We start from the raw sequence: 72089 nt of genomic DNA on the forward strand, positions 1-72089 counted from the left end.
TCAAGTTTCATCAGTAAGTCATTTTAAAATGCTTTTTGTTAATAGTAAGTGTTGTTTTTAAACCTGCAAAGAATACAAAAAGACTATCATATAAAGTTTTCATTTTAAAAGCAAAATAATAACGTGGGAGAATAGATTCCAAGTTCCAGAAATGTTTTAGCCTTATTTTCTTTTCTCCCCAATCAAAAGCCGCTGCTGTTTTTAACAATTAAATCTCTGGGCTGCAGTCAAAAGTGCTAAGTTTCAATGTGGATGAAGAGTTTACAACCTAGTTTTAAACTTCTGAAAACGGGAATTGCAGGAAAGCGCTCAGAGACCCATAATTACAGTAGCGCTCCCAGGTGCTGCCATAACAATTTTATCGTCAACACACTGGTCTTTTTTACTTCCTTCACTAGGGAGGTATGAAGGGCCAGAGGAAACAGTCAAGCTGCAGGCAGCCTATCAGTTATATGTACCATTTGCCTAATGACATTTTCTAAATCGATTTCTTTATTACCTAGAGACCCTTCTCCTTCCCCTTCAGTTTTCGTGTTTTCCTGACTGAGGAAAACACAGTTTGGGGCAAGCCAGAGAGTCAACGTGGAACAGGCTTTCAGAATTTCTAGACTCATCCATTTTAGCAAATTCTTTCACCAAAATTCAGTTATGGGAAAGAGAAAGGGGAGAGGAAACCTAGAGAGGCAAATTTTACAGCTAGAATTGGAATCACTTTTGTCATGAAAAACAATCCTTCTGGCTCTTGAGTTTTGTTTTTAACATAACTTAAAAAAAAAACATACAACATCAGTTTATTGTGGAAAAATCAGAGAATACTAGGAGGCAAAAAGAAAACCACTGCCCAGAGTTATCTAAATTTTAGTATATGCCCTTCCAGCCTCTCACTCATTAATGTATTTTGGCTTTGTTTTTATTTTTTCAAAATATAGGATCATTCCTTAAATATTCTTTTGGGTTTTCTTTACTCAATATGAACATCTTTTCACATCAATAAATTAATTTCTATAAATCTGTACATCTAGCTCTAGCACAATTTATTAAAAAATACCCATAATTGAACATTTAAATGCTTTCTTTTCCTTTTTATATTAAATAGAGCAATTTAGTGGACAATCTTTGTAGCCAAATTTTTTTGTAATTTTTGAGATAAAATTCACAAAACAAAGTTACCATTTTAACCATGTTAGAGAGTACAATTCAGAGGTTTTTAGTATATTCACAAGGTTTCGCAACCATCACCACAATCTAATTCCAGGACATTTCCATCACCCCAAAAAGAAACCTCATACTACTAAGCAATCACTCCCAATCCCCCCCAACCCCTACCCACTATCAACCACTAATCTACTTTCAGTCTCTATGAATCTACCTATCCTGGGCACTTTATATAAATGAAAATATACTATAGGTGGCCTTTTGTGTCTGGCTTCTTTTACTTAGCAAAATGTTTTCAAGAAGCATCCATGTTGTGGCATGTATCAGTACTCCATTCCTTTATATGGCTGGATAATACTCAATTGTATGGATACACCATATTTTATTTACCCATTCAACAGTTGATAGTTACTTGGTTTGTTTCTACCTTTTGACTATTGTGAAGAGTATTTTTGTACAAGTTTTTGTGTGGGCATATGTTTTTAATTCTCTTGGGTACAGTATATACCGAGAAGTGGAATTGCTGGGTTATGTGGTAAATCTATACCTTTTTGAGGAACCACCGGTGTTTCCCCCAGTGGTTATGCCATGTTACCTTCCCACCAGCAATATATAAGGGTTCTAATTTCTCCATCCTCATCAACACTTATTTTCCTTTTTTTAAATTATTGTTATAGTTGTCCTAGTAAGTGTGAAGTAGTGTCTAATTGTGGTTTTGATTTACAATTTCCTAATGACTAATGAGGTTGAACATCATTTCAATGTGCTTATTGACCATTTGTATATCTTCTTTAAAGAAATGTGTATTCAAATCCTTTGTCCATTTTTTAATTGGGCTGTTTGTCTTTTTATTGTTGGTTATAAGGATTCCTTATATATTCTGGATACTATGTCCTTTTCAGGTATATTATTTGCAAATATTTCTCCCATTCTATGGGTTGTCTGTTCACTTTCTTGATAGTGTCCTGTAATGTGCAAAAGTTTTTAATTTTGATGAAGTCCAACTTATCTATTATTTTCTTTCATTGTTGTGCTTTTGGTGTCATATTTAAGAAACTGTTGCCTAACCCAAGGCCACGAAGAGTTTATACCTTCTAAGAGTTTTAGCTCTTACATTTAGGTCTTTGATCCACTGTGAGTTAATTTTTGTATATGGTATAAGGTAAGGGTCCAAATTCATTCTTCTGTGTAGCTAAATCTTATACACAATCTTAAGTATCTACTTTGGACAGGTTCCTAGAAAAAGGGACATGCGCCGCTTCAGTTTTAAACACAGAAGTTGGATTTCTAATTCCAGGCACAGTCCCATCAACAATGAAGATGAAAGAGGCAGGAGTGTACTCTCCAACAAAACATTACGTTTTCTTTGTAAGCAAAGGACTAAAATCAACAACAAGAAATTATTGGATTGCTGCCTAACTCATTTGCCAGTACTATTTCTGTCTGCTGCCTCTCCTATCTTAGTTTTGTCTGGTGCTTTTCAAAATCATCGCTGTGAGGTTTCACTTGGGACTTTGTCAGATCACTGCAGCCGAGTTTTATCTCTTTCTAAAGATTCTACGTGAAGAGAAGGCACAGAGGAGGGCTGAGTACACAGGCTCTTCACAAACAGGAGAAACTGGAGAAATCATTTCTAGTTATCAACCCTTGTTCATTAAGAAAATAAACTTCCCATTATCCTCTTATTTTCCAAACATGGATTAACTCCTCTTTCCCTAAACTTTTTTTTTCCTTTGAGCAACAAAATAGAAACCGTTCACGTTTGCATCTCTTCTCCCTGACAGTATTTCATCACTACTGATTAAACTGTGGGGGGAACACCCCCTTGACTCTTCTCCCATCTACTGACTTGGAAAACTGCTTATGTAGCAGTGGAACATAAACCACTACTGGAAAAAAAAGTAGGAACTAGATATTGAGCTCTGGAGTAGAAGACAAAAGACCAAGGCTATTCATGGATTGGGGGTTGAGGGTAGAGAGTTGGATTTACAAGTGTTTTTTTGTTTTGTTTTGTTTTTTGTTTGTTTGTTTTTAGTTAAAAAAAATGTTGTTCCATTATCTTTACAATGAGAATATATATACATTTTTTTTAAAGCCAGACAGGTTGGCTTCTTAGCTATGGTTATTGTTTTCTGCTGTAAAGAGGGTCATGTTTAATGTACCCATTGCACCCTATATAACGTGAAGATAATATCCACTGTAAAGAAAAGTTGTGTGAACTTATTCATATAATATTTAAGTCAATACAAGAAGAAACCTATATCTAACCAAATAGTAACCAAGTTCTCTCACAATATGAAAACATAAATAAAATGTGGGCTTTAAACATAGCTGAGGCCTAAAACTCCCTCAGATGAGTAAAAGAATCAAACCTCTTGATTCTCCAAGCTGTCTGGCACAGCTGATACTGGGAATATGCAATATAATAAGGGCCAAGTTGGCAGTATTTTCTGTCAAAGAGAGCACACTTTGCAGTTCAATTTATACTCTATAAATCCCAAACAATGCTGCTTCTCTGACCTTCTGTGATTGACTATTTTTTGCTCCACTCCCTATCAATGGCAAGCCTCCTTTTCCATTACATAAAAGTCCATTTAACAGTATACTTTACAGCAAAGATTTCTTAAACAGGATATAAAAACATTAATTATAAAGAAAAAAGGCAATAAATTAGCCTGATTAAAATCAAGAACTTCGGTGTTAGTTAACTTGATTGGGGAATCCTTTCATAATACATATAAATATGTACACACTCATATATCAAATCATCACATTGCACATCTTACAATTTTGTCAGTTATACATCATTAAAGCTGGGAAACAAAAAAGCAATTCCCACCCTAGTTATGTATTGGAAAGTGTTTGGAACTACTATGAAAACTCAACAGTTCTCAGGTCTCAGTTCCTCAAAAACTGAAGTTGACCAAGCCAGACACACCTCCTTACACACCACCCAAAAATGAAATAAAATAAAGAACATCTGTTCAGAAAATACTAGTAAGAAATTTAAAAGACAACCTACAGAGTGGGAAAGAATGTTTCACACACACACATACACACACACACCTCAAAGGACTCATATCCAGGATACATATAAAACTCTTATAAATCAATAAAAAAAGACAAAAGACACCACATACATTTCATATGATGATACAAACAGCCAATAAACATATTAAAATTACTCAACTGATCAGTCATCAGGGATATGTGAATTAAAACTAAATTGTGATCAGAATGGCTAAAATGAAAAGGTGCAAAATACCAAGTGTTAGCAAGGATATAAAACAACTGGAACTCTCTCTCATACATTGCTGGCGGGGTACAAAATGGTACAAACACTGAGGAAAACCATTTGTCAATAACTCCTAAAACTGAACATATGCATATCCTATAATACAAAAATTCCACTCCTAGTATATACCAAACAGAAATTCATTCATATGATCACCAGAACATAAGCACTAAAATGTTCATTGAAGCTACCCAAATACCTATGCAAAAAGTATGGTACATTCACTTGATGAAATATTATACAGTAAGGAGAATAAATGTTCTAAAACTATATGCAACAATATAAGTGAATCTCACAAACAAGGTTTAGCAAAAAAAATAATAAAATAAAATAAGCCAGTCAGAAAACAGGACACGCTGTATAATTTCATACACATAAAGTATGAAAACAGGCAAAATTAATCCACATTTTTAGAAGTTAGGGGAAGGAACAGAGGGAGCCTTCTGGAAAACTGGTAATGCTCCATTTCTTAAAATGGATGAAAGTTACATAAGTGTACTCAGTTATTAAAATTCACTGAGCTGTACATTTATGATAGTGCCCTTTTCTTTATGTATTACACGTTGATAAAAAGTTTGAAAATAAACGTACCCAGGGAAGCTTAAATTTTTTAGTGACTAAATTGTTTCTTTTTTCTATAAAAGCTTTTCAAATTACCTTTTAGTTTCTCATATTTCTACTTAAAGAATTTTTTGATATTTGCATCAAAATTGTTTCTTCCTAGTTGGCCTTTCTGAGCCTCTGTTTCCTCTTCTGTAAAATGAGGAAAATAGTCATTTATTAAAAACTTTAGTTTTAAAGGAGAGTAGTTTTTAAAAGCCAATGTGATTTTTAAAGTGCACAAAATACTCAATAGATGGTAACCTGATATTTTCCCCTAAACCCGTGGGACTTGTTTAGAAACCCTTTCCATGTGCTCACATGGCACCCTATACGTCCCCGTCTTAGTATTTCTCACTGTTCATTTTTGCAAGACTATATAAGGCGCCTGAGAGCAGGGACAGTGTGTAGCCCACCACAATATTCCAGTGCCTAGTTCAGTACCTGGTGTAAAATAAGAATTCAGTATTTACTAAATACATGATTGAATAAATTTCTAACACTTTGCAACATCTATTATTTTATTGCTTATACAGTCACATTCATTTTGCCTGAAACAAGTTTCTTTAGTTTCTACCATCCATTAATAATTTTTCCTAAAATGTTCTGACTTGATTCTGTTCCAAGAGAACCTTTCTACTATTTCCTCATATTCTGTATTATCTGTCATTGTTAGGGCAGCTGTGTAGCTTCATTTTTACAACTGCTTAATCTAAATAACTGATTTTTCTACCCTCCACTCTTAACCTTCCATACAAAGCTTTGCAAGCAATTTTATCTGTCCCAGCCTATTTCAGCACCCTCAATAGTTTTGGCAAACATGGAGACTTATCATTGATGAATAAACCAGTTTGGTCATTCCTACTATTTTCTGAGGTTTCAACATGATTAATATAAGCTGTCCCTAACCCTAACCCTGTCCCTAACACTAACCTGAAAAAAAAACCACCAGAAAATATAATTTGCGTCTAAAAATTGTGGGTATCCAATTGAATGGGAGGCAAAGGAAAAAACTAGAAGTCCCCAGGTAAAGCCAGGGTTTTTCTTTTCTCTTCCCATCAATGACAAGGCTCACTTAATAACTTTATTCCCAAGGGAGGATATCCCATTCTGAAAAACACACCACTCTATGTGATAAAGGCAGAGAGGAAACATTACACTGTGGGAGAGGAACCAACCATTTGATAAGCATGTAATATAAGACAGTTCTGGCAACTGTCTTTCCTCCTTCCCCCTTCAAATCTAGGAAAGGTCCCTAGACCCACTTTCTCTAATATTTCACCAAAATGATCTCTTGGGACTTGAAAACAAACAGCTCCCACTAGTAATCCCCCATCATCTATGGTCTCTAGAGCAGTGATTTTCAAATATTCTTCAAGTAAACTTCTTATTGACATTCAATACACATACAGAGAACTACATAACGCTCTCCAATCAGTAAAAAATGAGTATGAACCCATTTTAAAATAAATTATGCATATATAGCACTGTGCTAATATCCTAAAACACTTAAAAAGTAGGAGGGGGCTGGCCGAGTGGCGCGTTGGTTAAGAGCTGGCTTGGGACGCCAGAGGGCCCCGGTTCGGATCCCACATATGAGGGCCAGTGACACTGCCCTCCACAGCTAAGATGCTGAACAACAGCTCAACCTGGAGCTGGGCTGCCGTGAGTCGCCGGCGACGGCGTAGGCTGCAGCCCCTGCGGCAGTGGGTTGCCATGGGCTACCGTGTGCAGCCAGCAGCCACTGTGAGTGGCCATCCAGAAGCCGGAGACTGATCTGCCTCACCCGGGAAGGGCACAATGATGGTGCCAACTTGGGCCAGTGAAGCAACGTCCTCCACAACTAGACTGAAGAACAAAACGACAGCAACTTGTCTGTTCCCCTTCCCCCAATTCCCCAATGCTGTTCCCATCCCACAATTCCTCAATAAAAATCTTTTTTAAAAAAAGAGGAAAATAGATCTTAAAAGTTTTCATCACAAGAAAAAATAACTAACTGTATGGTGATGGGTGTTAATTAGACTTGTTACCGTGGTGATCGTCTCATAATATATGCAAATATCAAATCATTATGTTGTATATCTGAAATGAATATACCATTGTGACTATACCTCTATTTCTAAAAATAGGAGTAAAAAAGAATGATGAAAAATATTAAAAATAATAAATAGGGTTTCTAGTTTTTACTTTGCATACCTCCATGGACCAGCCTGGCTCACTACTTGGGAAACCACAGCTGTACAGACAGCAGCAACACGCTGCAGTCACAGCCAGGTCAGAGGCTCCAGAGAGGGCTTGATAACTTCTGGCCTCCATTGTGTGGCATCAACTTAATCTCCAAAAAATAAACTGGTCAGACATCCAGGCTGTGCTCAACCTTTAAGACTATCCCCAGTGTCCGTGATATCCAAGAACTGAGTACCACAAAAGCGTGTGTTTATTCCCAAAATAGCATGTCTTCTGGGATAAGGACATTTGGAGAAGGACACAAGTATGTTTTCATCCACCTTTGTGAGAATTTTAAATCAACTGCAGAAAACGGTACAGGTTGCCTTTTAGTTATTAAAGATTAAAATTACCTCAGTCAAAGGACAATAGAAACAGATTCTCCAAACAATTTACATGTTCCTAAGATTACATTTAAGCGAAAAGAACTATTTAGTCGACTGTCGGCAAAGCAATGGATTAGCTCGTTTTAGCTCTGTAACTAAGGTGGGGAAAATGAAGGTGCCAAACAGGATGATCCTAAAACATTCTCAGAACATTGTGTGACTAGCACCACCTCGTGGACGTTCATGGAGTAATAAGTACATGATAAGGGAAGCGGTATGGCCAGGACCAAAAAACTGCAGGTTAAAAATCATAGAAAAGAGCTTAGTTTTTCCTGGCAGTTCTACACGGAAGCCTGCTCAATAATTCCGTTTACTGAGAATATATGAAATGGTTTTCGTTCTTCTGAAGAAAATGACAATTATAATGTTTAACTATGACAGATTTCTTCCTTTCAACAATCAACAGGCTGACATCCCCAGGATGCTCTATAAACAGCCAAAGATATTCCTGCTGCATCCCTCCTCATTGGCTTATTGGAAAAAGAAAGAAAATGTTAGAGAGACCTAAAATCTGTCTAACGGGGAGTTTAAGAAGCAGAGTCTCAAGCTTCTAGAGCCAAAAGCACCCCTGAAACTGTGCACTCCAGCAGCCGTCTTTGGCGCCAGCCTAACTGGAGGAAAGGGGAGCATTTCTGGTACAGTGTGAATGGTGCTCCCTTGGAGTTGTTCCAGGAGGCTATAGGCTGGCCCGAAGCAGGCAGCTGACTGGCTTGGCTTAAACGAGCTGGAGATTTGGGTCTTGAGGCTAAGAGGTGCATTGTAGTATTTCAGCATGTTTTATGAATTGGTTCCATAGTACTTTTAGCACAGCCCCAAATTTCACCCTTCCAGTATCATCCTTGAGAGCCTATCTTGGCCACTCCCTGGATTTCAGCACATTTCTGTGTAGCTTAATTATATCTGGCATTGCTTCAGGCCCTCTATACAATTTCCCATTCCTGGGATTCATGTGCTGCCAATGCATAATCATCTTGTAGTGATTACATTTTCTCTTTTAAACAGTGAAATTTAAGAAAACTTTAGGTTGTTTTTGTTTTCTGGTTTTTTCTTTTGGAGGGGAGAGGTGTCTTTACATACATGAACTGTTTAAGACCTTTCCGGCATTCATCGTAACTACAGATAATAAAAGTTTCATTCCTACCACACCAATTAGACCTTAGTGCTAGATTATAAACGGACAAAGGATGGTACAAACCTATCACTATGCACCTATCATAGGCCAGGCCCTTTATGATGCATTCTATCATTTTACTCTTACAACTCTATTATTTACCCCAGTTTACAGGGAATTGAGCTCAGAGAAAATTTATCAGAGATCATAAAGCCATTAAGTACCCGAACCAAGATTTGAATTCATGTCTTCTGACTCTTCATTCCACTGTTTATTCATCTGTACCCTGGTGACATTAACGAACTCATGTGCCAAACATAACTCCTACCTCCTAGTCACATCTACCTTTACTTCTGAATGGGAACTACAGCGAAATCAAGAAAATAAGTCAAATGCAATTAAATGGCAAGAATAAGCACAACCACCTTAGTGAGCTAAGATCCGCAAAGGGCTTAAGGATTACATCTCTCATCACAAGAGACTATTCAGAACACTTAGTAGGGCCCTGGACGTAGGTGTGCAATGAATGAATAAAATGTTTCAAGTCACACTGTCATCTCACAGGTTACTTATTTACAAAGGAAAAAAATGTACTTTAAAATGGAAAGATCTGCCGGTTACCATTTTAACCAAGTGATCAACCGTAGCACCACTGACAGAGGGGGAACTTGACATTGTGTGCTTCTTGATGAGACACACCACACAGCCCATGCTATATTCTTGCTAAAAAGTGGAATCCAAATCTACTAAGAAAATAACCATAAAAAATCCAAGGATATGGGACATTATATAACTTGTATACTTCAAAAAATTCAATGTCATGAAGAAACGGGGGACTATTTCAAATCAAGAGACATAACCCAACGTATGAGTGTGCATGAACCAACTAGATCCTGGATGAGGATCTAGCTTTAAAAGACATTTTGGGACAATACAGGCAACTTACTCCAAACAGATGATCATACTAGATATTACTGAGTTATTGTTAATCATCTCAGGTGTGGCAATGGCATTGTGGTTTTATGTAGAATATCCTTATTCCTAAGAGATGAATGTTTAAGTATTCAGGGATGAAGTGTCAGCTTGCCACCACATTCAGCAGAACAAATTAGAGTACATGTGGTAAAATGTTAAGTTGGTGATCTAGGAGGAGGTTATACTACTGTACTACCCCTTTCATTTTCTTCTGTACAAGTTTTTTCCAATTTAATATTTTTTAAATTCGTAAAATTCATCAAGACTGTTAGCATAAATTCAACTCTTCTATGAACATGACTTCCAAAAATACAAAATTATAATCAACCAGTGAACTTTTATTGTGCTCCTACTTAACATACTAATAACCACTGCTCTCGACTCTGGGAGCATTAGGGGTGAAGAGATGGTCCTGCTTTCATGGACCCTATTTAGCATACAGGTGTGTGTGTGTGTGTGTGTGTGTGTGTGTGTGTGTGTTGGGGGGTGGAACAGTAGTTGTTCTGGAAGGCTTCCCCATGTGGTGCCTAAGCTGAAACCTGAAAAATAAGGTGTTGCCTAGCTATACGATGGCGAGGAAATGGGTCAGAGACGTGAAGGCATGAATGGAGTTGGTCAATCTGGAGTGGCAGGGATCCTTATTCCTGTTTTCCCCAATCTCCCACTTTTTTTTTCACATGGTCTGTCTCTTGGTTCCATTAACCACTTCCTCCCCTCAGCCCTTCAGACCTAGGGGTAGTAACAGCACCCATATTTCTAGACCCAATTTACCAGCCCTGAGAACTGCCCTCTCCCTTGGGGTTTCCCTACACCCTGTGCACAGCTTTGTCAAGTCCCTTTATTAAACTTGCCTCAAATTATCCCATTTCAGGCGGCCATCTATTTCTGCCAGTACCCTGACAAAAAGCTCTGGAGATAGACTTGGGAGATGCCTGTATATTTTAGTTGGTACTTGGGACAGTAGGAACAGATGTGCTCTGAGAAGAGGGCCGAGGATGAACCCTGGAGCATCTGAACCAATGAGCGTCTGAAGCAGGAAAACCTGGAAACTCCATGTTATCAGCCAAGAATATTTCAAGAAAGAAAGTACAAATTATATCAAGAGCTGTTGAGAGGCTGGAGGAATAAAATGAGGGCTTTGGATCTCCCCGTGAGGAAGTCATCAGTGATCCTTGGAGTGGTGGGGGCAGAATCAATACCGGAATGGATTAAAAAGGTGGTTGGAGGCAAACACACTTGTCACCTTAAAAACAAAAACAAAAACAAAAGACATAATTGTTTAGTTTCCTATTTTAACTACCAGGGACTTGCTGCAGAATCATTATATTTTTGAGTCTTAATTTTTGAGATTTAAGTATAAACATAAAAGCACCCCTCTCCCTTGCAGTTACAAAAAAACCAATACCTGGACAGTGCTTAAGTTAGTATGTTATAGAAGTGTAGAGAATTCAAGTTCTAAAACAGTAAACTATCCAAGCCTCCGCCCTTTCAGGCGCTGAGACAAAGGGCAGGCTTTGCCAAAATCTTTTCAGTCTCTCTAAACTGAAAGATTAAGCTCTTTTACACTGAAGCCTGCAACTAAGTATGTCCAAGACCCCCGACTCAACATACAATAGTAAGCAGTTTCTAACCAGGGTGCAAGATATTTGAAACCTCAAGCATTCTCACGATCACAATGAGTAACCAAATCCACAGCTGAGAAATTGTTAGAACCCTTAGATCCCTTTCTTTGAGAACATGAGCCTGTGAAATTATCTATCTTTGATCCAATTTGGCTTTCTCCTCCCTTCCCAGTTCACTGAACATCACACAAAAATGATTGCCAGGGCACAATGCTAAATCTGGGGCATTAGGAAACTAAACTGTTCTAGGGACGCTGAATCGAGAGGCTCCCTGGGTTTCCATTCTTCACTGCAGAGCAAGCAGTTAGCTCTGGCTACCTTCATTTATTTTTAGACTGCTGTTGTTTCACTAAACCTGGAGACTATTTTCTCCACAAAAAGATAGTATATAGTATGTTATAGTAGATAGTATATAGATAGTATATTTGATGTTCAACATCAAAATTAACAAAATTTGATTAACTGATTTAGACAGCATAAAGGTCAACCTCTCTGCAAGGGTAAATCATGCCCCCCATTTTCAGCCTTCAGACGAGACCCTGATGACCACCTTCAGATGCAGGGTAAGATGGCCCCACTGCGGCAGCAGACAGGGTGCAGTGTGCACAGGAAAGGCTTTGGCATCAGGAAAGATAGTTTTGTTTGTTACATGACCTCCTTGAACCCCCACTTACCTATGAACAGTTTTTTTTTAGTTTTTTTTAACTTTGCAAGGTTGTTTAAACAATGTCTAACCATGCCTGGCCCATAAAGCGTTTGATAAGAAGCTATTTTTTCTTTTTACTTGCTAGACAAAGTGCTTGTATTGTAGCATAAAGAGGCCCCATTTCAAGTGACTCGGTTAGAAAAAAAAAAAAAATGAGGTGTTGCAGCGGACAAAACCCCAAGTTGTCCTTCATGATTCCCACATCTTATTTCCTGGTGTTGTGTAATTCTCTCCACTTGAATGTGGGCTGTAACTGAGAAGCCGGTTTCACTCACTAGACGACTAGCTGTGGAGACCTGCAGGCTTGATGCAGTTAACGGCCATGGTGGGAGACCCCAGGTGGTAAGGAACTGAGGGGACCCTCTAGCCAGTAAGATGTCTGGGCTCTCCATCCTAAAGTCACAGGAAAATGAATTCGGCAAACAACCTGAGTTTGGAAGTGGATTATGCCCAAGTCATCTGATGAATGCAACCCAGCTGACACCTTTCTTGCAGCCTTGTGAGACTCGAACTAAGCCAAGGACCCAGCTAAGCTGTGCCTAAACAAAAACTGAGATACATTTTCTTTCATCCACTAAATCTGTGGTTATTACACAGCACCAGATAACATAAGTGGTGTCATCTTTCACTACCCTGTTACCTTGCTAACTTCATAGTGACTAGATTAAATGACAGCAAAATCACCTGGACTATCCTAAGGCAAGTTTAAACCCTAATAGTATAATAGTATAAAAAGTTTGGCCCGGAGGATCTACCTTTCCCAGGTAATAAACAATCTGGTTTTAAAACTTTGATATGGATTACAGCTATTTGGAGTCCTCATAATTCTGTGAAGTAAATTATTTTATAGAAGTTTGGAGGCTCACAAAGGCCAAATGACTCAAATAGCAACTAAGTTGCAGAGCCAAGAATTAGAAAACCCAGATCTGACCCCAATGCCAAAATCCATCTTTCCCTATAACCAATTTTTATAGTCTTCCCTACAGAGTCAATGCTTTCCATTATGCCCATAGATAATAGTAATAAAACCACATCAAGGACATTAAAACATGATGGATAAATTTGTGGCACATATATATACAATGGAATATTACACAGCAATATGAATGAAATCTTACCATTTGCAACAACATGGATGGACCTAGAGGGTATTACGCTACGTGAAATAAGTTAGACAAAGACAAATACCATATGATTTCACTTATATGTGGAATCTAAAAAATCAAAACAAAACAAAAACAGACATCAAGGGCTGGCCAAGTGGCTCGTTGGTTAAGAGTTAGCCTGAGAGCATGAGCTCTGAGCATCAGGGCCACAGGTTCAGATCCCACATGGGCCAGTGATGCTGCGTCCTCTACAGCTAAGATGGTGAACAGCTTGACCTGGAGCTGGGCTGCTGTGAGTTGTCAGCGACAGTGTAGGCTGCAGTGGGCTGCCATAAGCTACCGTGAGCAGCCGTCCAATGACCCGCGACCTATCTGCCTCAGCCGGGAAGAGCGCAATGATCACAATACCGACATGGGCCAGTGAAGCAACGTCCTCCACAACTAGGCTAAAGAACAAAAGGACAGCAACTTGTTTGTTCCCCTTCCCCGATTCCCCAACGTTGTTCCCTCCCCCAATTCACCAATAAAATCTTAAAAAAAAACCCAAAAAACCAACAAAAAAAACAGACACCAAAGGGATGGTTACCAGAGGGGAAGGGCCAAGAGGAAGGGTGAAAAAGGTAAAGAGGAATATAATCAATAATATTGTAATAAGTTTGCACAGTGACAGATGATTACTAGAATTAGGGGGGCAATCACATCGTAAGATATAAAAAATGTCAAATCATTATATTGTATACCTGAAACTAATGTAATATTATATATACCAACTATACTTAAATAAAAACAAACCCAAAAAATACTGGAGACATTTTGCCCTTCTTTGTTAAAATCATCTTATCCATTAGGTTAATTATTGTGTATGTCCGTTAAAATGTCTTTTATTTTAAAGTCTTCATTTCTCAATAAAGAACACTTTTTCCTTCATGGCTGATTGTAATATTAATGGCTTAGACCAAATAATCTGTAAAGGACAAAAACATTACTTATTCTTACCTAAGAACACCTTTCAAACAAAGCCACAAAACAGCTTCTTTTATTTTCTAATAAGACTAAATTTATTCAATAACCTAGTAAAAGTTTTGATTATAAGTATCCAACAGTATAAAAAGTACAAAACAGATTTGTTGATTTCTAATATATTAATACAAAGTGCATGACTACATACAGTACATCCTACAGGCAAAGAGAGGTGGAAGGGGTAAAAGAAGACTGTGGTTGAGGGCTAGTAATAAATAAATAAATACAGAAGTAGAGATGATCCATATTATAGTATATTCTACCACCAATACTGCAGCCAAAATGTACAAAAAAAAAAACAAAAAAAGAACACCCAGGAGGAAGGTGATAATGGCTGGGGCTCTTGTAATACACCTCACAGGCTGTGGGAGAGCCGACCCAACTGACTGTAGTCTGTGCATATGGTGGCTTGTAGTTTTCTCCAAAAGGAAAAAAATATAAAATTTTAAGTTTAGATTAAGAACTATAAAACTACAGGGTGCCCGTAAAAAGTGGCTCACTCCTTGTTATTTATACTATCCAATTTTTAAAATCCAGCTTTAAAAATAAGCACTGATTCATTTTATTGTAAGGTAGGCAAATGGCCTCCCTTGTTATGATAAGTCTGAACTGGTAATATATTTTTCCTGAACTTTGAGGAAAGAGGCAATGAGAATATTCTGGTTTGGATTCAAGTAAGAGGCTTTTACTAGATTTCAAAATCGAAGGGCTCTGAGTTCAGGGCTTATCATCTAACATCTCAATATTCAGAAAACCTGACTCTTGAAAAAAGCCAAACCAAAACCAACCCACTCAGCATTAACACACACCTCTTTTCTTTTAGTAGAATTTTACCTAGAGTGAAAAAAACCCCAAAACCCCCATACCCTAATAGGTTAAAACAAGTCAAACAACCACTCTACACAGATAAAACCTTCACAAAGGTCAACTGAAGTAATCCAGAGCTAAAACTGAATTGTGCAGATTTTCAATGAAGTCACCAGTCATGTAGCACAAACAAGTCAATTATTTACACACTCGGCAAGCCCTCTAAGAAATGTGCCCCAAGAAGCATTAACCTTTGTTTTGTGTGTGTGTGCCATCCTGAAGGCTTGCACATTTTATTTTTCAGATAATCTAACATTTTTAACAGAGTGTGTTCTCTACAATGTGGTAATACTTTGGTACTATTATTATAAGATTGCTTATCCTAAAGACTTGACATTTCCCCTCAAGAGGAGCTTTGATTCTGCTTTAGAAGTTTCATATAAATTAAAATCTTTATCAAATATTATGAGGGAGGTGACACAGGATACAACATATACAGTCCAGTTACCTCTTTGTATATTTAGAAATTACTCCTTCAAGGTATTTGCACCAGAAAGCTTAGTCTGTCCTGCTTAATATTCAGTAGTACAGGTTTCAATCATTAGAACCTTGGCAAGACCTTAATATTTCAAAATTATTAACAACTACCTCTAGGGGCAAGTCCATGTTACTGAGTTATGACAAATTTATTATCATGAAGGAAAACAAGTGTAGCCAGCCATCTTTAAAAATGCCACAACCACTGCTTCTCAATATAGAAAGACTAAAACTACATACGTTTATCATACAACAAATCCCATCGCTGTCCCCTGAAATTCCCCTAGTTTCATTCATTAGAAGGGGATTTAAAAAAAAAAAAAAACGACTTAAAGAGCACTTTACAGCAGCATTCAGCTTTCCTATGAAATACTCAGCATCTTAAATATTATGTACACATCTTTTTTTTCTTTTAGTATGCTAGATACTGGCTTCAGTTTGTGGAACTTGTGGAAATGGGAGGAAAAATAACCCATTCAAAACTATTCTAGAAATTGTCTTTTGGCAGAATAGCAGGGATCCACGTTAACAAGAGGAGGATCATTTTGTCGCTTTTTTTCCCCCCCTAAAATTTAAATCCTTTTTTGTTCCCCTTCTACATAAACCTCAGTCACCACTCCTGAGTGGACATGGGCAGAGGCTCTGGCCCCTGCTCCTCCGGCTTCTCAGCAACGGTTTTCTTATTGCTGCAGCAAGGCTTGAATAGATGTGTGTCAATGAGGACTTCCCCAAAACGGCCTTTATAGATAATCCCACAACATATTTTCTGTCTAAAAGAAAAAATGGAGAGAACAAAATGTATTAATATGGCAGAATAGAAATGCCAAGAAAAACAAACAAACAAAAAACAACCCACAAAGAAATCTACTCATCATCATAGCCAGTAAAACATGATCAATGGTTCCACTTCCAGTCTCATCACACTGCAAATGAATGGCTCCTTGAGAAACCCCAAGTTACTAGGTAATGGGAATTACCCAGGTCTCTTAAATCCCACACTGGAATTTTATCAAATATGGAAGGGAAAGAAGGCATTCTGGGAGACAGTAGTCAGTTTCAGTAGCTGCTCCAAAAGTTGTGAACTGTTTCCTCCAAAATCCACCAACTTTTAAAGAAAAACCACCACCATAAACAGGCTGATACAGCTGGTGGTTTTATTTTATACACACAAAAGTATTAAATATGACAACACAATAAAACAACCATAAATACTCTAAGGAAAAAAAGTTACCACTTCCTACGCCTGCCTCTCCAATCCCATCCCACGCCATCTCATATTTCTCCTCAATTTTAGGTTTAGCACTCACTCCCTTTTTTCTTTGTTTCATGGTTTTATCAAATTTGTATCTCTAAACATATTGCTTAGTTATCTCATGTATGTAAAATATAGTTATATATCATATATAAAATAAGTTATCTCACATATACATAAAAAATCAGGTAACAATGGTTTAATGTGTAATATTTATGGAATATATAAATAAGCAATCACTGCATGCTATAATTTTTTTGCTCAGCATTGAGGCTCATACATATCATTAGACAGTTATATTTTATTTTATGTATAATATTCCACCATGTGAATATACCACAATTTATTCATTCTCCTTGTGATGGAATAATTTTTGCTATTACAAACATGCTATACACATCACTGCATATGCCTAAAGGTTTTTTCTAGATTATGTTGCTGGAAGGAATGGGAACATGTTCAACTTTACTCGAAAATGCCAATTATTTATCAACGTGGTTCCTTTCTATTCCTATTTTGCTAAAGGTTTTATTTTAAACCTTGAAGGAATGTTCAAATTTATCAAACATCTTCAATATACCACTAAGATGACAGGCGTTTATTCCCCTCCTTTAGGGGAAAAAAATATGTCGATGTGGCAAATTATATTAGTTGATTTTCTAATGTTTGAACCAATCTTACATCCCTAGAATAATCTAATATGGTTATGATACACTGTTTTAGTATCAAAATTATGTTAGCCTCATAGAATGCTTGGAACCTATGCCCTCTTTTATCCATAATCTGGAAAAGCCAGTTATATATAGTTATACAGATTAGAATTATTTGTTCCTGAAATGTTCAATAGAGCTTGCCTATCTGGACCTGGGGTTTTTTAAGGGAAGACTTTTGACCACTGAGTTAATTTCTTTATTATGGGACTATTCAAGTTTTCTATTTTTTTCTTGAGAAACGGTTTTAAAAACTTTTTCTACTAATGTATCCACTTCACATAAATGTTAAAACTTATTGGCATAAAGTTGTTTGTAATATCCTACTGTCTCAAATTTCTGCTTTAGCTATAGCTAAATCTCCCTTTTCTTACCTAAAATGCTTAGTGTTCCATCTCTTTTTCTTGATCTGCTTTATCTCTAGTAATTTTTTTGGTGTTTTTTTTTTTTAAGAACCGATTCTTAGCTTTACTGATCCTATCCACTGCATATTGTATTTCTACTTATTGTATCTTTAGGATTTCCTTGTTTTCCTTATATTGGGCTTCATTAATCTTTAAATTAGATACATATCACTTCATTTAGTTTAAGTTTTTCTTTTGTAAGCATTAAAGGTGATAATTTTTTCTCTACTTCTTTAACCTCATACCACGTTTTGATTTTTAGTATTTTTCAGTTATTTTTTTTTGCTTATAAAGATTTCTAATTTACAATATATTACATTCTTTTTGGACCCATGGTTTCTTAATTTACAAATATATGATGGTTTTCTATTAGTACTTTGTTTTGCTAGGTATATTTTAATTCTCTGCCCTTACCTTCTTCTCTGTAGGTTTTATACTCTTTATTTTTATTGATTCTTTTAGTGGTTACATAGTTAATTAACCAAGTTTTAAAGTTATTCAATATGTTTATTCTCAACAATGCAAAGGACATTAGGTTACTTTTAACTGCTGTCGCTTCTGTTAATTTGACTTACATGTTACTGATGTCATGTAATTCTTCTTAGTCCCACAACTACTGACATTTTAAACAATCAGTGTTTGTTTAAATTTACCTAAATGTTTGCTTCTTACTTTATTTATCCTTCTCAGAATTTTAATCTGGAATCTCTTTTTTCTCCCTGCATAATTTTCATTATTGAGGGTCAATCTGGCAGCCAACTCTCATTTTTTTTCCTAATCAAAAAGTCTTAGGGCCAGCCAAACGGCTCAGTTTGTTAAGAGCTCGCTCAAGAGTGCGAGCTCTGAGCATCAGTGGTTCAATGCCCGGCCCGAGGTGAGTTGCCACTGAGCTGCCAACAGGTGGCAGAACGGTTCAGCTAAAAAAAAAAAAAGACTTATGCCCTCAATCATAAAAGATATTCTTGCTACATATGAGGTGTAATCAAAGAACATGGTGAATGTTTCAATTAAAAAAAAATTTATTACAGTAAGACACGACCATTAATCCCCCTCAACATACTCTCCCTCACTTCAAACACACTTATTCCATTGCTCTTGCCACTTTCTGAAGCAGTTCTGGAAGTCCTCTTTCGTAAGTGGTCTTTAATTGTGCTGTCGTAGCTGCCTTGATGTCCTGAATTGATTCAAAACGTTTACCTTTCATGGTGATTTTAACTTGGGGAGGAGCCAGAAGTCTCGTGGTTCCAGATCCAGTGATTAAGGTGGGTGAGAACACACCTTAATCTATTTATTTGACAGAAATTGCCATATCAAAAGCGATGTGTGACACGGAGCAGAGCGTTGTCATGATGGAAACTGTTTGCCCATTTCTCAGGCTGTTTTCTATGCACATTGTTTCTTAAATGCTTGTAAAGACACTCACAAAAGAGGACTTCCAGAACTGCTTCAGAAAGTGGCATGAACGATGTGTTTGAAATGAGGGGAGGTATTTTGAGGGGGATTAATGGCAATGTGTCTTTTACTGTAAGTTTTAAAATTTAAACATTCACCATATTTTATTATCATACCTCATACATAATTCTAGGTTGAGTTATTATTTCTTGGCACATTGAAGATATTAATCTCTTGTTTTCTGGCTTCATTCATACTTAGAACTCAGCTTTGTGTTTGTTGTTCTTTTTTTTTTAGCTGAGCCATCCTGCCACCTCTGTTGGCAGCTCAGTGGCAGCTCAGCTCAGGCCGTGAATCAAACCAGGGACCCTGTTGCTCAGAGCTCAAACTCTTGAGCGAGCTCTTAACCAACTGAGCCACTCGGCTGGCCTGTTTGTTGTTCTTTTAAAAATAATATCTTTATTTGCTCACTGCTTAAAGATCCATTTTGTCTTTCATGTTCTGTGGTTTCACAATGATGTGTCTGTGGGTGAATTTTCTTCACTGATAATTGCTTATTATCTTGATTTTAATTTGTTAGTCTTCCTGAATCTGTGAACTAGAAAATCGTTAAGCACTTCCCCTTTGAATATCTTTCTCTTTCATACAATATTATCTCTTTTTTTACTTTGGGGTCCCACATTCCCTTTTACTGACCTCTGTTTATACCTTATTAACTTACCCACTTATCAATGCTATTTTTAAAGACTTAAAAATATGTATTTCTAGCCCTTTTATATTTTTTTTGTGGAAGACTTGGTCAGAATGAATACATAAGACTACTCCATTATAGGAAATTTAGGTTCCCGAACATAATTTTTATTTTAAATCATTTTTAATAGGAAAAACACACAAGATCTCAATCCTCAGCTCAACTCTTCCTTAATCCACTTCCAACATATATACTAATGTTGTGTGCCAAATGCCATTTAAATCCTAAGGAAGTGGAAAACCGTTGCCTGTAAATAAGAAGGTTCCCTGGTTAGAGAGACTATTTTCTATTGTTTTTACCTTTTCCAGTATGTGAGATCTAAAAAGGAAAAAACTGGCGTTCTGTTAGAGCCAGAAGTCATCTCTGTATCTGAGCCATCATCTGACTGGTTACTATAACAGGGAGATTGAGCTGGGGAGGCACTTGAGGTGGTACTGTGAGCATCAGAATCTGCAGTAAAGACAAGATAAAAAAATTATAATGTCATTACGTACAATTGCAACTAAGCCTCAGCATAAAACACTGTGAAAGAGTCTGTAAAAAGAAGAATTTATTTTCTATTTACTAGTGATACTTGGAAGATGTTTGTACTAAAGTGTTTGTAAAAAATGGGGACTTAAGCTTCCACAAAGATAGGAGGCATACTTTCCCCTACTCCTCCTGTTTTAATAAGTACAACGAAAAACCCTGAACATTACATATAAAGCAAACCTAAAGACTCTGAAAGTTGGCAACAGCTAGAAAGCTTGAGACCCAAACATGAACAAAGAGGTGAGTTCCCTAGTTTGCATAGGTTCTCTTTTTGCCTCACTCAACCCAGGAATGCCAATGGATGCAGACATTAAAAAAAAGGAAAAAAGCCAGCAAAAGCCTGCATTATCTAGTCAAAGGACCAGGAAAGGGGCCATCTAGCAAGGCAGGAAACTTTTATTAGACAATAACCACTCTACTCCTGCCAAACACCATGGGAAAAAATGGACATCTAGCCCCACCCCACCCCCAGCAAAAGTCAAGTGGGGAGTCCAAATGTCCAATCCTCATGAACTGTTACAAAGACCCTTCAACATCCCCACCCGGGTGATGTCAGAGGAAGCCTATTGAAGAGTTAAGACTTTCACTATGGCCCACCAGGAACAAGGGCACCCCACCAGGGGTAGCTTTAACTGCCACCCCCACCAAGCAGCAGTGAGGAGCTCCTTCCACCTCAGATGTCAATGGAGGATGAGTGAAGAACTTGACTTTTTCACATCACCTGGCAGTAACAAGGTGGTGCCCCTCGACCCCCATCTCCTGCTAGAGGAGTATCAACAACAACGACAAAAAGCCAGTTGAAACAAAAGGTTTTAAATAGTATCCAGAGTTTCAAAACATAATTTTTAAACGTCAAAGTTTCAATAAAAGATCACATCATATCCAGGACCTGGAAGATCTCAAACTGAATACAAAGGCAAGTAGATGTTAACACCAAGATGACAGAGATGTTAGAATTATCTGACAAAGATTTTAAAGTAACCATGACAAAAATGCTTCAACAAGCCATTACGAACATGCTTGAAATAAATGAAAACATAGCCTCAACAAATGATGTCTCTGTTAAAAAAATAAGAAGAAGAAGCTATAAAGAACAACCAAGTGGAACTGAAATTTGAACTGAAAAAAATACAATAAATGAAATCAAAAGCTTAGTGGATGGGCTCAACAGCAGAATGGAGAGGAAGAGGAAACAATCAGTGAACTGGAAGAACAAACAACAGAAATTACCCAGCCTGAACAATACAGAGAAAACAAATGAATGGAACCTTAGAGACCTGTGGAACTATAACAAAAAAACCCTACATTTGTGTCACTGCAGTCCTGGAAGGAGAGGACAAAGAGGGCGGAGGTGAAAAAGCACTCAAAGAAATACAATGGCTGAAAACTTGCCAAATTTGGCAACAGACATAAACCTATAGATTCAAGAAGCTAAGCAAACCCCAAACAGGATATACCCAAAGAAATCAAACTCAAGACACATCATAATGAACCTTCGGAAAACTAAAGACAAAGAAAAATGACACCTTACAATGCACCCTGATTTAATAAAGAATAAAGGCAATTCATCAGATATAAGCTAAATATGATTTAGTATTTTTGCCCTAAGTAGACTTCATTAAATTCACAAGCCAGAAAGTGAGTCTTTTGGTTGATAGTCACTGTGCTATATAATGCATTATACTGCTATTCCACAGCAAGATAAATGTCATAAATAGGGGTTGTGCCTACCACACCTTACTTTAGCTAAAGGCTATACCTCTCCCTCCCACCCCCACCCCAAGACAGGTGGGTAGAGCAATCCTCCAATTCAGAGAACCAATCAAATATCTAGTAAGTATCTAATATCCTGCATGGAAAGAAACAGACTAAAGAAAACGTTATTGAATAAGGCTCACAAGTGTTTCATATTAACAAAAGTTTACATAAAAAAGCATAAAATTAGATATCTAAAATAAAGAAAGCCCTATTAGTGTTTTTAATATGTTCATTCACTTCTAATATAGAATAGCTTCATAATATAGTTTAACTTCATAAAAAACAAACAAAATCTTCAATAGCAGGCTTTAAAGAAATAAGTCTACTGGAACGTTCCCAAATAATTAACAACAGCGGCTCAGCTCTATACTGCTGAAGAAAACTCACTACCCTAGGAAGTGCTTAATATCTCTAAACCATTTGAAATTGCAGTTATTCGACCATTTATTTTCTACCTATACAAGTGGCCAACTTCAAATGGTTTAATCTAATAAATGGATACAAATTAACTATATACAAATGCAGTATGAAAAACTCTCTTCTAGAATGTAGTAACTCTGGAAATTCTTCAAAGAGGAGCGATTTTTAAAATTTAAAAATTAGGTAGAATTTGGAAAGGCACAAAGGAGTAATTAGATAGCATGGAGTAGGTAGGCACGATGAGCAGGTAAGCAGAACACACTATGCAAAGAAGGGAACCGACTCAGCTCAAATATTCTTTGCCTAAAATAAGACCTCCAAATACTTGCTGGGAATTTTCCACTTTATTCTATAGCAACCAGAAGTAACTGCAGATTTTAGGAAGAAGGATGACATAAAAGAATAGTTAACATTTATATAAGAATTTCTTTCATTTTGTTGTTTTACCAAAAAAAAAAAAAACACCCTTTTTACTTGATTATCCCCATCTCTCTGATTAGGAAATTATGGTTAAATAAATGTTAAGTGACACCAGGGTCACATATTTGTTAAGTGTTAAGAACTGTAACTGAAATCCAGATCTTCAAGTTCTAGGTCCAATGCCTTTGGAAAGAACGTCTCAGGAAGAGGAATACAGGTCAGGTTCGTGCAGAAGGCGAAGAAAACCTTTTAGAGGGTGATATATCAAAATTCAAATATCTCCAAACTGTTTGGTATGTTGCACGCAAGTGCTAGCTATTCACAATGCACCCGGGAAAACCCTGTTTCAGTCTGAGCCTCCAAAACCCACGCACATTTCAAAGGGACTTATTTTCAGTGTCCAACCCCTCTACAACACAGCTTTATCATAAAAATCTAAAATTACACTAGACATATTCCCTTAGGTATGGCAAATGTTAGTCAGATATCACTTTCCCTATAATTAAAGGGAGGAGCTATATGTACATATGAATAATCAAGTCTTCTAACCTTCAAGTGGTATAAGAAAATTACTGTTTCCCTAATGTTCACTAAAACACCTACCTAGTGATAATGGAGGGTAAAGTTAAAGTTAGTCTTTTCCTTCCCCTTGGAGATAGCTGGTTAAGAAAGGGAACGTGTAGGGCCGCCCAGTGGCGTGATGGTTAAGAACTGGCTTGGGACGCCAGAGGGCCCCAGTTCGGATCCCACATATGAGGGCCAGTGACACTGCCCTCCACAGCTAAGATGCTGAACAACAGCTCAACCTGGAGCTGGGCTGCCATGAGTCACCGGCGAGGGCATAGGCTGCAGTCCCTGTGACTGTGGGTTGCCATGGGCTACCGTGTGTAGCCGGCAGCCGCAGTGAGCAGCCGTCCAGAAGCCGGCGACTGATCTGCCTTGCCCGGGAAGAGCGCAATGATGGTGCCAACTTGGGCCAGTGAAGCAACATCCTCCACAACTAGATTGAAGAACAAAACAACAGCATGTCAACCTGTCTGTTCCCCTTCCCCCAATTCCCCAGTACTGTTCCCATCCACCCAATTCCCCAATAAAAAAAAAATCTTTAAAAAAAAGAAAGGGAACGTGTAAAGTTCACACACACACACAGATTTGATATTACCTAAATGTTTTATTATAAATGTATTAAAATATTTTAGTCAAAGATTACACAGATCAACAGAATAACTATGGACTAGTTCATATCTACTTACTTGAGAGCACAAAGTCAGTAGCAGACCTCGAAAGACTTTGCGTCCTGGGATATACTGCTCCAGAGAGCAGGATGGTATTAAAGAAAGAGCACAGGGCTTTGAAGTTAGACAAACACAATGTCAAATTCATCTCACCACTCTGTACTTCAAATAAATCACCACTCTGTACTTCCAATGCTAATCTCTAAAATAGAAATCACTGAGATTATATATATAAAGTGCTTGGTAGATTTACCAAAGCGCTTGAGAGATGAGTTATCCTTCCTTCCTCACTCTACTTGATCAGTAAATTTAACTTTCTTTTCCCATCATTCTAAAACAAGCATTGATTGATAATATTTTGTCTAACAGAGTCCTATATACATTTATTTAATCCTGAAAACGCCAATACAGGTCCACAACCCACATCTATGATTCTGAAAAAATTCTAGAAACATAGTTTATTCCTAACCCATGTGACCACAAAATCTGGTTTGACCTGAACTATAATTAGGAAGCCAAACCTGACTAGCCTTATTTACAGTTTGTTTATTCTACCTATGCGCATACTATGTGAATATTTCTTCTACCTACGTGAATACATTTTCGCTGCAGAAGTACTAATGTGTTTGATTCAATAGCACTGCCTCAGAACGTCCCTCCCCATGATACAAATGTTACTTAATAGTATTACATGCACTGCATTTCCTTTTCAAAATCTGAAATCTAAATTCCCAAATACAGAAGTACCACTACAGGTGTCTTCCCACAACAATGGATGGCTTCCTGGAAGACTTTATGAACCAGATATTAATTTGTCATTCCTTTGCCATGCCATTACCCCACACAACACATACTGTCCCCTAAACCTCAAGGTCCTGAGGCGAGCTTTACTGCAACATGTGAGTTATGATTTCTAAAGTTACTTTCCTGGGCTTTGGTCTCAGATTGTCTACTAATTATTTATGTAACTTTCTGCACATCTCCAAGCCTCGATGTTCTCATGCATAAAATGTCAAGTAAGCACGCTTGACAAATGTTTCTACAAAATTAAGATGTCAATCAAGAGATCATAGTGGTCAGAGTTGTCTCAGCACAATTTGAAGTGACTAGCTAGTGAAAGTACTTTTATGACACCAAAACCAAAATCAAAGACAGTGTTTCAAGATTTCATAGAAATGATATCTCTACCAAGTCAACAATCCCTTCCATCACTCTTAAAAAAAAAAAAGCAATAAAAGAAAAAATAACCCATACATACCATATGCCACCCCCCACAAGCAAAAATAAAAACTATTACTCTTAAGTACTCATGTTTCACTATCAAACTTACTGTGACGTTTTAATTCCTTCTGCAGTTTGCTGATCTGGTTACTTTTTATCCTGTTTCCAGACAGGGTTTTCACTTTCTTTGGTTTCAAAGTAGTCTTTAGACTGGGTCCTGCCCTAGCATCTACCACCTGGAAGAAAATACTGAATATTTAATACCATTTAAAAATGACACCTCTGTATTCCTTTGCTTCAGATAAATGTCTATTTGAAGGAGCCAAATTTGAGAACCACAGTTATCTAATAGAGTAGAACTAGTTTTCTAATAGAGTGAGAGCCCATTTGCACTTTAAAAAAAAAAATCATCACATGAAATTAAAGAATAAACAGTTCATCTAGTGGGGCTTTCTTTGAAGTAGGTAATAGCAGGAGTATGCTATATAAAAAATTTAAATAGATTTATATGATGCAAATGACCCAAACCTAAGCAAGTTAAGAAAAATCAAACCTAACAACAACTAACGTTTCTACAGGATGTTTTGCAGTTTACAAGAAGTTTTCATATACTTTTGATTTTATCGTCACCACAAAGCAGTAAGGGGGCTATTTTCGTTACTCTAATTTTAGAGTAAAGGAAAACAAGAGAAATTAAATTATGTACTTTGCCTATTTCACTATGCTCATAAATGGGTAAGGGTGTTTGGGGAGAGGAACAAGACTCAAATCAAGGTGTTCCAACTTATGCTTTAAGCTCTTTTCACTACACACCCTTAATCCCTGAGGTCAGTTAGATGACAGCAATGTCATGTTCTCCCCCAGACGAGCATGGACATTGGTCTAGCCCATATGGTCCCGCTTCTCATGCATTCATTCACATTTACTACTTGTAGATTTCTACCCTTATGTAGAAAGCTTGCCATCACCTTTGCAATCACAATTTGAATCTTCTCCAGATAAGCAATTGAAAAAAAACCTCACTTCTGTATCAGAAACCTAGCATAATAATGTAATAGTCACCAAAGGGCAGTGTAAGGCTAGTGTAGGAAAAAAAGTAAAGAATAAATGCTTGCCTGCTTAAAACAAGTATTTTGTATGAATGTCATAAATCTTCTGAAAGCTAGCATCCCCATACAGAAGAATTTAAGTAAGACTTAACAGTTTTTACTGTTCAGGTCATCAAAAATATTTTATGAAGAATTCTAGTGACATTACAAAGTGGAAGGGCAATCAGAAACTCATTTACATGCCAGCTGGATCTCAAGTAGATTTAAATATAGAGAATAACAATAGTTTATATCTAAATGAGTGATTACTATGTGCTATACTTTATATATTTCATTCAGGCCTCACAACAGCTCTATGAAACAGCTATTAGCTTTGTACTTTATAAATAAATGTAACTTGCCCAAAGTTCACAACCAATAGGTGATAAAGGCAGGATTCAAATCCAGTTCTGATTCAAAAACCTATGTGCTCATTAGTACCAACCTGAGTCAGGATAAATGTCATCCTAAGAGATGAAAAAAGGATCCATATCTAATTAACTCTAGGAGTTTCTGCATTAAACCTAAAAATATGTGAAATGTATATTGTGAATCTGAAACGGGGATACTGGATACAGCCTTAAGGAAATGCCACACCAAACTAGTTTGCTTCCAAACATGACAAAATGTTAAGTGATTATATCTAAGCAGCAACTACTGATTTTTGTTTTTATTCTTTTTATTCTTTTCATACTTTTCCATCTTAGGGACATGCACTATTCCCTAAGTTAGGGGGGAAACTAATGTTACTTTAAATATAATAACGGTATAATTGAGAAAGATGAACTAACATGATTCCAGTTTTTTTTTGATCCTGCTGGCAATTTCTTCCATCTTTTCACAAGCAGGACACAGGCATTGCAGATGTCTCCTGAACGAGTCTCATGCAACCTGATAAGAAAACAATGAAAACAATCAAACCTTTAGTGGTCTCCTTTACATTAAAGAATTCAGGCAAGTATATTTCTTTTAGAAAAAACTCTAAACATTTCTAGTTTATAAATACTATTTCTAATCATGCTGGATGATGCAGTTCCAATGTTTCTGTAGTATGTTTCAGAAATATAATTAACTTCTAGATCCAATGAACCAATTTTATGTACTGCAATTTGGTCATTTTAAAATAATGAATGTTTTTAAAATTAAATAATAGTAAAATGTAAGACCCAGAGGAGATCCTGGTCACCATGGTTTTAAACAATACTGTCCAATTAATCTTTCTTGAAATGTGTAGACATTTCATAAGCAACAAAATGCCACCTTTAAAATAAGGTGACATGATATTCTAGTTTCACAACAAACAAAACCAGAGAGGCACTGTAATTTTTAAAAAATTATTATATCTGTATAAGGGTAAAAAAATCTATAGGACTACTTGCCAAGCTATTTTTTAACTTATATCTGAGGAATTTTCATTTACTACATTTTTCCAGTATTATAAATACATACAGAAAAATACTGATTATATTTGTTATATACACAATAGGAAATGAAAATATTAAGAGGAAAATGTAATTTAAAAAGGCAAGGTCAGTGGAGACTCTTTTTGACAGCCTTCAAAATAACTACAAAGTCCAGGCTTAACAATAAATAATAAACAAATGTTTTGATAAGAAAAACAAAGTGGAGAAATTAATTTCTAATATGGGAAATGGTTCAGTGTCAAGTATTTTATCCAAAGATTTGTTGTAAAATAAATTCTATTAAGCAGAGGTTTATTGTCAAAAGATAAATTAAACAAAATTACAAATGAATGGTAATATACTCTGACACAGGTTTCAGGGTACAACATTAAGTCTTGTTAGTATCCTCAGCAGGTTAGGTTAAAATATATTTCTATAATTAGAAAAACAACACGAAGAACAGAAAACTATTGGAGGATAACTATTAAAACAGATAAGGGTAATTTTTTAAAAATCTCTTTACACATACTGAAGTTAACAACAAAAGGGTTTGTTTGGTTACAACTACAAAGGGCTTCACAATTAATTTGGTAGTTCCTCATAATCTGAAAAAAGGTAGGCTGTCATTATGTTTGATTGGTTTTAACAGCAAGGGCCTTAACAGCCTAGATTAGAATTAAGTGATTTTAAATATTAGCACATTGCTCCAATCGCCTTGTTTGGAAATATTTGCATATGCTGTGATCTTTTCCACTCTAAGAATGGTATGAACATCAGGTGATCTTACCCAAAACAGCTCTGGAAGTCCTTTTCATAGCGTTTACTGTCAGTGAATCGAGAACTGGAGGACTTAGCTCTGCAAATACAGCAGCCCTCTATACTTCGGTACATCTTTGGCTTGTGAAAACCAAACATCTTTTCTTCTGGGCAATAGTCTGTAAAGCCAAGGGAATTGACATAGCTTTGTTGAGAGCTATTAACAAGAAACCATTAAAAGAGGCTCTCTGCTCCACCCCACCCCTGGTATCACATGACCAAACCAGATGTAGGGTTCTGGGGAGAAGACCTCCTGGATCTTCCCCCATTCTTGGCATCATCATGGCAAACGGATAAAACACACAGAATATCTCAGTTACTTAACAAGGCCTCTATTATCTCCTTCTACCCTCCTGGCAAACATTTATTCTAAAATGGAGGGAGGGAGGCATTTTTTAAAAATCAGGTGTTTTTTTGTGTGTGTTTTTTTGGGGGGGGGGCAGTCAAGTGGTGTGATGGTTAAGAACTGGCTTGGGACGCCAGACGACCCCGGTTCGGATCCCACATATGAGGGCCAGTGTCACTGCCCTCCACAACTAAGATGCTGAACAACAGCTCAACCTGGAGCTGGGCTGCCATGAGTCGCCGGCGACGGCGTAGGCTGCAGCCCCTGTGGCAGTGGGTTGCCATGGGCTACCGTGTGTAGCCAGCAGCCAGCGTGAGCGTCCAGCAGCCGCGGTGAGCGGCCCTCCAGAAGCCGGCAACTGATCTGCCTCACCCGGGAAGAGCGCAATGATGGTACCAACTTGGGCCAGTGAAGCAACGTCCTCCACAACTAGACTGAAGAACAAAACGTCAGCAACTTGTCTGTTCCCCTTCCCCACTCCCCAGCACTGTTCCCATCCCCCCAATTCCCCAATAAAAATCTTAAAAAAAAAAAAATCAGGTTTTTAAGTAGAAAATATAACTGCCCGCAATCCTATAAAACAATGGAATCATATACAGTAATAACGTACCCTAACATTTAAGCTAAGGCACCATCCTTTATTTTGCACCTTTGCATCAATGTGATTCCCCTGTGGGGAAGTTTTGAGCATTTACATGACCACTACTTGATAGTAAGCACACAAGTAGCTCAACATGCATCAGCCCACACTACTTTTGCCCTATGGGAAATTAGAGGGGATTTCTTCTGTGATAAATGGGAAGTTCTAAGCAGGCAAGTTGGCCCTGAATTGAAACTACTAAAAGGAGGATGTAAAATTCACAAAAATCAGGGTTAGAATTTAAGAATAATTTCATAAATTAAGGCAAATTAAAAATGAGCTCCTGTTGCCTGACTATTGGTCTGCTCCTCAGCTGTTAGAGGCTTTGGGAGCTCTTCCATGAGGCTCGATGCCTGAGAACAGTAACAGTGGGGGGCAGATGTCCCAAGAAATGTAGTGAGATAAATTATGACTCCAATGATCAAAAGATCCTGATGATCAAAAAATCTCAACATCAGGCAAGCAAGGAAGAAAACAGCTCTAGGGTTAGATGGAGCAAAAATATAGCTGGCAGGATACATGCATCTTAGAAGTAATTTGAAATATCCAAACCAAGGGCCAACTTTACCAGAACATCTGGACGAGAGGTGATGAAAAGGCAATGAATATAGAAACTAAATCCCAATGGACAAGTCCAGAGGGCAAGGGTGTGCATGGGATGGGGCTACAAATTATCACAGAAGCACCATAGAAAACATCAATAAAATTATTAATACCGATTAGATTCGTGCCCATAGTTTTAGGAGTTATAACCACAGAACACAATCCTTTTAAAGGTCTTTGAGAATTACACGAAAATATGAGTAAAACAAAAACTGCCGTATTTGTCTTTGGATGATCTCCTGCTTGACCCTATTCCTTCCAATTCTGGTTAGCATACCAGAGCAAGTATTTATGAAAGTGATTCAGAGAAAACACCAATTATCCAGGGTGTGTGTGTGTGTGTATGTGTTTGAGATTGGGAGATTCTGAAATATGAACAGAGAATTTCTAATTTGTTTTTAAGAGAATATTTTATTGCCAATTAATTAGCTAAACACTAAAGCTTTCCTTTTAAACAAGAACTACTGTTCAAAAAGTGTTCATTAATGTTTTTGTTGATGAGGGAAGCAGGCAAAAGAGATGGGAGGAGCAGAAAGCCATCGATGCATTTCAATAATTAAGTCTCAACTAACAGTTACTTCAATTTTCCAACTGTTAAAACAAGACAACGAAATATTCTTAGTTGATTAAGTTATTTTCATTAAAGGAATTGCTTGGGAATTTGATCTTTTTTTGAGAGGAAAAAAGTGAGCAAGGTGCTCTACATATAGCAGAAAAAGGTATAGTGAGGCCTGTGAAATAAGGCAGATATTTTTCTCCAATCTAACAACAAACCCACATGATAAACGAAAAGAATACGGACTCCTGAAGAAAATGTTCATGCATTGCTATGGAAAAAACAATGTCATATGACACAGGATTATAGAAACTTTAAAAAACAGAAGTACTAATAAAGTCATTGCTTTAATTTGTATATTCCTGTTTTGAAGCAAAAATATAATACAACCTTTCTAGTCCTCACACCAACCTGTGGGCTCTCCAAACTCCCCTAACACCCTCCATTACCATCAAGAAGGTCAAAAGTCCACAGTTCCTCTTACAGTTTTCAGCTTCATCAATAGCTCTAGGAAACTTCAGCCTCCCTTCTCAGAAAGGACAAAGGAAGTACAGCCAGAAAGGCCAGTTCATTCCATTAACACAGAGACCAAATCCTATTACAACAGATAGATTCCTATCTCTACCCTCACAATCCCCTTTCCTCCCCACAAATAAACATGCTATCAAAACTATACAGCATTGAGATCATCTCCAAGATATGGGCTACCTTCACTGAGGCTGGATTTGACTAAGAAGCCATAGTTTGTGTCAGTTATCAGGCCAGCAAGCTGTTAGGAATGCTAGGGCTATAGCATTCTATGAGGAAATACTGAGGTTTTCCTTATCATCAGCTGCTATTGTGAATCAAGTGTTCATTTTCCATGACTTTTTTGTTGGTGGGATCTCCACAAAACTTACCCAACAGTCCCCACAAGACATTCCATTCTTTAGTTTGAGGAATATTTTTCTTAAGACATCAGGGAAAATAAAACAGGCTGACGTCTTCTGATTAATAACCTTTTATGTAGCTCTGTGAACCTTATGTTTGTCCTGACAAAATTCTTCCACCAAAATGAGAGGGATCTAAATCCTGGGGCTCAACCTCTTCTAGGCAGGGTAAATGCAGTAAGGTGTCAGACACTTGTCCTGATGCAACACACAAGTATAGCGCATGAACCTTTTAATGGATGGTTACTTAAAAAACCTATTAAAGCTTTTCTGAGTTTATTCCTGCACTTGAGAGGCACCTGGGAATCTGCAGCGAATACACAGGGGTTTCATTGTGGGCTTTGTTTACAGCAACCCCATTTTAGCAGTGGTTGGTGTTGCCCAGAGATTAACTGAAAACATTTTCACAAAATCTACAGACCCACTAATATTGTTTAAAACAAAAAACACCTACCTGAACTCCAGAAGAAAACTAAGAACACAAAAATAACTCTGAAGCCAAGTTACTTTATATATATGAGAAGGAGGTGGGTGGGTGTGGCACAACTTGATTTTAAACTTGGGATTTGTTATTTCAACAAACCTAGTAGTTCTTTAGAATACTTCTTTTCTAGTCCCACATTTGTGCAATATTAACTGATTCTTCCAGAACAATCTATTTTATTTGTTCAAATGACACTGTCAGTTATTAAACTATTTGTGACTTTTGCATCTATTCTCATAAGTGTCACATCACTCAGCACTGTTTTAATAGAAGGACGCTAACACCATCTGCTTCCTAATTGATGAACAGTTACAGATAAGCATGGATCCCATACAATCTCACCCTTATGCGTGTGTTTGGGGAAAGCAGAAGAAAATTAAGCTTTTGAGATAAAGCCAAAAATCAGGAAAGACTTAAAATGCTGATGAAAAACTGTCATTTGTCTTCTAAAATTAAGATAATTGTGGCGGTTGAAAAACTCTGTAAAGACACTAAAAGCCACTGAATTGTACTCTTTTAGAGTAAATTTTATGGTATGTGCATGATATCTCAATAAGCTTATTTTTAAAAATAAAAATAGACTGGGTTAGGAATTCGCCTTTATTCATCTTTGTAACCTCGGCATTTAGAATAGTGCCAGTCACTTAGAAGGTCCTCAATAAATGTGTTGATTAAACTTTTTTTAAAAAGATCTGTATAGCACTTCATATTTTTTAAAGAACTTCCATCGACATTATTTCTTTGGCTACTGTCGCCCAAATAGCCACAAATTTTAAAAATACTGTAACAGTTGAAGACAAATCTGCCACACTAAAATTCCTGTTCTGTCCAATTTAGTTCACTCTCCAAAGTTAAAAAGATTAAAGTTAGGTAATAATAGTTAAGTAAAAAAACCATTAAGAGAAATAACTGCTTATATGAACAAAATATACATAGACAACAAACAGAATTTTTAAAATACAATTAATTTGAAATACTTGTTTTGATTGGTTTGTTGGGTTTTTTTCTACTTTAAAGCTATAACTATCATATAAATCTAATGATCAACTTAATGAGAGGATGGGGAATGCCAAATTAGTGTTAAGGCAAGGAAAGGGTGCAGGTAAACCCCTGAATATTAAAGATACAAAAGAGCCAATTCTGAATTAATCTAATGAGATTATGAGACCAAAAAGCAGGGGTGATATCTTAATTTTACGTTTAATTCAACACACCTAAGGTAAGCTTACTGAGTGCAATATAACATAAATGGGAAAGAAAAGGAATCTTCACAGCAATAGCCAATACTAAAGGGATGCTATTTAAGGAAAATTTTATAAATAATTCTGAGCTTAAAGATTATTTCTTATAAATATTCAGCCCTTAAAAAGAATGCAGATCTATGACATGTGCATGGAGGGAACCATCCAAGATATTTTGTTCTATGAAACAAGCAAGTTGGATAATAGTTATACAGTATAATTCCATAGCATGTTTTAAAAATCAGACCTCAGGTCCGGCTGAGTGGCTCAGTTGGTTAAGAGCTCGCTCAAGAGTTTTAGCTCTGAGCAACAGCGGTTCAATTCCCAGCCTGAGCTGAGCAGCCGCTAAGCTGCCAACAGGTGGCAGGATGGCTCAGCTTAAAAAATAAATAAATGAATGAATGAATGAATGAATAAATAAATAAATAAATAAATAAATAAATAAATAAGACCTCGAATAAACAAATTAGCATTTTTAAATAGATTTTTAAAAACTAGTAACTAGTGGCTGCCTCTGAGGGGGTGCCAAGAATGAAGGAAGCTTACTTTCACTTTACTTTTAACTCCCTTTTATACTGCCATTTTTTTTAAAATCAAGAGCAAGCACCATGCCCCAAAACCTGAAGTTACCATCACACCTTGACTTAAGAGGAATCTGAAAAATGCCCAGAGAGTTTAAACAAACTTCCTCAAAGACATACAGATGGAGAGATACACATTAGGATACTCCATGGGAGAGAGTACAGAATATTAAGATCAGAATAGACATAGAGCAGAATGGGAAGGAAACTGCAGGGAAGAGACAAGCAAAGGCTTTGTAAAGTGGGAAGGAAGCAGGGGTGAAAAAAGACAAAAGGAATGGAGCAACTAAAGGCAACTCTGAAGTGAAGGAGGTGTATTTCTTTAGAGCTGAACTTTAAGTGATAGGGTGATGGGAAAGAAGAGAAACAAACAAGAAAAAACATCCGCGATCAAAAGCTATGAGCAACCTCGAGTTGCAGGAATTGGTAATGCCACCCTCAACACCATTTTAGTCAATGGTATGCTATCTTTAATCACATATAAGTACAAGATCCAGTAAACACTAACAGTGTAACTGGAGCAACACTCTTCACAAAGGGTCAAACAGGACTAAGTGTTTTGTGTTCTCTGGCTGCTAGGCCACTTGGTTGCAGTATTCCCCAACAATGAGACATGTTTCATCAGCGCTTATGGAAAACCATGGAGCAATTAAACACCATTATTCCCTCTTACCTGCTTCTAGATACTAGCCCACATTGCAGCATCAAAGATTCTGAATTTATTCACTTTTAGAAGACATTTAAACTTGCCTCGAGGAAAGCTGAGAAAGGGGTGGTGGACACTACTTATCTGCCAATAGTTTCTTCAAATAGATAGCCAGCCTTTGAGAAATTATATGGTCAAGTATTTATAACTGTGGCTCCTATGGAATCCACAGAAGAGCCTAGAACTCATCCTACAAGAAAGGGGTCAAAGTCAGAAATAAGTCTTCAGCTAAAATAACATGGGTTTAAAAGTTAAAAAAAAAAAATCACAAATGCAAGCAATTCCAGCAGATGGGTAAGTTGTAAAGATTGGAGAGATAGTATTTATTTGCTTTTAGGGATGATTATCAGTTAGGAAACATAACTGTTCTGAGTCTGGTGAAAAGGCAATGTAATGAGTCGAGTTGGAATCTATTTCTGCTTTGTTTTTGTCTTTACAACTGAATAGGAAAAGTCATGCCTAATTTTATTTGCTCCTCTGTAATATTAAGGTGAAATCTCACTTCTACTTTCCAAGGATGCTGCAAAGCAAGAGTATGAAACTATCAGTCTATGTACACCATTTATTTCCTTGAATTTATGAGACTTGCACATTATAGAAATATGAACTCTATCTAGCCCAGGGCATGTCCAACCAATTAAACTGAAGGTACAAACCCAATTTCTGAAGGCTTTCTTTTAAGCCAAGGTCTGTGGGGAAAGAGGAATTTAGCCTTTTCAAAGAAACTTAAGGTCATAAAACTGGACCATACTCCTTCCTGTGAAGCATTCTCCCCATTACTGATTGACAAACGTGTTAAGAAAGAAGGTATGGCAGCACACACCTTGTCTAACCCAAACCTCAGGAAAGTTCCTTATGCTCTCTGATCTTTCCATTTCCTCATTTAGAAAATAAAGATAAATCCCAAATCTTCTGAATAATATCTGTAAAGCATCAACACAAGGAAGGACTGGTAGTGCTAACCTGCAAATGCCCTAAATTGATTATATAACCTTTGTCTTCCAAGCATGTTCTTCCTGTGTTCACGTATCTGGGTTATCACCCATACAGTCACACACAAAAAATTGGAAGTCAACTGTGCTCTCCCTTCTCATCTTCTTCATACCCTCCCCCACCCCGCACCCCCAAGAAGTCCTTAGATTCTGCTTCATCTTTCATTTCTCTGCTTCATGTCCCTTCCACCGCTACCTGTCTGTCCCTCATCGTGGTGCTTGAACTCCAGTCAGGGCCTCATAACCGACTTCCCTGCATTCTTCAAACAGGTGGTATCTTCCTCAAGTTCAAATATTAATCATCTCTTCCACGGTACCAACACTGGCTTCAGGATAATATCTAAACTACTTGGCAAGAAATTCAAAGCTTTTCAGGATCTGGTCCTGCCTACCAGCTGCTACCAACTCGGAATTCTGATATTCTAGGAGTGTCAAACCAACTTTAATAACTAGCCACATATCTCTACTGAGGCTGTTATTTCTGTCTGAGATGGTTTCTCCTCTATCTCCTTAACCTGAGAAATGCTTTAAGAATTATTTCTTTTTACAAAATCTTTCCAAAACTTTATTAGAATTAACACAGAATTTCGCATACTTGTCTACTGTATTATCTCCTCTACTCAATGGTAAAATAAACTATTGCAGAGCAAGAATGAAGTCTTATATTACAACCAGGTGCTGACTGTACATAGTACACAGAAACAGGTGAAACTTGCTAACTACCCTTGGAGTGGGTAGCCAAAATAGATCTGAACAATATATTTAAGGGCATGGGAAATGGTGTCCACAATAAAGATGTGTATTAAAAAATTGATGTTTTGACAAGAGTCATTTTTCTTTAACATTTAGTCTATAGATTTGTAGAAAAAAAATTTGAGGCTTAAAGATTTTCAGGAATGTAAACTGAGAATTATTTTAATTAGAGATGATTAATAATAAACAACTCAATGCTTCCATAACAACTGGTAGAAAAAATACTTCTTGCTTATTTCAAGCAGGCATATGGAGAGGAAGGGGTGGTTAGAACAGTGTGGGGAGAAATGAATCTCCACATGAGTTATTTATTTCAACTCAGCATACATTAACATCAACCAAATTAAAATAACATCAAGCCAAATCAAACTTATAATAGGTAGGAGCAACTAAATACAAGCTAGAAATGAATTATTTTAGTTCAATTACAACTTTTGTATTTGAATATGTAATAGCAAATGTGCCTGTGACTTCTGTATGTCTGATACAAAAAGAAAACTTCCAGCCCTTGAAAACAAACTCTCTTCTTTTGCACTAGGTGCATTTCCAGATGATTTCCATAATACAGAAAACCTTAGTTGCGGATTCAATTAGAGGAGAAACTGGAGAACCAAAAAGACAACAAAATATTTTCAATTTATAACCCCCCGCCACCCCTGCCCCAGTCAAAACTAAGTGTGGGGAATTCAGGACACTCTTGTGGACACATCAGAATGAAAGAAAATGGCATTTTCTAGATTTCCACAGGACTTTTTGATGTAAAATGGTTGAATCAGAACTGGATAGGCAACCAGGAGCTGAAAGCAGTTACTGAAGGTGGGGGAAGGGGCCAAAGAGGCTCATTCTTTCCACTCAGCATCTGCTATTTCCTACAGCAAGGTAAACTGACCCAGGCCTCAGTTTTGTCTTCTGTAAAATGTTGTGAGGATAACAGCAGCCAATATTTACCAAGCACATAACTTGCTTAATTATTTACAACCCTATGAACTAGGCATTATTATTGCTATTTTGCAGATCAGAAAATCAGACCACAAAGTAACTTATTTAGGATGATCAGGGCTTTGGAATTTGGGCATTTTAACCCCTGACTTCTGAAAGACTACCCTTAGAGTCTCAACAAATGTGTTTCCTTCCTTTTCAGCTAATTAATTATATTCCTAGCTTCTCTTAAGGAAGAGAAAATGTCGTATTTTAAACCTATATGTGATTGGCATGGTAAGTTAATTAATATATCCTCATAGCTTATGAAGTTGGTTTAGATTTCAAATAAGAGGAAACTTTTCCCAGCGAAAACTTTATTTTACAGGGCAAATCATTCTCAACTTGCTTTTCAAACGTAAATCTGCCCATGAGCCAGGTTTTCCCAGGTCCTAATTACAACTCTGGGAAAAAAACTGACCATCCAGGGTCCAGATCTATAGAATTAAATATACTGTGCAACAGCAGCCTTGAGGTTCTAGAGTATACTACCTATTGAACTTTCCATCTCCAACCTCCAGCAAAAGTAATGCAAAAAGGGAAGGCAGCAGAGACTTTGGGTATCACTCCCACTCAACTCATTCACCTTGATAAACCAAATCACTATTGTACATATCATCTGATCTGTAAACAAAAACCATTAAGCTCTATATACTGTGTTTGAAAATATTTCAGAATATTTAAATTCTACCCGGAACTCGACTATAAAATACTAATTAAGAAAAACAAAGAATCTACGTATTTGCACAGTACTTCGAATGCATTTTAAACACATGACCCAGAAAAATAACAGCCCAAAGGGAAGCCATCAAGTTATTAAATCCAAAGTTTTTCATTTTGATGCTTTCTATTCACTTCAGAAATGTACTGTTACTAATATTGGTTGCCTTTAGGTATTTGTAATTTGGCCAACCAAAACGCAGGAGAAATGTTTATTTAATAACAAATTAAAAGTACACAACAGACTTCAATTTGTACATATTTTTGTGTGTGTGGGCGTGGCATCTGAGGATATTATTTTCCAGTAATGACCACTTTTAGATTCTAACCCTTAAACACGATCTAAATGCAGGAGAAATCAGGAAAGAAGCCAACAGTTGTGGTGCTGCTTATCGGATGTCTAGACTGCAGGCAAAACCCAAATACCAAAGAAGCACCCATGTGTCAAACCAGCATAATTTTTGAGCTATGCCTGGGGCCACATACTGAAAAAAAAAAAAGTTAGCTTGAAAAGAAAATGTAAGAGGGGTAATCAGAAGGTCAATCCAATTCACAGGAACTAGGAGGAAGCTAGATGGGATAGCAAGCCATTACTCTGTTGTCATCCCCCTGAGCAGCTTCCTCCTCAGCCCCCATATTACATCTCCAAGAAAGGCCCAACTCCTTATTTGCACGGTTCTTCAAGGTCATCCTAAGATAATGCAGTGAACAATCGCCACACACTGCGCCAAGCATATTTTCAGGGCCAAGAAAGATCCCCCTTCCCCCAAATTATAAAAATACTTTAAATGCCATCAGGCTTTTCTCCAACTCCACCAAAAACAAACTCCCAGGCTTTAATTCAGATTGAGCAACTAATAAACGTGTTAGGTTTTGCAACATAAAATGTTAAAAGGTAAGTCTGGCGAACTGAAGTTCAAAAACAGGTGCTTTCAGTGTACTTTTACTGACAATGTCAAATTCATTTTTTCAATACTTAAAAGAAAATGGGGGGCGGAGTTTTCCTAACCTTCTTTGGGACAACATGAGGAGCTTGGGGAAAGGATTGCTGGGGTCCAACTGTGTCGCAGTGTCCGTGTTTGGCTAAACGGTAATTCTTCGTCTAGCAATAGGTTAGAGGAAGAAAATAAACACAAAGAAGCCGACTAGAGTCATAGTTACCAGAACAAACTCTGCACCTCACTTGCGCCCCAAGAAACCTCCCCCCACCAAAACAAACCTCGCCCCTCCGGGTCCCCCCTCCCACACGTAAACACACAAAGAAAACAGCAGCACGCACAATTCGGCCACAGTCCTCACTTCCCTTTGTAGGACAACCGGGAACCCCGAAACTTCCTCACGGTGGTTTTCCGCGTGTCGTCGGGGCTGGGTCCCCTGAACATGCGGGCCGAGCCTCAGCTGCAGGACATGGGGGTGCTCGCAGCTTTCACCAGTTTCCCCGAAAGCAGCAAAATGCCTCCCCTGTCCTCCCACCGCCCTCGGGTCCCCGCCCACGGCCTTCGGATCTCCCCAAACTGCGCTTCCCCCCGGTGCACGCGGTGACGGCCGAGAAAGAGACAACAAATAAGGCAGCAAATACAAATGCTCCCGGATGGATCTGTTGGTAAATAAAACAACTTGGGTCGGCAAGAAAGTTCCCCTGGAGAGCTGCTGGCCGGGGCGAAGGCAGCCGGAGGTGAACGCTGTCCCTCCTCCTCCCTCACCTGCGCCGGAACAACGGGCCCCCGCACCCTCCCCGCCGCCCGCCCTGCCCGGCGCCTCCCGCAGGCCGCGCCTCCCGCACGCCGCGCTGCCGGGGCTTGTTCCTCCTCATGGCTTTGCCCTGACGTAATTCAAACATGGCAACAGTTCGACTTCAAAGGCGAATCCACAGACCTCCCAGACGCAACTCCCGGCCGCGGGTAACCGGCCAAGAACTCGGGGCCACGCTCTCCCGGCCCCTCAGCCGTGGCGGCATCCGGCGCTGGGGCTGAAGCGCCGGGACCCCAAGATGCTGCCTCCCTCGCCCGCTCGCCCGCCCGCCCGGAGCGCGGAAGCCCGCCGCCTCCCCGTGCACCAGCATGGCACCTCACACAAGTAGCGCCGCCAAAGTTTCCCCGCGAGGGGCTGCGGGACAAAAGCCCCTCCGGAAACTCGCCCGAACTTCGGGGGGCCCGGCCCGCACGGCCCTCCGCCCGCAGCCGCCCTGAGCGCCAGCGGGGCCCGCATGGGCACATGCAGCTCTTTGTTTTCTGTCCAGCCCGGCGCTGCCTACGTGCAGCATCAGGATGTCGGGTTGTTTCCCAGGGGCCAGACACTTGACGATCACCCCGGGGAAGGCTCGGGACCCCGCGCCCGCCAGTCCGGAGCCCTGTCCTGCCGTCCTCCCCTCGGCGGCAGACCCATTTCATCCAAGTTTGCCCTGTCCTTCCTAAGAAACGCCCGGATCACCCGCCCCGCACCCGCACGGAGTTGGCGACTTTCACTCTGCTTTTTAAACTGGCAAGACGCCATCATCAGCAAATCACATTGTCCTGCCGGGCGGCCGGACCCGACAGCGCCCGCATCTTCCTGCTGACCTGGAAGCTGGGCACTCCGGAGAAAACCAGGTCGCAGCCCCAAGCACGTGGTCTGTCATGTTCAGCACAAAAAGGAGTGCCCTCCGGAGTTCTCTCACTCCTTGGGCGCAGACAACGCCGCTGCCTCCATCCCCAAGTAAACTGGCTCCGACTGGCCATCTTAAGCCGCACACGGTCGCTCTAGAAAGACCTCGCCGGGGCGCCCACAGCTACGCTACAGGTGAATACACTGCGGACAAAACTTGAGGCTCCACAGACACATCGGACACCAGCGCTGCTTGGGCGCGGCCGGGGGGGAACAGGCGTGTGGGAGCCGCGGCTGTTTCCGAGAGGCCGCGTGTTGCTCTCATTGTCGCATCCGCATCCCTCCCGAGTTCGGCAAACAACGCCACGCCGCGTGCACTCGGCAACCCCGGCACCGACCCAAAGGCCGATTTAAACCCCCCTCAAACCCGCCAGTTCGCAAGTAGACGACAACTTAAGTTTTCGAGCGAATTGGCGTTTCTGGTCCACCCTTCTCAAAACACGCGCGTGGAGCTGCAAAAAACTAAACCACGAGGTCCAACTACGGCGCCCGACCACTCCCGGGCGCGCGCCCACGCGATGCACAGACCCCGGGCCCCTCCACAATTGCCAGCGAGTCGTTTTCCTCTCGGGCCTTTCAGCCACCGGGCTCCTTTTCGCCTGAGAGCGCTGCGACTGAGAAAAGTCATTGTCACCTTCAACGTGGATCCCTCAACTCCAGCGACTCCTCACTCATTTCCAGGCTCCACTCACTTCCCCCACCCCAAGACTTTCGGTTTGCCTTAAATCCCCTCCCCAATTAAAAAAGACACAACTAAACGTGTGCATACAAAAGAATATGGGGTCTGAAAATCACGAAAACAGCGCTCCCGCAATGCCATCTCCAAGACAAAACTTCGTGTGTGTATGGAAGGGCTGGGGTGGGGGGGGGGGGGGGGTGAGGTGAAAAACGAAAAAAAAAAAAGCCACTGAAATCAAAGCCTCGTGAGACAGTTTTGCACCAGAGTAATGGTTAGAGTCACTCACCTTCCAAAGGCAGCCGTTCCACGCGCAATAACGTCCCCGAGGTGCGGAGTGCACGCCAGGCCAACCCCCCCCCCTCCAATCGTTTCCTCCTCCTCAACTGCCTTGTCTAGAAAGATTGTCTCCTGCAGTTCTGCAGTTGCTACCGCTGGCCGGGAAGGTGTAGATTCCGCTTTCCCTCTGCGCACGCGCGGCTCCCGGTGCAAAATTCTCCTGAATTGAACTCATTTGCATACGGGCGCGCGCGCGCGTCGAGGGCGGGGAGGAGAGAAGGCCCGGCGGCCGCGCGCGCTCCCGGGGCCTCTATTGTCCTTTTAAGGGGAGAAGCGCCGCGGCGCGGGAAACGCGGCGGCCACAGGGAAACTGGGGCGGGGTCAGCTTACTATGGCTGACGTCACGTAAACAAACGCCTCCTGTCTGGAGGCGGTGGCCAAGGGGGAGTGGCGGGATGGGAAAGGCGGAAAGGTTAGCAACCGAGGGGGAACGCTAGACGACGTGACGTGCTTTCTACCCTGAAGTTCTTAAGACGCACTATTTCGCGTTGAAAAATAGTTTTGCAAAATTTTCACACCTGTGCCCAGTTTCTGGCCTGAAGTGATAGGGGAAGTGGTCTTGCAAGCACCCAGACTGAATTTATAAGTCTCCCAAGTTTCCTAGATTTTGTTTGAAGTTGGCTTTTTAAAGCTTTTTTTAATCCTCTGGAGCCAGCAGTTTATTTTTCGTGCGGTTTTAATGAGTCGTTTAATGAAGTCCCATTTGACCCTCTATCCGTTCACTAACTCCTGCCTGCCCTCCTCAAACAGTAACCCAACCCATAACGATTCAATTTTTTATCTCCACTTCGGCCTTAAGATTTCAAGCCTGAGTTGAAGAGTTGTTAATTTCCGTGGGACCACTTTCCTAAAAGACTAGATTACTAGTCAGTAATCTAGGGATGTGCATATCTCCTCCAGCTGTTTATAAAGAGAGTTTCACTCATCCAGAAGTAATACTAACTGGTGGTCTTGGGAATTGAAAAAGTAGCCAGTGAAGTGTAGACTTCCTTATGGAACATAAGTAACCAACAATCTAAACGCACCTTGCCCCAGGACAAACAAACAAAAAAAAAATTGAAGTAATTCTTCTCAGATTGACGAGTGAAAAATGAAAAACAGAGTGCTTGTGATACACCTTTAGTCTGAGAACACATCTAACACCAATAGGCTGAGAAGCTGATTTAATAATAGAGGGGGTGGGCGTTGGGGAGAGAGGAAGGATGTTTTCCCCAGAAACTTGATATTGGTCCCAAGCTACGAAAGTGTGGGCATCAACCATAAAACTTAATCATCTGCTGACAAGTTTCACTGCTTTCACTGTAGTGTCAACAATATGGATTTAAATAGATGCTTCTGAGCCGCTTGTTTAATTCAACAGCCAATTCCTAATATATACAAGACAAACCCACTTCTGAAATCTTCGACTAATGCTTCTTTTTTTCTTTACGTTCTGTAACATGACTTCTATAGTTGTATATGAAAACTATATTAAATAACTGGAGAAAAAAACTGACACCTGACACTAAAAGGTGAGCTCCCTAAAGGCAAGAATTTTATATTGTATTCATTTTTGTACTCCAGTGCCTCACACAATGTGCAGCAAATTAACTGAATAATTCTTTGTAAAATAATAAATCAATGGATGTTTTCAAATTTATTATAGATTCATCTCAAATCAAAACAACTTTAGAGTTTTTGTATTTAACCTAAAATGAGTTTGGAAGTTACAGTGTTCATCTCAATTGATATGATGCCTCTCCTTATCATAATAAATAAAACGGAATAAGCTTAATAACTGTTTCTGAGCTTTCATTGGTGGCAAAATGGACCCTGAGCATAAACTCCTAATTTCTTTTTAAAGAGAATTTTTAAAAGTTGTCCTAGATTGTCTCAAGTGCTTATTTGATTTATGACAGATCCTCCAAAAATAATTTCAAATTAGTATATGCTCTTGAAAGAATGAAAATTGCACAATTTTTTCAAACTTCAATTATTGCTTACAGGAGTTATCTATATATTTTTATATAAATACAGAAATTATATATGTATTTGTATAAATCTAAAAATGTACCCTGAATGCCTCTTCTCTTGAAAGTTTATGTAAAGAATACATATGGTAATCCTGGGATGGAATTAGGTTCAAATGTGCAAGAAATGCAGGAATTACAGTATTTAGGATATACTGTTCAGGTAATGTACATGGAAGTTTCAGAGCTAATGAGCTAATATACAGCAAGACTTCCTTTGCTCTCAAAGTAGAGGTCAAGAAGTAATCTGGGTAATTTTTGTAGGAAAAGTAGCAACAAAATCCTTAAAGAGAAACTGTGAGTTCCTTGGAGTTTTTAAAAAAAGAAACAAAACAAAACAAAACAAAAACCCCTCCTGCTATTTTTGAACAATCAGGTGCATTCCAAAGGTTCTTTTGTTCATTTTGTTGCTTGACTGCATTGTTATGGCTGGCTATCCAGGACCAATAGCTCATTTATGGGCTACTTTAAAATACTATTACCTAAGCAGCCCAAGTGAATTTTTCTCAGGAAGGAAGGGAGAGAGAGAGGGAGTGATTGAGGGAGGGAGGGAAGGAGGAAGGAAAAAAGGAAGGAGGGAAGGAAGGAAGGAAGGAAGGAAGGAAGGAAGGAAGGAAGGAAGGAAGGCAGGAAGGAAGGAAGGAAGGAAGGAAGGAAAGAAGGAAGGAAAGAANAGGAAGGAAGGAAGGAAAGAAGGAAGGAAAGAAGGAAGGAAGGAAGGAAGGAAGGAAGGAAGGAAGGAAGGAAGGAAGGAAGGAAATAAATTTGGATTATAGGAGATTGAATTACACCATGTTAGAAAAATATTTGAGTATTTTTTAATAATTATAGTGTTTAACTCATACTGAGTTCTCAGAAATATTGAAATTGAAAATTGTAAAAATTGAGAATGAAATGGAAGATATAGTAAAAATTGAGATTAAATTGAAAATAAGTTGCCAGATACTCTGGTTAAGCCAATTACCTTGCTTATAATATATCGTCCGTCCTATAGAATTATCCCTAATGCTTGAACATTTTCATTCATTTAGTAAACATTTAATTATCATAACTATATGCCAGATAACTAAAAGCCATTTCAGAAATAGAGAGGCTCAAGCCCCCTCACCTCCTCTAATTTATTCCTATATAATTCTATTTTATTTGCTACATTTTCTTCTGCAGCACTTATTGGCTTCTTTTGAGACTTAACTATTGTCAGCAACTTTACAACTTATTATAATATTTTTGAAATGGAGGATAAATTATATTAAAAGACCAAAAAGGACAATTCTTGCTTGGTAATGAAGGTTATTATCAGCAATTTAGTAATGTTTGTAATGACAAATCAAACTAATGGTTGTTTTTTAAATGAAGGCTGATACCCTCCTCAGAGGCTGGTACCAACCACATCAAAACATTTTTTTTGAGGCCAGGGAAGAGCTGATTATTATTATTAAACATTGGGTTTGGTTCCTTAGCAGGTAATAGCTGTAAGACTAAATCTTTTCCTCACACCAAAACAAGCACAGTATTTTGTTACTTATTTGTTTAAATCCTTTAGAAGTTCACCTAACAAGTGGTCCAAGCAAGTCAGATCATTTTAAGCTATAAGGTATAGAATTGTTTACATGATCTAAGTAATCCTCCAACAACCGTTGACGGCTGCTAGAAAAAGGTGTCTATTACTTAATCAAAATTAACATTTCAAATTTCTGAACTTAAAGAATTATCGCATATTTATTCTTAGAAAGAATAATCTCTGATTTTTTTAGAACCTTTAAGTCTTTTACTACTATCTTATGATTTATGTTTTACTACTATCTTATTTGAATAGAACACTTTAAAAAAATAAAATTACTGGTAACAAAAGTAATTTTAAGAAGGACATTGACAAACTAGAGAATGAGTTCACAAGAGAGTAAATCAGAATGATGAAAGATGCTGGAAACCACAACATAAAACCAATAATTAAAAGAGGGACTGTGTTTTGATTGAGCAAGAGGAGCAGTCTTTGACTATCTAAAGGATCTTCATTAGAAAAACAAATAGGCTTGTTCTTTTATGCTAAGGAATCAAATTAGTCTTGAGAATTACAAAAATATAGATTCTTGCTAAACATCAGAAAAATGTTTAAACATACTAATAGTCCACAGATGATTCAGGACGCTTCAGAAGGCAACTCCCCATCACTAAAGATGGTCTTCACAAAAAATAAAACCAAGAATTTTATTTTAATGAATTACATTATTTATAATCTAAAGCTTGCTACCTCTAAACTCCTACTGAATTCTGTGAATCTATGATTCCATGAGATAAATGAATCAACAAATGCCTCAAATTTGGGAGAGGGATTTATCTGTGGTTGGCGCAATTAGAAATGTCCTTTTGAGGAGAATAGGATTTGAGCCTTGGACATGAATTCATTCATTCATTCATTCATTCATTCATTCATCAAATACTTACTGAGTATTTACTAATTGCCAGGCTCCGATAATAAAATGATGAACAATGAAACAGTTGAATTGTGGGAGGCAGGCATTCCAAATAACCACACAAATATAATTACAAACTGTGAGAAATAAAAGGGAAAAAACGTACTGCGAGCCCGAGAATTGGAGAGTGGAAAGAGTATGGAACCAGTGGCAACTTCAGGAACAAATTCTTAGAGACAGCCAAGTACTTTGGGTGATGAAAGGAAATAACTAGGAGAATCATATCTTTGAATAAAAGTCATACATGAATTCTGTTTGAGGTAAAAGATTGTGTCATGTGTCATCATGTGTCAGAGACCAAGGTAAATAAGGATTTAAGTCCTATGGTTTTGGAAGCACCTACACGGAGTTGGAAGTAGTTGCACATCAAAAGTACTCCAGAAACAAACCCCTATGATTGCATTACATTTGCTTCAATCAATATATCTTTCTTCTATGAAAATATGTTTTTCTAAGTGTCGATAAGAAATTGATCCCCAGCCATAGAATCAACTTCCTGGAAAAGCCCCTGTTTTTATTATTCAAAGCATTACTGAAGGCAAGCATGCCGCACCATGAACAGATAAACAACTGAACAAGCAGACACATAATACAAAAAGTCAAAGAAATATGCTGGGTTGCCATTTCTAAGAACTTCGGAAATAAAATATCCAGGAATCTAAAAAAATTTAGTATTTTGCATACAGTTAATTTAAAAAACTTTTTAATATATATTTTTAAGAATTTGACTTCTTTACTCAAATTTTTTAAAAATAGAATGCAGTCTCATAGCTTAGACCAGCAAATAAAAATTATTGGTTTCAAGGTTTCAAATGATACAAACATTAATAGTTTTCTAGACATATTGCTAATTTAGCAGTGCTTTAGTGTTCCAGAAATGGAAATACAAAGTAAAGCAGATGAAACAGAGGTAATCAATGTACTATACTGTATGTGGCAATGGTTAGAGAACATGGTATTATCAGAGTATAACACATTACATACTGTCTTCTAACAGGCAACATTTAGTATATGAACATAATTTAAATTTCTTTATAGGAATAGAATTAGGAAACATATACTCAGGTCTGTTGAAAATAGGGAAAGGTGTTAGCACTCAATTTGTTGACAACTAGAACGCTCCTGTAATATAATCTATACTTAAACCAATAATTTACAAAGTAATATTTTGTGGAAGAAAATAGAGGACTCCAAGACCTTTAAAACTATTTCTGAAAAAATGCATTCTTTAAAATTTTACATTCTGTCATTTCTTCAAATCAGAATAGTTGTCAATTGTGCTAGAATGAATTTCCTATATTGAATAATTATTTTTTGCTCAAATTCTTGATTTGGAGAAATAAACCAAACATATCCCTGTTAACTTTTACAATAATTAATGTAATATAGTCAAAAGAGAAAATTTACAAACTTTTTTCTATTTTTGGCATGTAATGAATATTATTTTTTTAAAATGTTGTAATTAAAGGATGGATTAAAAATTTATATCAAATAATTTTTTACCCCTGGACTGAGGGAACTCAACAGACTTAAAAAACTAATAAATTGGGCCAGCCGAGTGGCGCGATGGTTAAGAGCTGGCTTGGGACACCAGAGGACCCCGGTTCGGATCCCACATATGAGGGCCAGTGATACTGCCCTCTACAGCAAAGATGCTGAACAACAGCTCAACCTGGAGCTGGGCTGCTGTGAGTTGCTGGCAATGGCGTAGGCTGCAGCACCTGCTGCATTGGTTGCCATGGGCTACTGTGTGTGTGGCCGGCAGCCAGCGTGAGCGGGCAGCAGCAGCAGTGAGCAGCCATCCAGAAGCCAGCGACTGATCTGCCTCATCTGGGAAGAACGCAATGATCACAATACCAACATGGGCCAGTGAAGCAACATCCTCCACAACTAGACTGAAGAACAAAAGGACAGCAACTTGCCTGTTCCCCTTCCCCCAATTCCTCAGTGCTGTTCCCATCCCCCCAATTCCCCGATAAAAATCTTTAAAAAAAAAAGCATTCTTTAAAAAAATAACTAATAAATTTAACTAGATATAATTTAAAAATTCATACATAGGGGGAAAATACCAAATAGTCAAAGAAAAAAAGTCAAACTGAAAAAATCTTGCAAAATAAAGGCATAATTTATTACAAGTAAAAAACAGGAAAGTTGGGCTGGCCGAGTGGCGTGTTGGTTAAGAGTTGGCTTGGGATGCCAGCTTTGAGCAGCAGGGCCCGGTTTGGATCCCACATTAGAGCCAGTGAGGCTGTGCCCTCTACAGCTAAGATGGTGAACAACAGCTCAACCTGCAGCTGGGCTGCCGTGAGTCGCCAGCAACAGCATAGGCTGCAGTGGGGCTGGCCGGCAGCTGGCGTGCTTTCATGAGCTGCCTTGAGCCACTGTGAGACACCGTGAGCGGCTGTCCAATGGCCTGCGAGCGACTGCCTCACCTGGGAAGAGCGCAATGATAATACCAACATGGGCCAGTGAAGCGACTTCCTCCACAACTAGACTGAAGAACAAAAAAAAGGACAGCAACTTTTCTGTTCCCATTCCCCCAATTCCCCAGCACTGTTCTCCTCCCCAAACTCCCCAATAAAATCTTAAAAAAAAAAAAACAGGAAAGTTAACACACCCAAAAGTATATCAATGGAAATAAGCACATAAACTAAGCTTGTTTATTTATAAATTTTATAACTTTATTAATACTTTTCATGTAAATAGAACCAACCACTTTTTATCTAGATTTGGTTGTAAATCAATTTATTTGATAATATCCAGGGTTGATGACCATGGCAGGAAAGAGAAACTCTCATCTTCTATTATTGGGAGTATAAATTATTCATTCCATTAAGACACCAATTTAACATTATCTATTGAAATGTAAAACTTGTTGTTTGGTTCCACTTCTGAGAATTTCCCCTAAGATATATTCACACAGGACACATAGGTATGTGTATAAGGATATTCATTCCAGCATTTTTTTTGTAATGAAGATAACTCAAATGCCTACTCATAGAGAACTGGTTAAATAAATGATGGAACTTCCAAAAAATGGAATTCTATGCTGCTATTACAAAGAATGAGGTTGCTTTATATATACTGATATAAGAAGATACTCACACTCTAACTAGTGGCTATTAACACTCTAATTAGTGGCTAAAAAGCAATTTCCAGAACAGTAGGTAAAATATGATTTCATTTGGGGGCAAAAAGGAATATATACATACATATACATATATATGTATACACACGTTTACATATATACATATATATAATGTATTTCTACATGCATAAAAAGTGATTGAAGACATACAGCAGTGTTAATCACCGTTCTCTGAGGATAAAAGTGAGAAAGAAAGTGGGAGGAGTGGTTTTTATTTTATATAATTTTTTCTCTTTGAACTTTTATGAGCATTAATTATTTTTATAATATAAAATATTTTAAGGTAGAAAAACAAGTACTAAAACACAAGTAGCACATTAGGAATACAATATTTAGTAATACAACATTACTAAAAGAAAAAGTATCTGTATTAGTTTAACAAATGAATTACTGAAGTAACGGTTAGCTTCTTGAATCCAAGATCCATACATGAATTTTCTTTGAAGCTTCCAAAATGTTTTGTACAATACATGCATATAAATAGCTATAAAACCATGCAGTCCATAAAAGCTCTTCTTTCGTTCTTCTGCCTGGAATTCCTTCCCCCTCATCTCTAAATGTTTAAACCCTACCCATCCTTCAAGGTCTGACTCAAATGCCAGCTTAGGTTCAGACATAATTATCATGTATTGATTGCTAGCTGTGCATCTAGCATTACTCTATGCTGCTCCACGTTTAATCTCCTTTCATTGTTTAAAATGTTCATGATAATCCTGTGACATAGATGTGAGCCTTTCTCATTTACATATGAAAAATGGTCCTTAGCAGCTATGAGGATTATTCAGTGTCATATGTGTCATAATAAATGGTGGAGGTGAGAGAGGAAAGCAGGTCTCTTGAGTCTAAATTCCGGATTCATTCCACTTTACTCCTCCAAGCACTCCTCCCTGATTTCTCAAACAGGAAGTCATTATTTTCCTCCTCTCCAGTCTGCTAACACTTTGTCAGTGCAACTTAAGGCACACATCAATGTCTGCTTCGTACTTAAGTTATTCATATATAGCCTTACGTCTCTGTTTTACAATGAGACCTAAATCTAATAGTTTCAATCCTTGGAGGGCAAGAAAATCACCAGTGAATTTTTTTCCCCAACTTTCTTTTATTGTGGTAAAATATACATAAAATTTATCATCTTGACCATTTTAAGTATACAGTTCAGTGGTATTAAATACATTCATAAGGTTGTACAACAATCACCACCAGCCATCCGCATAATTCTTTTCATCTTGTAAAACTGAAACTCTATACTCATTAAACAATAACTCCCATCCCTACCCCCTCAACCCTGGAACCACCATTCCACTTTCTGTCTCTGTGATTTTGACTACTCTAAGTACCTCATATAAGTGGAAACATACAGTATTTGTCTTTTTTGTGATTAGCTAATTTAATTAGCATAATGTCCTCAAGGTTCATTCATATTGTAGCATATGTCAGAATTTTCTTTCCTTTTTGAGGATGCATAATATTCCGGTGTGTGTGTGTAATATGCCACATTTTGCTTCTCCATTCATCTATTGATGAACACTAAGATTGCTTCCATGTTTTTGCAACTGTGAATAATAATGCTGCTATGAATATGGGTGTACAAATATATCTATAAGACCCTGTTTTCAATTATTTTGAGTATATACTCAGAAGTAGAATTGCTGAATCATATAATTCTATTTTTAATTTTGAGGAACTACCATACTGTTTTCCACAGGAGCTATACCATTTTAGATTCCCACCAACAGTACACAACCGGTCCAGTTTCTCTACATCCTCACCAACATTTATTACTTTCTGTCTTTTGGATAGTAGCCATTCTAATGGGTGTAAGGTGATATCTCATGGTAGTTTTGATTTGCTTTTCACCGAAGGTTAGTGATGCTGAGCATATTTTCATGTGCTTATTGGCCATTTGTATATCTTTGGAAAGATGTCTATTCAAATCCTTTGCCCATTTTTGAATCGAGTTGTTTGTTTTTTTGTTATTGAGTTTTAGGAGTTCTCTATATATTCTGGATATTAATCCCTTATCAGATATATGTTTGCAAATAATTTCTCCCATTCTTTGGGTTTCCTTTTTATTCTATTGATATTGTCTTTTGATGCAGAAAATGTTTTAATGTTTATGAAGACCAGCTTGCCTATTTTTCTTTTGTTGCCTGTGTCTTTTATGTCATATACACGAATCATTGCTAAAACCAATATCATGAAGTCTTTTTTGTTTGTTTGTTTTTGCCTTATGTTTTCTTCTACAAGTTTTTTTTGTTTTGTTTTGTTTTTGTTTTTGTTTTAGCTGAGCCATTCTGCCACCTGTTGGCAGCTTAACTGCAGCTCAGCTCGGGCGGGAACTCGAACCACTGTTGCTCAGAGCTCACACTCTTGAGCAAGCTCTTAACTAACTGAGCCACTCGGCCGGCCCTAAGTTTTATAGTTTTAGGTCTTACATATTTCTTTGATCCATTTTGAGTTAATTTGTGTATATGGTGTTAGATTAGGGTTCATCTTCATTCTTTTGCATGTAGATATCCAGTTTTCTCAGCACCATTTGTTGCAAAGATTGTCTTTTCCCCATTAAATGGTCTTGGCACTCCTGTCAAAAATCACTTGACCATATATGTGAGGGGTTATTTTGGGGCTTTCAATTCTATTTCATTGGTCTGTATGACTGTCTTTATGCCAGAACCAAACTGTTTTGATCACTGTAGCTTTGTAGTAAGTTTTGAAATCAGGAAGTGTGAGTCTTTCAGCTTTGTTCTTTTTAAAGAACAAAAATCCTTTGTTCTTTTTAAAGAACAAAAATCTTTTGTTCTTTTGGCTATTTGGGGTTCTTTATGATTCCATATGAATTTTAGAATGGGTTTTTCTACTACTGAAAAAAAATCATTGGGATTTTGATACAGATTGCATTGAATTTGTAGATCACTTTGGGTAGTATTGATATCTTAACAATATTAAGTCTTCCAATTCATGAACATAGGATGTATTTCCATTTATTTATAACTTCTTTAATTTCTTTCAGCAATGTTTTTCAGTTTTCATTATACAAGTCTTTAATTTCACTGGTTAATTCTTAAGTACTTTATTCTTTTTGATGCTATTGTAAATGGAATTATTTTCATAATTTCCTTTTCAGTTTTATTGTTAGTGTATAGAAATGCAACTGGTTTTGTGGGTTGATTTTTTTACCCTGCTACTTTGCTAAATTCATTTATTAGTTCTAACAGTTTTTGTGTGTGGAATCTTTAGTTTTCTGCACATTAGATCATATAATCTGTGATGAGGGTCAAGACATGCTACCCCAAAATATGGCACTTTGGCATATTGAGTATTTTAAGCTATAGAGTTTGAGAAAATGGCAGAAACAGGAAAGTCACTCTTGCCCTCCCCCAACACCCTTCTTCTCTGAAACAGGTCTTAAAACGCTCATGTGAGAGATGCCCTCCCTATGCCCAGAGTAAAGGAGTAATCTTATTTCCAAAATAAGGATAAAGTGATGCCAAGAAGAATCCAAACAAATAGACCTTGCAAGTTTTCCTTAGCAAGGTCTACACTTGCTACACTTACCTAATACTCTTTGACCAATCATATTTCTTCACAACTGTTCACTCTTCATCAAACTCAGCATAAAAGTACACAGGTTTAACTGTTTTTTGGGGTCTTCATTTCTTTACGAAAGTTGTCATCTTATGCAAAAGTTAAATTTATATGCTTTACACCTGTTAATCTGTTTTTGCCCATTTAATTTTCAGATACAGCCAGGTACTCTAAGAGGGTCGAGAGAAATCATTTCCTCCCCTAGATCTGTAAACAGAGATCATTTTACTTCTTCCTTCCCAATTTGGATTCCTTTTATTTATTTATTTATTTATTTATTTATTGGCCCATTTCCTCTGGCTACAACTTCCAATGCTATGTTTAATGAAAGTGGTAAATGTGTGCATCCTTGCCTTCTTCCTGATCTTACAGGAAAAGCGTTCAGTCTTTCCTCATTGAATATGATGTTCTGTGTGGGTTTTTCATATATGGCTTTTATTATGTTGACGTAGTTTCCTTCAATCCCTGGTTTGTTGAGTGTTTTTTATCATTAAAAAAACTGTTGTGTTTTATCAAATGCTTTTTCTGCATCAATCGAGATGATTACATGGTTTTTTGGGAGTGAGTATGTTGAACCATCCTTGTACCCCAGAAATAAATCCCACGTGGTCATGGTATATAATACTTTTAATATGCTGCTGAATTTGGTTTGCTAAAATTCCTTTGAGGATTTTTACATCAATGTTCATAAGGAATGTTGGTCTATAGTTTTCTTGTAATGCCTTTGTCTGACTTTGGTATCAACATACCTGTGAACTTTTTTAAAATGTTCATGCCCCAGACCAATGGAATATGAAATTCTGCCTTAGATGCCTTGTTACCTGCATATTTAAAAACTTGCATAGGTTATACTGATGCACACCAAGGTTCAGGACTACTAGGCTCATCCATACCTGATGCATCTTTGAATTTCCATAGTGCCTTGTTAAAAGCAGATGCTAAATAAATGTTTGTTAAATTACACATAATCATTAATAATTTTTGTAAATCTAAATATAGAATCAGAGTGGCCTCTATAGAAAGAAAAGTCCAGGTGACTGGGTGATAGAGACACTGTGAGATTAAGGTGCCATACGTTTTAGGGAGATAGTGGACTATGAGAGTAAAAGGTGAAACAACTGGGACACAAAAGTGTGCTCAAAAATATCTTAGATGTTAACCTAGAAACAGCCATAAGGAATGAAAAGAACAGGCCTATTAGGTCATTCTGTCAGGCAATATACTGCCCTCTTATTATGGCTCTGCTCTTTCTTGTCTTTTGAAAGGCATCCTTATTTTATCTAGATCACACTTGCATAAATATGTTTATGCTATATGGGAAGAATACAGAGTTTGCTTTGGCTTTCCCAAATTCCCTTGAACTTATAAGATAGCAAAAGAGGACTACATCATGCTAGCAATGCTTTAAAAAAGATGAATTATCTGAAATGGGGAAGGGACTTCAGGAGACCACAGCAGGAATGTGGTTGAACAGGACTGATGACATATGCACCATAAAATATGGTGTTCCTTACCTGAGGAACTGCCTTTTAAGGGAGCTCATTTTTGTTGATATCTCTGCCTGTTAGCTAGATACTTTTACAATAAGAAAAAAAAAATGTTTCTCTCTCGTGTGTGTGTGTGTGTGTGTGTGTGTGTGTGTGTGTGTGAGATTAACTGACACTTCACTTTTCTCAATCTTTTATATTAACTATCAGCATAAGAATTTATATATCTTGTTGAAATATGTTGAAATGAGCTGCTCTTATTATATAGAGATGGTAGAGCTGACCCACAATTAGTAGAGTATATACTTGAGTTGTTTTTCATAATGTTTACAATAGTAATCATTAATATCTTTATGCACATAATCTGCTATATGATAAGAATATACAATGTTATAAAATATACTTCCTACCCTTAATGGGCTTCCAGCCCATGAGGGAGACATAACCGTTACATAAAATACTCAAATAATACAAATTCTGTATTAAATGAAATATACTCACCATTACTGCTATATGAGTTCAGATGGTCTGTGCTCTTAATACTTGTAAGGAAACCAGATAGGTAAATAGATAATTTCAGCCTAACATGACAAAGTATGCACAAGGTACTAAGGAAGCACAAAGTTGGAGTATTTAGCAGCCTGCTGTTCAGAGAAGTTTTGGAGAAAATGTTGTTTGAGTGGAACTGGAAGAATAGATATGAGGTTGACAGGTGAACAAACATGGGCTTTCCAAGCTGCAGGAACAGCACAAGCAAAAGCACATAAGTGGAAAAAAGGAACATTCAGAATTATTACAGTGTCAAGTACATGATTGGGATTTATGAGGGATAAGTCTGGTCAGGTTATGGAAGGCCTGTGAGCCATGTTAATAAGAGTTTGGGCTTAGGATGTAGGCAGTGGGACTCATTAAAAGCATTTAAGCAGGGGAGGAAAATTATTAAATTCATGTTTTTAAGTATCTAATTCTAGGTGCAGTGTGTAGGGTGGATTAAAGTAAAGTAATTTTGGAGGCAGGCTGATCACTTAAGATTATAATGCTACAGGGTTGGCCGAGTGGCTCAGCTGGTTAAGTGTGCGAACTCTGAGCAACAGGGTCGCCAGTTCAATTCCCACATGGGCCAGTGAGCTGCGCCCAAGCTGAGCTGCTAACAGGTGGCAGGATGGCTCAGCTGGTGAGAGCACGTGCTCCTAACAACAAGGTTTCTGGTTCAACTCCTGCATGGGATGGTGGGCTGTGCCCCCCGCAACTAAGATTGAACATGGCATCTTGAGCTGAGTGGCCACGAGCTGCCGATGGGCAGCCAGGTGGCGACTGGACTTGAAGCTGAGCTTGCTGCACCCTCCACAACTAAGATTGAAGGAAAACTTGGCTGTTCCCCTTCCCCAATTTCCCAATAAAATCTTTAAAAAAAAAGATTATAATGCTACATAGTTTAGGTAAAATATCATTAAGGGTTGTAACTGGATAAGAATAAACAAAAGAAGACAGATTTGAGAGATTTCAAGGAGAGAAAACAAGTGCTTGGTTATTGACTGAACGTATATGAAGGAGAGCACTAAATCTAGAATACATCCCATGTTTCTAATTTAGATGGTGGTCACATCAACTGAGATTGAGAAAATTGTGAAATGAACAAGTTTAGAGAGGAAGATAATTAGATCTGATTTGAGGAAGGGAAGGAGAGAGAGAAGCTAGAGAGGAATGAGGAATGAAAAATCAAGGAAGCTTTTTGTTTATATGTTCTGTTATATTTTACTTTGTGAATAACTTGATCATACTCCTAGGCTGAGATCCAGGCTTGCATTTTATGCTGCATAGTAGGCACTCAGTAAATATTTATTGAAAAAATGGAAAGAGTGAATTGAGAGGAAGAAATTGGAGATAAAGAGAGCATGTCTGAAAAAGTAAGGTCTTGGGGAAAACAACATGGAGTAGAATCAGGAGCAAAGGTGGATGAGCTGGTCTCGAGCAATAGAAGGATAGCTCATCCTCTGAGACTCATGGAAGGATGTAGCCATGGTGGAAGATAAAGCCACATTTTTAGAAGTGGAAGAAGCTCAAATAACTGTTCCTTGATGACCTTGATTTCCTCAGTGAAGTGGAAGCAAGTTCATCTGTTTAAGAGTGAAAGTCAAGTGCTTGAGTGAATTGAGAAGACTTGTGAGGGAACCATTACTGAGTAGAATAGGAGAGAGTGCTCTCAAAGGATAAATGAAAGGGTAGATGAGGGGAACTGAAGGTTCAGCTGAGATTGGACATCGTAAATTTATAGTGCTGATGATTTGTAGATGTCAAATTTTCTCCCATAGTAGAACTCAGGATTTCTAGAGACAATAGATTACTGGATAGGTGAGAGCAAAGAGACGAATGCAAAGAAGTAGAGGATATTGGAGAGACAGTGGTTTAAATAATTAACCATGCTGTTTGGAGTTAAGGAAGTAAGAAAGATGGGGCAGTGTGGTACGCTGAGTAATGGCCCTCAAAGATATCCTAATCTACAGAACCTGTGAATGTTACCTTATATAGCACAAGGGACTTTATAGAGGAGATTAAATTAAGGATTTTGAGATGGGGAGATTATCCTGAATTTTCTGGGTGGGCCCTAAATGTTACTACAAGTGCTCTTATAAGAGGGAGGCTAAGAGAGATTTTACTGTGTGACAGAGGGAAGGGTATTTGAAAACAACAAAAGCAGAGATTGGAGTAAGGCACTTTGAAAACGGAGGAAGGGACCACAAGTCAAGGAATACAGGTGGCCACTAGAAGCTGTAAAAGGCAAGTTAACAGATTCTCCCTCAGAGCCTCCAGAAGCAACCAGCCTTGCTGACACCTTGACCTTAGCCCAGTGAAACTGATTTTTGACTGCTGTCCTCCAGGACTGTGAGAGGATCAATTTTTGTTATAAGACACTAAATTTGTGGTAATTTGTTACAGCAGCAATAGAAAACTAATAAAAGCAGTGAAATAAGACTTGTCAGAAAAACTGAACCTTGGAGGAATGTAGGGTATGTATAGGCAAAGATGAAGTGATGGGGAAATAAGTGATAAAAAACGCAGATAGGAAGAAGATGACAATACCCAGAGCATACTCAGGAACCAGGAGACTAGTTTGTTAGAACAAAAGATAGTGCTGGGAAATGAGGTTGAATTCGTAGGATACACTAAAATGCTGAAGGCCTAGATTGCCTCCTTAATGAGTGGGGCTGTGTCCTGCAGGTTTTGGGGAGCAACAAAAGAAAAATGAACTTAAAGTTGATTTATAAGATTTTGGAACACAGAAATACTTCCAATAGAAAAAGTAGTTAGGTTTCCAAAAGTACAAATATTAGATGATAAGATCCTTGATTGGAGATAGTGGCAATGTATATCTTCCAGAACCAATAGGAGATAGATATAGAGATAGAGATAGAGATAGACAGGTATAGGTATAAGTATAGATATAGGTATAGATATAGAGATAAAAATAGAGATAGATAGATAGAAATATATCTTGCATATATTAATAATATAAAACCTACCCCAAATCCCTTCTACTGGAGAAGTTCTTTATGGCCCCTGAGGAAGATGAAAAGACTACTCATGCCTCTATAGACAAATATTATCACAAACGTTCTTATCTCCTGTTTATTCTTGTGAAAACCCATTTATCTTTCCAAAAAGTCATTTGTTTTCCCATATGTGCCTTTCTCTCCCTCTCCCTCACCTATTAAGATGGTATATAAGACCCAAAATTCTAGCCACTCCTTTGACCTACTCATGACTAGTTCTCCTGCTGTATGCACTTTGCCTAGGTAAATAAACTCTATTTTCCCTCCTGTTAATCTGTCTTTTGTCAACTTAATTTGCAGCTCTCATTCACACAACCTAGGAGGGTAGATAAAAAGTTGTTCCTCTCCTACACTTTCAACTGATTGAATGAGGCCCACCCACATCATCAAAGATAATCTCCTTTACTTAAAGTCAACTAGTTACAGATGTTAACCACATCTACACAATACCTTCACAACAACACACACTTAAATTAGTATTTGATTAAATAACTGGCTACTATTGTCCAGCCAAGTTGACACACAACCAACCATCAAACAAATGTAAGGAAGAATGGATAATGTCAAAAAAAAATAATTAAGAAAACATTATCAGGATTTGGTGATAGACTGTGTTGACGTAAAAACATCCAAACCTGCAAAGAATTTGTATGAGATTTTATTTGAGCCAAAATGACAACAATTTCTGGGAAGCAAGATCTCAAATGCTCCAGAGAAATGAGTTTTGCAGCTTCTTTCATGAATTTGAAATTAAGGAGGGGATGTAAGGAACATTACATGTAGGTAGGAGAAAGCAAGGCAGGGGTTGGATTACAGGAAAGTGAACAAAACGTTATGCTCTCTTGAGGGTGTTTACACTGATTTCAAAGGTATGTTAACCCAGATGCACAAAAAACAATGGACAGAGCTTGCTTAAGGCAGAGATAAACCTTTTACTAAAAAGTTACATGCCTGGGGCATGACTATCCTTCATGACCTGCCCAGTTAGGAATTTATGATCAGCTCACCCTGTGAGGTTACTTTCTATAGAACTCCTTTTTTGTTCACAACTGGGTTATGGGGAAAAAGAGAAAAGGAGGTCCAAAGTTTTAGGCTTGGAGGCAATGGTTTGCAACTATCCATCTCACTCTTGTCCTACCCTTAACAATGTTGCACACGTTTCTAACAACTGATTGGGGTCAGGGATACAATGTGTGGCAACATAACAAAGGTATGCATAGGGATGATCAATGACCTTGGCCTTCTAGGTGCGGATGTTTAGGTGAAAGTAATCCCACTGGAAATACTGCCCTGGCTATTGTATTATAGAAATAACAGCCTGTTATCTCAGACAGGAGAAGAAAAAAGAGCAAGAAAATTTTCTGAAACATGAGAGAATTGTCACTTTCCTCTGGGCAGTGACATGCTGACTGGCTAATGCACTTGCTTTAATCAATTGAAACTTAAGCAATTAGTGTCACCTTGAGCACAAATTTATAAGCTTTCTACATTTGACATAAGATGTTTGTTTTTTTTCAAATGTGGGCTGGTGTTTTCCTGAGTTTCATTTTTATTTTTAGGTTGGGCTTCTTTCTAAGTGACACATGGGTACTACTTGTAAATTATAAGCTTGGTATTTTGGCAACCGTAATAATGAAAACCTGAAGCACGGAGATTAAAAACCCTCCCTGGCCAGGTTTTAAATTGAGTCTGGATGCACTTCATTTACTCTGTTAGGTTGGTAACTTGCTGCCAACAGAAACTTAAAGAAGCACTCTCTGCAATTAATATGTTAACTATCATTAATGGCTTTGTTTTCACCAGAGAAGCTAACAGCAAAGGCTTTATTTAGTCTTTAGTCTGGATAAACTGGTTCTGAGTAATGAAAATCATATGAGTTCAGGAAAGACGACATCCAAGCAGTGAAACTAGCTGCAAAATGCTTTTTGCCCCTCCAAGGTGAACTGAAACCTTGAACTCAGAAGCCAATATGACACACTTGATTTAATGTGTCAGAAATGACTGGTGACACAAGCTGTATAGCCCCCGGTCCAGTCTCACTAAGCAAGCACACCACTTTGCACAGCCCTTCAGGCGCCGAGCCTCCAGTACACCCACAGTTCCCAGGTTTCTAGATCAGTACTTCGTGCACTCTGGAGAAACCATTTTCAAAACCTCACTTGATTCCTCATACTTGCCTCAGGGCGTCGATGATCCTATTTCCCTACATTTCAGCTACAGACCAATGGCTGAGGTAGAGGTTGGGGAGAAAGGAAAGTAATGTTTGATACTGGCCCCTACTACACAAAACACCAGGCACTTTATTCACTGTATCTCTTTTATCTACTTTATCTCTTCCCTTCACACCATCCCTGTGACCTAAGCATTATTATCATACCCATTTTATTACTGAACAAAAGGAATTTGAGAGAAATGAAGTAAGGTCTCACAGTGAATAAGTAATGGAAATGGGATTATACTCTGGTCCTTCTGAATCCAAATATTGCACCTTTAAATAAATTGCATTACAAATTATCATTTTACTGGGCTGGCCAAGTGGCTCAGTTTGTTAAGAGTTGGCTTAAGAGCGTGAGCTCTGAGCAACAGGGCCGCCGGTTCGATTCGTACATGGGCCAGTGATGCTGTGCCCGAGCTGAGTTGTCACTGAGCTGCCAACAGGTGGCAGGATGGCTCAGCTGGTGTAACAACAAGATTGCATGTTCGATGGTGGGCTATGCCCACCCTCAACTAAAATTGAACACAGCAACATGAGCTTAGAGGCCATGAGTTGCCGATGGGAAGCCAGATGGCGACTGGCGCCCTCCACAACCAAGACTGAAGAACAACAGCTTGGCTGGTCCTCTTCCCCCGATTCCCCAACACTTTTCCCCTCCCCCAATTCCCCAAGAAAATCTTTTTAAAAAAAACAAAATTATCATTTTACCCACTTAATGCATACAAGATCATTTCCTGAGAAAAGGATGCCTCTTCTCAGTTTGTCTGTTACTAAGTGTGTGTGGAGGAGTCCTACAGCTTACCTACACAGTGGATATTTCCCCAAACATTTGTTTACTTAGTACAAACAAGGGGAAATCAACTTCAGCTTCTGAACTGTCTTTACAGCTTTCAAAGAACACTGTCCATCTTCCATTTTTAGTCTCCTTGGTATGATGCAAGAGGAATGGGCCATTCAACAGATGGAGCACTGTAGGTGGGGGATGCAGGAGCCACAGCAGCCTCTACCATCTCCTGGTAGGAGGCGGAGCACTGGCTCACACAGTCTTGAGTTCTGGGTTAATACAACGAGCTGCCAGTTCTCTTCCAACACCACCAAAAATGCATCACACAGCAACGTGGCTGTACCACTACCAAAGGGATTTTATATCCATGATCTCATTCCAACTTCAAATAGCCTCAGAAAATTAAGTTGCGGGAAACTTTTATTCTACCTTTCATTCTGTGTGCTGGAACAAAAAGAATAATAATATAAGCCTGTTCCTGGTTAATTGCAGTTAATAAATGCATGATTCCAGTCTGACTGTCCACAGGAACCAGATTGTTTCTCAGGCTCATTTTAACTTGTGAGAACATGAGCTGAAATTTGTGTAATGACGGTTGATCTGTGAGATTTTTCCAAATCATGAAGTCAAGGCACTTGCAAGTGTCTTTCAGAGCTGAACTTTATACATTTGTCCTTTTCTGCCTCCATTCCTCCTTCTGGCTCCTGGTCCTAGAGGCTTGTGTGTAAGGAGTGTGATCAGGGTATCTGTGATTATCTCACCTTCTACATCAATCTCAAGGGCCATGAAACTACATGTATAAACATCCAACTAGAGCTTTTCTTGAAATTTGGTGTTTAGACTTCCCAGGAGCTGCCATTTCTTGGCTATGTAGGAAGGGCTGGCCGAGTGGCTCAGTTGGTTAAGAGCTCACTCAAGAGTGCGAGCTCTGAGCAACAGGGTCACCGGTGCGATTCCCAGCCCGAGCTGAGCTGCCAACAGGTGGCAGGAGGTTCAGCAAAAAAAAAAAAAAAAAAAGTCTTGACTATGTAACCTTGCAAATCACTTAACATCTCCTGCTCTCAGTTTCTTCACTTCTAAATGGAGATAATAACAAAGCCTACCTCACAGAATTCTTATGAAGATTAAATGAGGTAATATCTGTGAAATTAAGAGGCTTATTAAAACTCCTATACTTCAGTTAATTATTATTCATCCTTACTAAATGATACTTTGGGGCAAGAATAAATTTTACTAGGTTGTTGCAATCACACCGCTCAGGCGGTTGCCTCCAGAATGGAGTTGGTACATTGGGACAGAAGATTGCTCATCAGTATAGTGCCTAAGAAAGATGGAAATACTTCCCAAAGAACTCAACTGTAAAATCCAAATGCAATGGAATGAACACAAAGATATGCTGTCACCTTTAAATATTCTGGCTCACAGTTTCATGAAGAAAGTGAAACATATTAATGTAAATGAAGTCCTTTTATGTCAACCAGGAGAAGTGGGGTGACGAGGGAAGGTTGTTGGTCAGCAGCAAAAGCAGAGTGAAGATGGAGGCAGCTGGTGCCCATCGCAGCCCTGTCCAGAGGAGAGTGTGTCCTCTCAAGCCTCTTCTAGGGTGCTGCTGTCTAGTACCCACTGTGCATCTTTATCTTCTTGCTCGGTTGGAATTATTCCCATGTGCACTCAAATATGCTCTAAAACCCTACCCCTTTTGACTTCACATTCTCTTTTTAGTTACTGTCCCATTTCTCTGCTCCGCATCGTAAACAAAAGTTTTGAAAGCATTGGCTACACTTCCTGACTCCATTGCCCACCTCCCATTCGCTCTTCAACCCATTCCAGTCTAGCTTATGCCCCCGCCACTCCGCTGAGGAAATGCCTGATGAGGCCATCAAAAGCCCTCTGCTTGCCAAATCCAACAAACAGTGTTCAGTCCTCATCCCACGGGACTTCTTAGCAATTGATATATGTGACTGGTGGCTCCTTGTCACTCTTTTTGGAAACTGTGACACTACACTCTCTTGGTTTTCCTACCACTGCCTGGTTGTAGCTTTTCAATTTCCTTTGTGAGCACACTGGCTGGCACCCAACAACTCAGTGTAAGGAGTTCCTCTGATCTCAGTCCCTAGGCCTTCTTTTTAGGCAGCCTCATCCATTCCTATTGGTTTTTCCCAGTGACTCACAGATTTACACCACCAGCCCAGATCTTTCATATATTATATGAGACTCACATATCCAACTAGTATTTAATATCTCCACTTGGAAGTCCTAAAGGCATCTTATACCTAACATGTTAAAACCAAAATCACTCTTTGATCTTCTTGGCCCTTCTCCTTGCAACATCTTTCTTCATTATTTCTCAACTCAGTTAATGGCACCACCAGCTACAGGAAACTCAAGCCAGTAACATAAAAGTCATTCCTGATGCCCCCCTCCTTGTCACCTACTGTATCCACACCAGGTCTACACGTATCTCAAATCCAGGCTTTTCTGCTATCACCTAGTCCAAGCTATCTATCATCGTCTCTCTTCTGAACTATTGCAGATAGCCTCCTAACTGGACTTTTTATTTATTTATTTAGATTTTATTGGGGAATTGGGGGAGGGGAACAGTGTTGGGGAATCGGGGAAAGGGAACAGACAATTTGCTGTCCTTTTGTTCTTCAATCTAGTTGTGGAGGTTGTCGCTTCACTGGCCCATGTTGGTATTATCATTGCGTTCTTCCCAGGTAAGGCAGGTCAGTCACCGGCCACTGGACAGCCGCTCACGGTGGCTCTTGGAAGCTCACACTGGCTGCTAGCCGCTCACGCTGGCTGCCAGCCACACACGGTAACTTACGGCAGCCCACTGCAGCCCAACTGCAGCCTACACCGCCTATGCCACTGCCAGCGACTCACAGCAGCCCAGTTCCAGGTCGAGCTGTTGTTCACCATCTTAGCTGTAGAGGGAGCAGCGTCACTGGCCCTCATGTGGAACCCGAACCAGGGCCCTGCTGCTCTGAGTAGGTGTCCCAAGCCAGCTCTTAACCATGCGTCACTCGGCCGGCCCCTAACTGGACTTTCTTATCTCTCTTGTCCTCCTGCAATTGATTCTCTTTTTTTTGTTTTGTTTTTGTTTCTGTGTTTTGTTTTTTTAGCTGAGCCATCCTGCCACCTGTTGGCAGCTCAGCGGCAGCTCAGCTCGGGCCGGACTTGAACCGCTGTTGCTCAGAGCTCACACTCTTGAGCGAGCTCTTAACCAACTGAGCCACTCGGCCAGCCCTTGATTCTCTTTTTTAAAAAAGGTAATTTGCAACATTAATTATAATTCTTCAGTGGCTTTCCATTGGAATTAAAATAGAATGTAGAATCCTTACATAGAGTCTTTGCCTATCTCTCTAGCCTCTTTTCAAGCCACTATCTCTTCTTTCCTTAATTATACTTCAGCTTCTCTTTCATTTCTAGCCAAGCTCTTTCTGGCTGCAGGCCCTTTGTGTACATTACTTCCTTTGCCTGGAATTCCCTTCCCTTCTCTTGCCTTGCCTTAGCCTCCCCCTCTCCCATACACCTGTTGCCTGGCTAACATACTCATCTTCAGGTTTCAATAGTCTCTTTTCATAGAGGCCTTTTTTAACCTTCCAGTCTAAAATAGGTCCCTCAAAATTATTTCTCATAACTTTTCCTTCATAATATTTACTATAATTTGTAATTATACATTTACAAAGTATATATATATTTTGTTAAATATATAGATGGTGCCAAAAAATGTATACACATTTTAAGAAAGGCAAAAAACTATTAAAATTATAATACTCAATATATACCGATAACAAAAGATGAACACAAGTCATGTTTGACTTCTGCAATTATAAGAGATGCTCAAAGTGGTTACCACCAGCATCCAGACACTTCTAATTATGGCGAACCACTGCTTGAGCAACGCTGACCAAAGTGTCCACTTATATACATTTTTTTGGCACCCCAGGTATATATTTTTTCCACAGACAAAGGTCCTTGGGAGCAGAAATCACCCGTTCTTTGTGTACCACTATATACTCATCCTTACTGAAGTGCCTGGGACATAACAGACCCATAATAAGTATTTGCTGAATGATTACTACATTAATGTTCTCCTGATAGGCATATTTTACTCTGAAAACAGACATCAGAGCCTGATGCCAGTAACTATTGAAGTCATACAGCTCCCTTGCTAGGATTCTAGGCTCACCAACCAGTGTTTTGATAATTTGCCTTTTAAATTCTCAAATATCTTCAGGTCCCATGAGGGCATAGTCAAGTCTAGCTGATCTTTACCACCAAGATTCCTAATTTGGTGGCTCCTCTGTACAGTCCCGTGCCTAAGTTCCCGAAAGATCCCCAAGTATTTTTCATGGTCCACGGCTCATCTCTACCCTGCCCAGCTGCTCCTTTGGGCAGATGTTTTCCTTCCCAAAGGGTCTTCTCAGGGCTTTCCCACACAGTAAAGCCCTCCAGGATCCACTTCATGCTCTGTCTCATTTGCCATTACTATGCTGCATGTATCTCCTAGAACTCTTTTTGTTCCAAGTGATAGACCCAACTCAAACTAGTTTGAGCACAATGGAGGCCTGATTAGTTCTCATGACTCTGGAAGGGCCATGACTGAGCCCTGGGGTAATCTGGAAGCAGGAACCTCCAAGCTCTCTGGCTTTCACTCTTTGCTCCTCATCTCAGCTCCTCTCCTCCTGCGCCATAATATTCATTTTCCCTTAGTGCAGACAAGTCCTGTCCATGTATGGGGGACATAACTGAAGCAGGTCCAAGATTTCATGCCCAAGTTCCATATCCAGAGAGGAAGAGCTTTTCTCACCAGCTCTACTTAGAAAAATCGAAGGGAAGGGCATTGGTTGACCAGCCACATGCTCTGCTTGGATGACATTTGGTCTTGTGTAGCGAGGGGTATGGATTCCCAGGTTTGGAGCGGTGGGGAATACAGTCACGCATTGTTTAATGACAGGGACACATTCTGGGAAATGCATCATTAGGCGATTTTGTCGTTGCGTGAACATCACAGAGTGCATTTACACAAACCTAGATGGTCTAGCCTACTACACACCTAGGCTATAAGGTACAGCCTATTGCTCCTAGGCTGCAAGCCTGTACAGCATGTTACAGTACAAAACAACACAAGGTTAAATCAAGCACGAGAGAAAATGATGCAATCAAGAGTCTCTGTAAATAGGAGATGTAAGAGGCTGCTGCTGTGGCATAGCATGGGATGCTGTTTCACAGCGCACTTTTTTATAAGTAGGAAGAGTTACCCTCTAAAATAATATAAAGTGTAGTATAGTAAATATATAAGCTAGTAACAGTCGTTTATATCATTATCAAGTATTATGTACTGTACATATTTGTACAAGGATGTGCTACAGTTTTATACGACTGGCAGCACAGTGGGTTTGTTTACACTAGCATCCCCACAAACACATGAGTGATGTGTTGTGCTACAAAGTCATGATGGCAACTACATCACTAGGCAAAAGGAGTGTTTCCTCTCCTCTATAATCATATGGGACCGCCGTCGTACGTATATGCAGTCCATTGTTGACCAAAAAGTTGTTATGAGACACATGACTATAGTCTCCCACAGGACAGGAAGAGGGTGGGACCCTAACAGAAGAGGGGAGAAAAGTGTATGGGGCAACATTAGAATGTTCAGTAGAAATTAGTATGTTTTACGCAGAAATAGTGAGGCTGCCTGTTATGGGTTGACTTGTGTGTCCCCCAAAAAGATACACTGAAATTCTAACTCCCAGTACCTCAGAATGTGACCTTACTTAGAAATAAGGTCATTGCAGATGGGGTCACACTGGAGTTCGGTGAGGCATTAATCTAATATAACTGGTATCCTCATAAGAAAAAAATATTCGTAACACTTATTCAACAACAGTAAGGAAAATTTTATTTAGGGGTACTATCTAGATAGGTGTAGGGACTGCAATGGGGTTTTGCAATAGGAAAGAGAGATTGGGCTTGACTTCAAACACAAGGAAAAGTGGGAATTTAGAGCCAGTGAGCCAGGTGGGGGTCATTGCGTGGAAAATTCCTAAGTGGGGTAAGGAGGGGTTTCTTGGCAAATTCATCTAACCGGGTTCTTGCTGAAGGCATCCCAGGGTGATCAGATATTACCTGAGGAATGGCAGAGGATGACAAACCCAATCAGATACCGAAGGTGATCAGGTACTGAGGGTAGGGGATTCTGACTAAAATTGGGTGATACCAAGAAGTACATGGAACTCCAAAAGGCAAAGCCTCACTGTGAAGAGAGTTCAGAGGAACCTGGAGTTTGGTCAAAAAGAGAATCTTTATCAGGGAGAACACCACGTGAAGATGCAAGTGTTGCATATACAAGCCAAGGAACGCCAAGGGTTTCCAGTTGTCGCCAGAAGCTAGGAGAGAGGCATGGAACAGATTCTCCCTCAGTGCTCGCAGAAGGAAACCCTGCTGAAGCCTTGATTTCAAACTTCCAGCCTCCAAAATTGTAAGAGAGAAAAAAAATCCTGCTGTTCTAAGCCACCCAGTTTGTGGTACTTTGTTTACCAGCTCTAGAAAACGAATATATGGCCCCTTTCCCACCTCCAAATGGCCTTTTGTCTCCTGGGCTCAGAATCACATATAGTTTCTCATGTAACCTCCCCATATCATCTGACCAGCTTCGGACTATACCTCACTCTCTGAAGGGCTTCAAAACCTAGTCCATGAGTCTGGAAGGAGAAAGTGGTGCTATTACCATTGAATCTGCTCTACCGTGCCTATTTCTCTCCTTTCTGCCCAGCAACCATGGTCCCCCAAGGGACACACCTAGTGCAAACTTTGGCCAACAGGAACACACTGTCATGGGCCTCTCTTAACAACAGGGAGAGAATTCTTTGACTATGCTGACTCACTACCTGTTAAGTTGGGCAGTTATAGTTCTCATTGGAAATGAATAATTTGGCATTCTATTTTATACCTCCCTATCTTGGAGCTTTGTTGGTGAGTTAGTATGTGAGTCCTGTTAACTTTGGGCTGCTAATTAATTTCAGATTCTGAATCTACAAAGGTGAAAGCCAAACATCTTGGGCCTGTCTGGAGGGGCCGTCAGGAGGCCAGCTGGCACCTGTCTCTATGACATCACATTGTTCCTCTCCACTGAAACGTCTTCATGGATGCAATGCAGTCTGGTCAGAGCACTCTTTCCTGCCCACGGGCCCCACCCTCTTTCCTAATCAAGGAATAGAACTCAATGTGGCTGTTTTTCCTCTATCCCTGAAACCTGCTCTGACTTTATCTCTAATTAATTTTTATCCCATAGAAAATAAAATACTCCCAACAGATTAACTCTACTGTGGTTGCTTCAAATTCCCAACAATATGTGTCCTTGGGCCTAATGTTTTTATACCATTAAGTGGTTACAAGTGTCTGTATGCGTGCGTGGATACTTGGCTTCGAATGAGTTGCTTTTACAATGTGATAACCTTGTGCCATATGTTGGGCAAATATCTTGGCCATAATTCACAAGCCACTGACACATTAATAGATCCTCTGCGGTTCTCATTGTGGAGACTCTGTGTTAGTGGCCTTTGTCTACTATGGATCTGACAGAGGGGCAGGATTAGCTCACTGATGCTGGGAACACAGTTGACAAGGGATTTCGTCAAAACAAAGCCAAACAAATGAGGCCGCTTCCACAGGCACCTGGCTGAATAAATTAAACTTGATTGAATCCTCTATTCTAACGATGACAGAAAAGGAGGTAACATATGACTTTCCTAATGAGTTTCTTTATAATCATTTACTATTTAAAACTTGCTATTCCAGGAGAGCAGCAACTTTGCAAGACACCTTCAACTGTGTCTTTGAAGGCTCTTTGACTGGGTCCGGTACCCCAGAGGTATTTTGCATACGTCCTGCAAGCATGGCCACTGGGCAATGGGGCTTCAAAGCCAGTGCTAGTAAATGAGGCCGATGCTCTCTTCCCCTTGACCTGCCCTGGCTACTGAGTGGCTACCTAGGGAGGGTCTGAACGCAGGAGACATTAAATGTGCCCAGAAGGGCAAAGATTGATTTGAAGTAACAGTCTAAAAAGAACTATGAAAATAGAGACAAAATAAGTCCAGATTGTACATGAAAGAAAAAAATAAAGCCCCAAGGTTTACTTCCAAGCTTGGAGTAAATAAACACCATACCGTTGAATTTAACATTATCCATGGGTCTTTCATTTGCTGTAAATTGGCAGTACCAGCCAGCATGAGGCACCCAAATGCAAAAGTACAAAGGAAAAACATTTTTCAGTTTGTAAAAATGAACACATACAGAATTACACAAGTGCCCTGTGGAAAGGTGAACGTCTGCATAGCTCAATTTTAATGGAGTCACGCCTTTTCAAATAGAAGTTCTCATCGACCTGCCATTGTGCTCTCTTCCCATGAAGAATGTTCACCAACAGAGTCCGTCAACACAGATAACAATGTAGGCTAAAGGTAGTTAAAATGTACTGATTAAAGAACGGAGGTAAAATATACTGAGATTAAAATGTTACCTAGGTGTGAAAAGAGTAACTGAGGTTAGCTTTTACCCATTAGTAAATTATAGTTGATCACAGAATTTGCTACCCACCTTGTGGGTAGGTGTGGGGGTGATGTCTGATTTCTGTGTAGGATCAGGGTGCCCACCCCAAACAGGAAGTGACCAAGGGTCATCCAGAGTAGGATAAATAAAGCATGTGAAACAGCAAAGAGGTGCAGGGAGGCAGTGTGTATGGAGAGGGTACTCACTTACTGAACCTGCTCAGGAAGAGTGTTATTACTGCCACTTCCTATGTTTCTCAGCACATTGTCGAAGTTTTTGGGTCCCAGTTTCCTCATTTATAATACTAGGCTCATCATCCCAGTGTCATAGAACTATCGTGTTAATTAAACAAGATACATAGGTAAACACAAACATATGAGACACATATGCCTACACTTTCCTATAGGATAAGCTGCCGCTGTGAAGGAGAACAGTTTAGGGAGGGCAATGAGGCATTTAAGGAAGATTCTGAAGTGCAGCCAAAGCTGGAAACTTCTGTCAACTGATGAGCAGAAGGCTTTCTTCATATAACTGTTATAATCAGCGCTGGACCTCAACTGGAGCTTTTAGCAAACTTTTTCTGTAAAGGGTCGGAGAGTAACTATTTTAAGCACTGCAGTTCAGACATTGTCACAGCTATTCATCCCAGAAAAGCATCCATAGACAATACAGAAATGAATGAGCTTGGCAGGGTTCCAATAAAACATTATGTTTGGATGCTTACGTTTGAGTTTCATATAATTTTCACGTGGCATGAAATATGATTACCCTTTTGTTTTTTTCAACTATTTAAAACTGCGAAAACAATACTTCACTTATGGGTCATACACAATCCGATAGGGCTGAATTTGGCCTGTGGGCTGACCCCCGTGCTGGACACTGGATTATTTTCTTTATATGCATTATCTCCTTTAATTCGCATATCACCCTGATGAACTAACGTCAGGAAGGGCACTCATTTTACAAAAAAGGAAACCGACCTTGGGGTCAGCTGTGTGACCTTGGGAAAGTTTCTGAACATTTCAATGCCTCAGGTTTCTCATCTTTCTCATCCTATCTTGCAGAGGTGGTACCAGATTAGATGAATTCAGACACACAGAAAGCCTTAGAACAGTGCCTAACACATAGTAGGTACCTCATAAGTACATTAACTGCTACTTTCCTAAGCATTAAAAACTTTTCTACAACATGATTTCTAATGACTGCATAGCATTTCATATAGATTTTCATGATTTTTTTTAACCAAGTCTCTAATGTTGGACATTTAATTTATCCTTTATTTTCTTTCCTCAAAAGGAACTCACAATTATTTTGAGGACAAGTATGAAAAAATAAAAATGCTGTCACCATGCTATGTTTTTCCAGGTTTATTTTTATCTTTAAACCAAGTTGAGGTTGCACTGTATATACTGTTCTGTAAACTGAATTTTCACTTATCAAGATAATAAAGGGTTTGTTGACTTCTAAGATCCTCTGACTTCTATTATCCTAGTTTAACTTGTGCCTTCCCACTCCCTGCCTCACACTTAGTCCAATTAGGGAGCCTCTGCTGACCATCTGGTCTTATTGGCAGTGTATTTCTTACCGTAAAAGTACAAATTGCCAGCTGGCTTGCACATCAGTCTCGTAGGAGTTTGGTTACTGTTAGCTCTTACTGTGAGCCTGAGTGATCACCTACAAAGCTGAGTGATCTTCAAAGCTGAGAACATTGGACTTCATGACCTAAAGTAACACAGTCCTGTCCGAGCAAACCCTGTCAGCCTCCTTCCCTGATATCTTTATTTTGCTTTCTTTAAGTGCCTTACCAATTATTGTACATGATGACTAGTATTTATCAGTTTAAATGGCAGACAACTCTAAGTGGCCCAGGTGGAGGGCAAGTTGAGACATCGTTGATAGAGACTGGCTGAAAGTAGATGCCCCTTTGGAGTATTATTTGAAGTGCTGACTGTAGTTTTACAAAATGCCAAATTACTTCCCCCACTGTCGAAACGTCTTTTTCTCTTTCTCCTTCCTGTTTATACTATCAAGGAGGCAGTATATAGACTTTAGAACTCAAATTTTGATGTGCACTTGATTAAACTGTAATTGACAAAACTATGGTAAGTTTTTACACTGTTGAGAAAAGTTGAAATGTTACAATAAT

The 72089-nt window shown here is 38.8% G+C and overlaps 1 protein-coding gene across 6 annotated transcripts; it reads right to left on the bottom strand.

Moving 5' to 3' along the window:
- Positions 1-14199: 14199 nt before the first annotated feature.
- Positions 14200-42316, bottom strand: SINHCAF (SIN3-HDAC complex associated factor). 6 transcript variants are annotated; one of them, XM_019624956.1, is made up of 7 exons: positions 39756-40128; positions 39486-39578; positions 28919-29066; positions 27520-27619; positions 25750-25876; positions 20355-20505; positions 14200-16316 (listed from the first exon to the last, which is right to left on the bottom strand). In XM_019624956.1, exons 3-7 carry the CDS (start codon positions 29044-29046, stop codon positions 16157-16159), a joined length of 666 nt encoding a protein of 221 aa, XP_019480501.1. In that variant the 5' UTR covers positions 29047-29066; positions 39486-39578; positions 39756-40128; the 3' UTR covers positions 14200-16156. The 6 variants fall into 6 exon arrangements, with proteins under 6 accessions (XP_019480501.1, XP_019480503.1, XP_019480505.1 ...); XM_019624958.1 differs by lacking the exons at positions 39486-39578; positions 39756-40128 and adding an exon at positions 41035-41391; XM_019624960.1 differs by lacking the exon at positions 39486-39578 and having other exon boundaries at positions 39776-40128.
- Between the last annotated feature and the right edge of the window lie 29773 nt (positions 42317-72089).

Source organism: Hipposideros armiger, unplaced genomic scaffold (genome assembly GCF_001890085.2).
Source record: "Hipposideros armiger isolate ML-2016 unplaced genomic scaffold, ASM189008v1 scaffold_610, whole genome shotgun sequence".
In the NCBI taxonomy this organism is placed as follows: domain Eukaryota; kingdom Metazoa; phylum Chordata; class Mammalia; order Chiroptera; family Hipposideridae; genus Hipposideros; species Hipposideros armiger.

What these genes read in the sequence shown, in the direction of transcription:
- SINHCAF (XM_019624958.1), bottom strand. Translation starts at nt 29,046, where the DNA reads ATGTTTGGTTTTCACAAGCCAAAGATGTACCGAAGTATAGAGGGCTGC. An exon ending in CAAAAAAAAACTGGAATCAT is followed by an intron (nt 25,877 to 27,519) that starts GTTAGTTCATCT and finishes ATTTTCTTCCAG; the next exon opens with GTGGTAGATGCTAGGGCAGG. An exon ending in GAAGGAATTAAAACGTCACA is followed by an intron (nt 20,506 to 25,749) that starts GTAAGTTTGATA and finishes TCTTTACTGCAG; the next exon opens with ATTCTGATGCTCACAGTACC.